This window comes from Choloepus didactylus, chromosome 4 (assembly GCF_015220235.1).
Source record: "Choloepus didactylus isolate mChoDid1 chromosome 4, mChoDid1.pri, whole genome shotgun sequence".
Taxonomy (NCBI): domain Eukaryota; kingdom Metazoa; phylum Chordata; class Mammalia; order Pilosa; family Megalonychidae; genus Choloepus; species Choloepus didactylus.
In genome coordinates, this window is record NC_051310.1 from 42,166,905 (window position 1) to 42,237,933 (window position 71,029).

The 71,029-nt window shown below is 48.0% G+C and overlaps 1 protein-coding gene and 1 long non-coding RNA gene across 2 annotated transcripts; both read left to right on the top strand.

Annotated features, from left to right (window-relative positions):
• The first annotated feature begins 1,772 nt into the window (after window positions 1–1,772).
• Window positions 1,773–9,516, top strand: LOC119533186. Its single transcript, XR_005216604.1, has 4 exons — window positions 1,773–1,913; window positions 2,251–2,356; window positions 5,564–5,609; window positions 9,061–9,516. It is a non-coding gene; the product is annotated as an uncharacterized LOC119533186 (long non-coding RNA).
• A 25,686-nt stretch (window positions 9,517–35,202) lies between these two features.
• ZFP36L1 (ZFP36 ring finger protein like 1) lies at window positions 35,203–40,439 on the top strand. Its single transcript, XM_037832461.1, has 2 exons — window positions 35,203–35,425; window positions 37,843–40,439. Exons 1-2 carry the CDS (start codon window positions 35,369–35,371, stop codon window positions 38,800–38,802), a joined length of 1,017 nt encoding a protein of 338 aa, XP_037688389.1. The 5' UTR covers window positions 35,203–35,368; the 3' UTR covers window positions 38,803–40,439.
• The last annotated feature ends 30,590 nt before the right edge of the window (window positions 40,440–71,029 follow it).

Consider the following 71,029-nt stretch of genomic DNA (forward strand, 5'->3'; position numbering starts at 1 on the left):
TGCTGAGCCACTTCCGTGCAACCTCACCCCACCCTCTTGGGCAAACAGGGCCGGACACTGACCCTGGGGCCCAGCGGCCAATGCACAGGAGTGCTGCCCCGCCAGGCCTACCTGCCCACCCCCAACCTCCACCTTAGGCCGAGCCAATGGGTCCTTCCTCCTCTCTCCCTCCCAGCAGGGGTGGGTGGGTCGATACCCGGTCCGGGTTCCTCTTAAGCAATGGCGCTCTCCGTGGCCTGTTGATGATTGACCAGGCCAGGCCCCTTCCTTGCCGTGGAGTGTGTGTGTGTTGGGTAAGCTGGGGCCTCCAGAGCTCCCCATTCTGCCAGCTTCCTTTCCAAGAACGGAGACCTGAGGCGTAGTCTTCATAGTGGGCTGGCACCCAAATGGGCCACCCAGTTTCTCGCAAGCCACGTTCCTTCCTCCCTCACAGGGGCCGTTCTGACAGAGCAGCCATTGCTTTTCCCTCCAGCTGAGCCCTTTACCTACCCTACCACTCGTCTATTCACTCTCCACTCACTCACTTGTGCGCTCACCTGCTCGCTCGTCCACTTGCTCATTTATTCACTCATCCACTCATTCATTTACTCATCCACTTTTTCACTCACCCATTCATTCATCCACTTTTTCACTTGCCCAGTCACTCGTCCACTTGTCCACTTTCTCGCCCACTTCCTAGCCTTGATTAGGGGCAAGTTTCTCAAATCTCTGAGCCTCAGTCTCCTCATCTATAAAATGGGGACCCCATGTACCTTCCTCTTGCTGCAGGATTAATGCATGTAAAATGCTGTAACCAGAGCCCAGAGTCAGAGCCCAGGAAATGAGCTGTGGGGGCTGGGCCTCGCAGTGGCGTTGTCCTGGTCGGGGGTCCTGTACCTGGTCTATTTCCCATGGCCTACTCAGCTGACCCCTGGCTGCCCCCAGACAGGTGGGGGCTCATCCCCACTTCTTGGCTAGGCGGGGGTCCCTGGGCAAGTGTCACCAACCCCATTCCTGAAATGGAAGACAATAATCACCTGCCTTCCCACACACCCCTTCCTGCCACCTTCTTCCCCACAGGGCACTCCAGGGTTGTGTCAGGTCAGCCAAGACATCTGGAAGATCCAGCTCATGGCCTCCCCTTTTGCTGCCAAGCTCTCCAAGATAGCTGTGGGGGTGGGGACAGGCCTGGAGCATCTGACCCCTTGAAGAGCCATTACCCCTGCCCTCCGAGGCCTAGGTATGACCAGGACCCAGCCAGCCCCCACCTCATTCCCTTCCTTCCTTAGGCCCAGCCCAGCCACCTTGACCCCAGTGTGGACTCTTCTCTCCAGCTTGTCCAGGGGCTCCCTGGGAAAAAGAGTTGCTTTGGGATTGTAGAAAGGTCAGCTGAGCTGGAGGGATCAGGGGATCAGCTGGGGTGGGGTAGAGGAGCAGAGGCTGGAGCGCAGTTGGGGTGGGGTCTGAGGGTTGTGCTCTTTCCTGCCTCTCCCCGCTGCCAGGCAGCCTGGCCAAGAGGCTGGACAAGGGCACAGGGCGCACTGTTGGCTCCTTTAGGAAAAAAGTGCTGGCCTTGGCCGGGGGGGAGGCCTGTAGAACAGTGGTGTAGACTTTGGAGTGGGTCATACAGATGCACTGGCCGTGTGACCTTGGGTAAGTCCCTGGGCTTCCTGTGGTTGCTGACACCTGGTTTAGGAAACGCACGTGATGTGCTCAGCACGTGCCTGGCACCTCAGAAGTGCTCGGTAACTGGGGGCTGCCGCTGTGGGCATGGCCGTGTGCTGGCCCGGCTGCCTCCCCTGGCCTGCCCGCTCAGCTGGGCACCCCACAATGCCCCTAGGAGGGCTGCAGTGGGTTCCTGCAGGGGTTCGGGTGCCCTTCCCTGCCCTTCGGCCGGTCCTCAGAGGTGCCTGCTGTGGTCATTTCCTTGCTGGGTAAGAGTGCCTCCTGTATCCTGGGTCTCGGGATGGGGAGAGGGGAAAGCGGTGACAGTTAAGGAGCCCAAAGACCCCAGGCCCGTGTTCTCAGGCTGGTTTAGTGAGCTCTGTGTGTTTCCTGTGCAGACCTGCCTTGGAGGACCAGCTGTGGGGTACCTGTGGGGTGCAGCAGCTACCTTGGGACTGGGCCCCACCCCTGGGCTTCTTGCCTTAGCCCCCCACATCCTGTGGTCATTATTAGTTTGCTTTACGGTCGGCTCCATTTTAAGCTCCTCAAGGACAGGGGCTTTTTTAAATTTATTTTTTTAACCTTTATATTCTTGCTGCCTGGTAGAGTGGCACTGGATGAACAAATGAATGGACACTGGGCAGGCCCATGGTCAGAACAAGATACATGGAGAGCGAATACTGTGCTTTGCTTGGGCATCTGGTAAGCCAAGGTGGGTGTCACCAGGCAGCCATTCTAGGGTCCTGCACACACCCTGCCCTGTGCCCTCCGCCTGCGACTGAGGCTGGAGGATGGGCAGGGTTCCTCAGGTTTGCAGCCTTCCCTGAGGGCAGGGACTCCCCGTGTGGGCCGTGTCAGGAGCTGCCTGTGTAGAATACTCTGGGCTCAGTGCCAGGTGTGAGCCAGTCCTCAGAAGCTCCCCTCCATCCCGTGGCCTGGCTCCTGCACCCACTTTCTGTTCCAGGTCGCCTGCCCTAAGCAGGCTTGTTGAAGATGGAGGCCACATGGTGCCTGGCATGAGAAGGTGCATAACAAAATGCCTGTGGATGGAGGAGTCCACGTGCCGGGTGGGTCTGGCAGCTCTGCCCAGGGCACTGGTGGGGGACAGTGCTCCCAGTGACCTGGCCTGCCCACCAGGCTGGCTCCAGGGCCAAGGTGACTCCTGGCCCTCATGACCCCGTGGCCTGTGGTTGGTCAGTGGCTGGAATTCCCCCTGAATAGTCTAGCCGGGTGCTCACAGGGCCTCTTCAGCCACGTGCTGACCTCGCCTAGAGCAGGGTGCCTGGGAGGCCACCCCACCCACACCTGTGCACCTGTGCCGAGAAGCGAGCCCCAGAAGAGGTCGGGCCTCTGCCGGGAGAGCCGGCACCCACTCCAGGGCAGGACAGCAGTGCCAGGTCGGGGCTCTCGCCGGCCACACTTCCGTGGTACGGACTTAGACCTGGGGCCAAATCCCCACATAACCTTTGGGTGTTGTTTATTTGTGCTGAGTCTGTTTTCCTCATCTGTAAAATGGGAGTGCTTACATAGAGTCAAATATTTTTCCCCTATAAAAAGGAAGGAACCGCTGTTACGTGTTCCGACATGAATGAATCTCAAAAACATTACACTAAGTGAAAGAAATGAGGCACGAAAGGTCACATAAAGCACGATTCCATACATAGGAAATATCCAGAATAGGCAAATCCATAGAGACAGAAAGCAGATTGCTGGTTGTCAGGGGCTGGGAGGAGGGGGGAATGGGGAATAACTGCTTAACGGCTTTGGGATTTCTTTTTGGGGTGATGAAAATGTTTTGGAACTTGATGGAGATGGTGGTTGCACAACATGGTGGATGTACTAAGTACAACTGAATAGCTTGCTTTAAAATGGTTTACTTTATTTACATGAATCTCATCTCAATAAAAAAAAAACGGGGCTGCTACTGACCTCAGCAGGTGGTTGGGCGGATTCAGAGATGATGAATGTGGAGCCCTCACTTGGGGTGGGAAGCTGTAAAGGTCAAAGAGGGGAAGATGTCATTATCCCGGTGGCTGAGTGAGTTGCTGCCCCGCTCGGCTCCAAACTACAGGGAGTCGGGTGCAGGAGCCAAAGGGGCATGGCAGCAGGTGGTTTAGGCTGGGCACTCCCCCATTAGCCAGGGACAGAGGTGCTTCAGTGACTGCTTCACCAGCTCTGTGTCAAGACTCCTGAGCTACACATTGCAAGCTCAGGCCTCCAATTTGCTGGGCAGCTGGGTCCGTTCCTTCATCAGGCCACATACCTGCCTTGGACTCCCTGGCTACCTGCTCTTCTCCCTTCTCAGGGGTCTTCTGGGCAAGAAGCTAAGCATGTGTAACCGCTCCATCTGACACATGACCTCTTACTGTCCCTGTCCCCAACTCTTGTCTTCTTCACAGCACCCATCACTGCCAGGCAATGTACCGGGCATCTCTTGGTTTATCTGTTTGTTGTGTGTCCTTCACATAGAGTGTAAGCTCCGTGGAACAAATACTTTATCTCTTTTGTTCACAACTGTATTTCCAGCATCCTGTGCTTGGGACATGGTAGGTGTTCAATAAACATCTATCAAATGAACAAATGCATGACTCTCCTTATTTACACAGAGAGCCAACTGGGTGCAAGCCCTGCCTGTACTGAGTACTGTTAGTAAATAGCGTTATCATCATCCCCGTTTCACAGATGCGGCAGCTGAGGCTCTGCGAAGTGGGGTGGCCACCGGAGCTGGGCTTTTGCCCTGACAGTCACACATCAGATTCCCCGTCTGTCCCACCCTACTCTAGGCTGTCGCCTGGCCTCAGAGGTAGCATGGGGCCAGGAGCAAGCTCACTTCTGCCCCCTCAGCCACCCGGCCCCTCCCACTCCCAGGATCCTGGCAGCTGCTGGGCCCACACCCACCACCCTGGAGCCTTTTTCTCAGGCTCTCAGCCACCCCAGCCCAGCTCCCTTCCTTGAGAACCTTTGTCATAAAGAAGGTGAGGCCCTGGTCTGGCCTGTCTCTCCACCTCCAGGCCTTGCTCACCCAGGGGAACCTTGGTTATAAATATGGGGGTTACACCTTGTGCTTGTATTAAGCACCTTTCATCTGGGGAGCTCCTGGCTTCTGGGAGGCTAATTAGCTGCTCTCAGGGAAGAGTGAGTAAGAGCTGATGTCCCAGCCGGGGAACTGGCTAACTAGGCTTGGGGCTGGCTTTCCTGGGGAGAGGTGGGTGAACCAGCATCTCAGGCTGCCCACCCCTTCCACACTGCTCTCTGCCGCAGGACCTGCTCACAAGGGCCCTTCTCTCTGGCTAATAATGAAGGCAACCACTTATTGAGTCCTTATTGTGTGCCAGGGGCTTGCTAAGCCCCTTCTGTATATTTAATGTAATCACATATGCAAAGCACTGGGAGCTGTTCTGTTGTGAAACAATAACAAACACGGCTCCCATCACAGAGTCTTTACTTCTTGCCGGCTTCAGCATGTGATCTCACGTAACAAATGAGAAGTCTGTGGTGCAGTGCCTGGCATATAATAAGTACTTGATAAGTGGTAGCTATTATTATTACTCTTCAGAACAACCCTATGAGGTAGGTACGATGCTATTCCCATTTCACAGATGAGGATACTGAGGCTCAGAGAGGTCAAGCCACTTGCTGGAGGCCACACAGCAAAGCAGGAGCAGAACCAATATTTAAACTGGGTTGGTTTGAGCCCAAAGCTGCACACAGGTCTTCAGGTGCTCTCGCTCCTTTTTCCTGGCAACCCGGAGGCTGTTATCCCCACAGGCCTTACTTTGCCTAGCCCGGCAGTTTAGGTCATCGGGCTGGGGCATTCTTCTTAGCCGTCTCCCCAACGGTGAGCTGGTGGGCTAAGCTTGGATGGAACAACTTTGGAGATCATTTAATGCAACCCACCCCTTTGTCCCCTATTTTTCAGATGAGAAAACTGGGGAGGAAGGTGACTGCACAGTGTGACAGGACAGGTAGGAAGATGCCACCCCATGAAAGCTTGAGGAAAAGAGGCAGGGGAGCCTTTGCTTCCCTCACTCTCTTCCAGCCAGTTGGCCTTGATACCAAAAAACAAGCATGGAAGACAAACAATGGAATACCTGGCCCACCCCCAAGGAGCTGTTCCAGGGACCCTTGGGTGGGGTGGGGGTATGTGCAGCAGTTTAGGGGCTGAACCTGGGGCAGCCACTTCAATGAACAAGAGCGCCTGTGGGCAGGACTGTGTACTCCACCTCTTTGCCCTCTGAGGGGCTCGCAGCAATGGGTGAGCCCAGGGCAGGCCTTGGCCCTTTGTGGCATGCTTCATGGTAGTGGTCCCAGTGAAGAGCACACAGTAGGTACTTAAAAATGCACAGTGGGGAAGAGGTGAAATTTGAGCGGATGGATGTGTGGATGATACACCATGTCTTAACATTGCTCGGCAAACCCAGACCCATCAAATGTGACCTTCCTCCAGGGCTTGAGGATGGGGCTTACGGAAATTTGGTTTAGGCAGCAAGAAGTTCATGGGCCATGGGTACTGAGGCTGGGGTTCCTGCAGTGAGACATTTGTTCTTGGGTGCTGATGGGTGTGGCTAAGAGCTCAGCATCCAGCTTCTTTCCTCCCTATGATTGTGGTCCCTTCTGAAGGAGCAGGTCTCTGTGTTTTCGACGCATGGACCTCCAAGGCTCTGACTCTCTGACCCTCTCCCTTTGCTTCACCATCTTCTGCAGCCCCCTCCTCCTCACTGAGTTCCAGCCACAGAGATCCCCGATCTAATCTCTGCATCTACATCCATTCTCTGCATCTACATCCATTCTCTGCATCTATATCCAGTCTATGCATTTTCCTATGAGATCTACCTTCAATCCCTTCTACAATTCTCCTCAGGACCTTCTTCTTCCTTCCTGCCTCAGCTTGAGGATTTCCTCAGAGAGGGCTTCTCCAAAAGCCTCCCCATCCCAAATCTAAATCGGTTTTCCATTGATATATATCTATATATACTCCTTGAGCACCCTATGTTATTCCTTCATAGGAACTTGGAACCTTTTCAAATGGAATCTTACACACATTTATAAGTTATTTGTTCAAACAAGTCTGCCTCTGTTAGCCTTTAAGCTACACGAGGATGGGAATTTATTGTGGTCACTTCTTGTCATGCCTAGCGGGGCACATTACATATCAAATGAGTGAATGAAACCAGTGGTTCTCCAAATGTGATCCCAGGACCAGGGAACATGCAGGGGCATCAACTTCACCAGGGAACTTGTTAGAAATGCAAATTTTCAGACCCACCCATAGAATTAGTGACTTTGAAGGTGGAGCCCAGCAATCTGGGTTTGCACAAGCCTTCCAGGGGATCCTGGTGCACAGTAAAACTTTAAAAATGAAGCCAAAATCTACTGTTCAGTGTCTGCTGTGGCAGAGGGCAGGTTCACATCTTCAAATGCAGCAAAGGACAGGCCTTCTTTAACAAGGGGTGGGTAGAGCGTGTAGACACTGGGCCACCACTACTGAACCCCAAAAGGGGCCCACGCACGCTGTTTGGCGTAATGGCCACTGGGGGGCAGTGTAGCCACGTCCGTCTCAGCCGCCTCCGAGGACTTCGCCGTGGGAGGCCAGGCCCGCGATGACCAGCTGGGGCAGCTTCAGCCAGGAGCAAAGAAACAGAAAGGATCTTGTCCCACGCTTGCAACCTCCTTATCAAGCAGTCTCGGCTCACAGGTCCCAGGCGCTCTTGGGAACTAAAGGGCTCAGAGCCGGTGGGCATCGCTTGCCCCTGCATCTCGCGTGGGCCCCGGGGCTGCCTGGCTGCCTCCCCCTGCGAGGCCGGGGCCTGGTGGATCGCCTTCGACCTGGAAGGGCCGCAAGGTTCCGGGGAACTGCAGGACGCGCAGGGGAGGGGATGCAGTCAGGCCGACTGGGGCAGAGCGCCAGAGAGGGCGGCGGAACCTTGACTGCTTCCCCAGAGGCAAAGGGCAATCCTCCCCGCGTGATCCCCTCCGAAGTGCAAAACAAGTCGGCCATCTTGGCGGGAGCGGGCTTAACCCCCTCCTCGCCGGCGCAGTCCCCGCTCGGTCTGGGGCGCAGCTGTGGGATCCTGTGGACGTTGCCTTGTGAGGATTCTGACCAAGAAGCTCTGGCTGTGGGCAGGTTTCGGGTTTGGAAACTGAAACATCATGAGAATAGGGACGAATTTCTGAGAACGTCCAGAAAACCTTAGACCCTGGCAAGCTAACCTGAGGGTGTTTGGAAATCCCATCCCGTTAGCCATTAATTAGGAGGGCTGGTCTGGAGCTTTTGTAAGCGAATTGGATTTGTTCCAGTCCCCTTGCTTTTTGCCCCATATTCAAAGAGCACAAAGTCTGAGGCAGGTAAAAGTAGGTCATTGCTGTGGTCATCAGGTGTTTGTGGGCAGCCAAGTGTCAGGGTCCAAGACAAGGCGTGTTACCAAGTGTAGTATCTTATTGCTCACAGCATAAAGTGCAACCTCTTCTTAGGTCATGCCAGTCTCCAAACCAGGGGTCAAAGACCCGTAGTCTGGAGCTGAATCTAAGTAGCGGACCCATTTCAGTTCTGTCTCGCGCCATGAGGACTTAAAATGCCATTTTGATGCCATTCCTCGAGCCACTGGCCCCACCCATCGTGTTGTCTTATTACCTGGCCTAGTTCAGGCATTATTGTCACTCTGTCACTTGGGTATGTTTCGGCTTCATGCTGTTCCTTCTTTCTAGAATATTCTAGAATATTCTTCCTTCTTGACACCACCGGTCCTTTATGGTCCAGTTTAAATGTCAGCTCCACTAGAAAGTCTTCCGTCCTTACCCCTTTCGTGTCCAGCAGAGTCATCTCTCCCCTCCTCTGCCCACGGACAGCACCGTGAGCCTCTGCTGTAGTACTCTCCTGTTTTCCTTGTCATCTCTGTCTGCCGCTGCGTCCTCCCCATTGAGCTGTGAGTGCTGGAGAGTAGGCAGCCTGCAGTTTTGGTCTCTGTGTCCCCCGTGGTCCAACACACATATAGGTCATTCAGGAAAGGGTTGTTGCTAGAGACTCATACAATCTTCGAACGGTATCTGGGTTTTGGTGTTGGAAAGTTCCCGAACGTTTTGAACCTTGGGCAAAGAAAATGTAAGGGTGTTTTCTTAAGCCCTGTAATGGAATCGCTTTGTGTGTTTAATGGCTTTAAGTTATTTTTAGTGGAAATGTCAGGGTGCCATAGGGAAAAAAACAACAACTCTGGGTCTAAGTCTGACCGAGAAGACTCTAACCACTGAGCCCTGTGTTCCTTGTTTCCTCCCTGTGGTGGGGTTGGTGGGGGGTGTTGGTGGGGCACGAAGCCCATGAAATGGGACTGCAGTCAGTAGGTCAGGCCCCAAGGACCAGCCAAGGTCTCAGTGCCTTGGCTGGGCTGGAGTTCTTGAATTTCTGACTCTTCTCTGTTCTAGGTTTGAGCTCAAGAAATCCAGAAGAAAAGGGAATGCCTTGAGATTTTGAAGGTGGCTAAAGCTAAAGGAGGGATCCTTTCTTTTTCCATTTAAAAGACTCAACCAAAAGTTCCCCATGAAGAACTGAAGGACTCCAGAAAACCCCTCTGTGCCACACCCACAGATGATTTGCTGAATGCTCATTAAGGGAAAAACAAAGAGGTGGTTTTGTTTATTTATTTAAGAGGAAAAGTAAATGAGCTGTGACAAAACAATTTGAAATCAGGCCCCTTCCAGACCTGGGCTTTCACTTCCTTGATGGGAAGTAAAACAGAGAATCAAATCCCCCTCCAAATAAAAGTGAAGTTAATAATCAGACAGCCCGAGCCTCGGCTACATCCTGTGTCAGCTCCCTCCCTCCCTGGGCTCACTGTTTATAGCTGCTGAGCTGCCCTTCGGAGCTCAGAGCTGGCTTAACCCTTTCCTCCCCACCCCAGGGAAGCCCTTTTCTGCTCTGAGGCCAGCAGGCTCCGACACACTCTTCCTGCTGGCCTGGCCTCTGGAAGGGTGGCTCTCCCAGGCCTCCCCACCTGGGCTCATCTGGGCCCACCCCCCAATGCACCCCCAGGGCAGCCAGCCTGCGTCTCAGTCTCTGGCTGATGCACTTAATAAGCCCAGATTAGATTTGAGTGACACCTTCTGCTTATTCTGCACAAAACCCAAAGTAGGGCCCGGGAGGGCTGTCCCATGTGTCCCCTTCCCTCTCCATCCCTCCAGGGAAAACCTTGGAAACCCACTCCCATCCCAGACTCAGGCCTCTGCTCCACACAGCCTCCGTAGCCTGGTGGTCTCTAGGAGCTGCCTTCTAACAGAAGGAAGCACAAATCTTTGGGACTCCAGGCCTGTGTTGAGACCAGGACTCCATGCATGTCTCTGGGCTGCTTTCAGTGAAAACCTTATGCTTCCTTCAAATGCCTTCCCACGTTGTAGCATGTTTATTTCTGCTAGTACCCCGTGGGGTTGGTAGTAGCCCATCCCCATGGCACTGAGGAGAAACCTTGCTAAAATTTATTGAGGGCTTTCTACTTGTCACTGTTCTAAGTGACAACTCTGCCCAGTGGGGCGACTGCTACCCCCATTTTATAGATGAGGAAATGGAGGCACGGGTAGTTAAGTAACTTAACTAATGTTGCAAACCTAGTAAGTATCAGAGCTGGATTTGAACCCAAACATTCTGGCTCCAAAGCCTGTGCTCTTAGCCCCTGCACTTGAGGTCTCACAACCAGAGCTTGGGCTCCTCTCTGCTGGGGTCAGGGGCTGTCAGGGAGCAGCCGATCGATCACAGAATGATCCCATGAACGCATTGTCAGAGGTCCTGAAGTCCAAGGACTTTGAGTTGCGCTCTCCTCCCTCCTTTCTGTTTTTCCCTTGGGAAGAAAGCAGTGAGCACAGGCCTGAAGCTGGGTGGGGCATTGTGGCCTTTCCATCACTCTTCCTCCAGGTTCTGTGGACAGAGGTGTCAAGGAAAAGCTGGGATTTGGAGCAAGGTTAGAACTGGGCAAATAACCTTTATTGGCTGGCAGGAGGCCTTAGAGTGTGGCTGCCTTCTCACAACCGTCCTGGATTACCTTCTGGGTTCGGGAAGATGGAGTAGCTTGCCCATTCTGGTTTAAAATACATCCACTGGGTTTAAAAGGGGAGGAAAGTGGGACTGGAAAGCCTTCTTGGCCGAAATGAAACAAAGTAAACTTTCAGTGGCTGAGAGATTTCAAATGGTGTCAAGAGGTCATTCTGAGGTTATTCTTATGCATTATATAGATACTCCTTTTTAGTTTTTAGTGTATTCAAATAGCTAGAAGGAAATACCTGAAACTGCTGAACTGCAATCCAGTAGCCTTGATTCTTGAAGACAAGTGTATAACTATGTAGCTTACATGGTATGACTGTGTGATTGTGAAAATCTTGAGGCTCACACTCCCTTTATCCAGTGTTTGGACAGAAGAGTGGAAAAATGGGGACAAAAAAGTAAATGAATAATAGGGAGGATGAAGGATTGGGTTGTTTTGGGTGTTCTTTTTTACTTTTATTTTTATTCTTAGTTTTACTACTTTTTTTGAGTAATGAAAATGTTCAAAAATTGATTGTGGTGATGAATGCACAACTATATGATGATTCTGTGAACAACTGGTTGTATACTTTGGATGACTGTACAGTATGTGACTATATCTCAATAAAATTGCAAGGGGAAAAAAAAAAACAAAACAGTGCAAAATGGACACCAGCCCCTCTGAGTGGTTTTCTTCCCCCATCCCAGAAAGCTCCTCTGGGGCCAAGGCAGCTCACAGGGGCAGGACCCCACCTCAGCCCTCACCAGTATGGGGAGGGCAGTTGAGGCGCTTTCCTCTCGGGGGCTGGTGGCCTTCCAGACTGTCTTCAGCCATCCGGGACTCCTGGCAGCCTCACCGAGAGCACACATCTTTAGGAAGTAAATATTCTGTTGCAAGAACCAATAAGACAAAAATCACTCACTGAGTTAAAATTTTTTCAGCTTTTATGAACTTAAAAAAGAAAACTTCCAGAAAATTTCAAATGTATAAGAAGGGGACAGAGAAGTACAGCAAAGCCCCACCCTCATTGCCCAGCTTCAACAATTAACAAGTCATGGCCATGCTTACCCACTGATGCTACCACCCGCCTGTCCACCTCCCACATACTTTTGAGGCATACCCCATATATCATATCCTTTCATCCATAAATATTTCAGTATGCATCTCTAAAAAAGGGACTCTTTTAAAAACTTAACTACATCACTATTATCTCACCTAAAATCAATAATACCCTCTTCATATTACCAAGATTCGATTGGTGTTCACATTTCCTGAACAGTTTTTGAACTCTGCTTTTCCATGTACTCCAAAAAAAGAAAATAAAAACAGCCCTGAAAAAAGAATTTCTCAGAATTTGGTCATCTTCTCACACTCTAGCTCATAAAAGGACACATTTTTGAACTGGGGCTGGAAGTCCCAGTTGTCAAGTCTCTGAGGGCCACGGTCATGTCTTAAGCTTGCTCCGGCTGCAGCTGCCGGCCGGCCAGGGCCTTGCGCACTGTGAGTGCTGAATTTCACGTGAGGATGAGCACAGGCGAGGGTGGGGATGCAGCAGTGTTGAGCTAATGCGGGAAGACTGGAGTGCAGCCCCCTGTGTCCTCCCACCCACGCAGACGCCCTGGCTGTGAGTGGCTGTCCTTGGCTTTCCCATCCGGCACTCCACCCGCCAGCTGCTGGGGCCTCCTCTGGGACCCTCTTCTCTCTCTTGCTTGGGATACTTGACTGTGCTCCAGTGACTCCATGGAATCCCACTTTGCACGGCCTCCAGCTTTCTTCTTGGTCTTGCCAATTGCTGCTTGACGTGCAGCAGAAGTTGACTGAGGTTACTTTCCCGGAAAGGAGGGGTGCTCCCACCGATGGAGAGCGTGCCAAGGGCTTTGCTCATCTGTCCTCGCTGTGCTTCCGGGAGATCAGTATTGCTCTTAACCGCCATTTCACAGAGGAGGAGATGAAGGGTGAGGGCAGGCAGGCCCCTTGCTTGCCCAGGAAGACGCAGTGCCAGGATTTGATCCTGATCAGCCTGAACGCCAAGTTGGTGCTTTCCATTGCCGCAGATCACTTCCCAAATGTTAAGACTCGCTTTACAGACTGCTAGGCAAGTTGGCCCAGGACCAGGGACTTATCCTTTTGAGGACAGATCTTGACAAGTTGGGCTCTGCAGTCACCCATGCACTTTTCCCTCCAATGTTTGCATCTTCCAGGGCAGATAGAGCATGACTTATTATTATACACACCCTTGTTAGGAGATTAGCTCAGTTGAATGGAATAAATTTTAGGTCATTCAGCCTCTAGTTTCCTGGTTTGTCTTTTTTCATGGTTAAATAATAGTTTGAGTCATAGATTATGTGACTGTGACAGGTCTGAAGGTTAGGAGGGGATGTGAAGAAACCGGGCTAAGTATAAAAGGCCATAATCTGGATATTATCCCTTTTGCAGATTTTTGTCATATCTCTGAGTTTTGATAGAAGAAGAATGTGACTTTCAGAAAGTACAGAATCAGGGGCAAGAATTCTTGAGAGGGAGAAGGACTGGTGCGGGCACCATTTTCTTTGTCCCAGTTGACCAGGGTTCAGCCTGTGTAGCTTCTCTGCAGCTGAACTTTGGAGGAGCAGTCTTAGGTGGCCTGGTGAGGGCCAGCACCCCTGTCCTCTGGGACCTCCTTCATCTACTGCAGGCATCCTGAGCACTCCAAAGCTGGGTGCTCAAACAGACTTGAGCGGCATTTTTACTTGCCTTGCTTCTCAATTTTGCCTTGGTTTGCTTCAGCTATCTCCCAACTCCTGCTGCCCTAAGGAAATGGAAGAGTGGGAAGAAGTGGGTTTTTGCTTAAGTAAGGGAGTTGGCAAAAGCAAAGCCGACACAGAAAAGAGAGGTATTCACAGGCTCACAGGAGAAAGAGAGGTGTTCCAGTTTGCTAATGCTGCCAGAATGCAAAACACCAGAAATGGATTGGCTTTTATAAAAGGGGGTCTATTTGATTGCACAGTTACAGTCTTAAGGCCATAAAGTGTCCAAGGTAACACATCAACAATTGGGTACCGTCACTGGAGGATGGCCAATGGTGTCCAGTAAACCTTCGTTAGCTGGGAAGGCATGTGGCTGGCACCTGCTTGCTCCCATGTTGCGTTTCAAAATGGCATTCTCCAAAATGTCTGAATCAGCTTCCAACGGCCGTCTTCAAAACGTCTGTCTCAGCTACAGCAGTGAGCTCCTTATGTCTGAGCTTATATAGTGCTCTAGTAAACTAATCAAGGCCCACACTAAATGGGCGTGGCTACACCTCCATGGAAATACTGAACCAATAGGTTCCAACCTAAGGCACACTAATACGTCTGCCCCCACAAGATTGTATCAAAGAACATGGCTTTTTCTGGGGGACATAATATATACAAATCAGTACAAGAGGCAAGAGAAGTCTGGAAGTAGCTGCAAGATGAAGGTGGCAGAACCAGTGTCTTCTGTAAGTCTCCATGGGGTTGATGGACACAAGGCATCAAAGGGGAACTTCAAGATGCTCTTTGCCAGCCAACAGCAATGGGAAAGCCTGGAAATAAATGTAAGTCATCTAAGTCTCCAAAAGGTTGTGTTTGCAGGGACCCTTCTAGCTTTGTATAGAGGAGGGTCCTGTGCCAGTTCTCCATGAACCCCCACTGTTCCAGCTGTGGGGGGGTCTGTGGCCCTCCCTGGTCCAGAGACCTCTCCCTAGAAGATGTACAGCTGACACACTGCTCCCCTCACACCCCGTGCTTCTTTGGCCCAGGGATTCCTCCTGCTCAGATTCTCCATTGAGCCTTCTGTAGGCCACCGGCATGGAAGCTGCCATATTCGAGGGTGAGCCACACTGGCTTTCAGCTGCACCCCAGGAAGACCAGCCCCTCACTCTGCAAAAGAATAACAGTGCCAGGAGATGGGAGAATTGTAGGAAAAACAAGGGCAAAAAGGACAGCTCACTTCTCTGGAAGTGCCCTTGCTCAGTGCTCAGAAGTATCTTCAATCCACAGAAAGCAATAAGACTCAGCTGTAGTCACTCAGAACGTTAGGAGTGGGGTGGGTTGAGGGCCAGAGCAGTTGTTTTAAATTCATCCCTGCCTCCTTTTCTCTCCTGGGTCTTTCTCTCTCTCTTTTTTTCCCTGGTGTTGTTTGCTTTCACATTTTTCTCTCTTTTCAGAATATTTATAACTGTCCCCCTCTTCCTTCCCATTCTCAAGTCCCCTCCCCACTCCATCCTGCCTTCTTAGAATAATTTTTCTTGTCATTTGGCCTTCCTCATTTTACATCTGGATTCCCGGATGGTTTATTTTGTCTGTTTCTTGAATCCACCCCCCCCTCCCAGCCCCCATTGCTTATAGTTGTTTTTTTTTTTTTCCCCTGCAGCTTCAGTTCTTTTCCCTGAAGCTTTCCTTGGGCTTTTATTCTTGTTCATCTGTTTTAAGCAGTGCTGGCAAGAAAGAGGCCACAGCCGGCAGGCAGAACTTCAACAGCAGAAGAGGACTTGGGTGCCTGAAGATTCTCCTTCCAGCCCCGGAGCCCTTGGAAGAGGAGCTCCCTTTCTGGGAGGGGGCAGGAGACAGTGCTGCTGCCCCCTGTGAGGGCTGACGGTGTCTGCCAGGCCTGGGCTGAGGGTTGTGGGGCAGATGGTGTTTCTTCCACGGTGTGTGGGCCTGGGCCCCATTGCTGAGGGGTGGCGATGGGATCCATTCTTCTCTGGGTGGATGGCTGCTGGTGGTGATGGTGGAGGAGGAGGACGTTTGGGGGAGGCGGTCAGGGTTCAACCCGGAGGGGCAGGTGCGCCAACTGGAAACCGATTCCTTGCAGAGCTGTGTGCTGCAGTTCAAGATCTTGCAGCATAGGAGTTTGCCTGTTGGGTAGTTCGGGTATCCTTTGAGATCCCTCACTCTGTGGCTGCAGTATGTTTGGGCATCCAGAGCTGTCTGCTGGGAAGGGGGACAGCTTTCCAGTGGAAGGTCCTTCCTAAATTCCCACCCCCACCCTGTTGGCCAGTGGGCCTGATAAGGAAGAACAGAAGAAGAGGCTGATAACTGCAGGACATCTTAAAGGCTCACGGCCACTCGGAAGCAACCCAGACCCCACCCTTGGGAGTCCCTGAGGGTCAGCCTTGGTATTACTGATGGAGGCAGGTGGCACTTCCTGATGGGCGTGGGTGGCAGAGAAATCTAGAAGTTGCGCCCTCACCCCTCCTTGTCTGGAGGAGCCGAAGGCGGGTGAGCGTGTCCTGGGCTCTGCTCCCCAGCTGCCTGAGGCAAATCGACTGGAGTGCATCTGGCTGTCCCCACCCACCCAGGCTCTGCGTCCCATCCTGGGCGCCAACAGGCCCTGCCGAGGGGCGCTGGAAGGCTGCCCTGCCTGGAAAGCTCCCGGAGCTGGCTTGCATCAACTGTCTTTTGCTAGCCGCTGGGGTGATGGTGGCCTCGCCTTTCTCTGGTGAGAGCCATCAAGGCACCCCTTGCCTCCTCCACAGGCACACCTTGCTCTTTCCAGGTCCCTTCATCATCTTCATCAACGCGCGGTGCGCTCTGCTACTTTGGCAACGTGCCATTGATTATATAATTGAAGGCTTGGGAGTAGGGAGTAATCTTTGCTTATATTTTCCGAGATTTCAGTCCTAGAGTCCAACTCTTGGGGTCCAGCATATGTTAAGACCCTAACACCATAAGCCTAAAGTGACCCAGGCCCTCACTTGAGGGCTTGTAGATGGTTAGCTCTGATTCAAGGTTGAGCCACCTTCCCCAAACTAGAGATCTATATTAGACAGAATGAATGATCTGGGGATCAGTTAATCAATTTTCTTCTGAATTGCACCCCTCAACTCTGCCAGGAGAGCTGGGGGCAAATTGCTCTTGGACAGAGGAACACAGGCAGGGATTTGGATCCCAGCAGCCTTCTTGCCCTTTGCATCTGAGCCCCCTCACTCCTTGCTGAGCCCACAGCGCAGTCTCCTTGAATCTGTTGGTCCTTTTTGGGGCTGCCTCATTCTTGCCACCTCTCTCTGCCTTCCCTCTTCCCACGCAGCCTTTTGTATAAATATTTACACCCCCGGGCTGGCAGGAATCTTTATCCAGCTGCTTCCCTGGTCTCTGGGAGAGTTTGTTCTCTCACTGAGCAGCTGCAGCAGATCTGGTTGCCTCTGGCCAGACAAGGGCAGGCCCTGGTTTGGGGGCCCGTGGTCCCCTCAGGGTGGAAGGGTGGGGCTGGCGGCAGAAACTCAGCACCAAAGAAATCGCAGGGCCCTGGCAAGTCTCGTCCTGCTCCCCTGCAGGCTGCCCAAGTGGTGGCCCTCCCAGAGTGGTTGAATCCCCACTCTGGCTGGGGAACTGGGTCCTGCTTCTCAAAGGAACAGCTCCCTGGATGGGGTCTGCTCAACCCTGGGCTGGGTTTGGCTATGATAGGAGATGACAATAATTCTAAAGCAAACTGGCTGAAGCTAGGACAAAATAATAATTTAGTTTATGCACGTCCTTACCAGGATGTAAGACATCCTTGATCTGCCCTAAAGCATATGCTCTAGTTGACAGCAAGACCCCCCTGGAGAATCTTTATATGGGGCATCTCCACATTCCTTCCCCAGGCTATTCTCCCATCCTCCAGTCCCTGCTCAGTCCTCCACTCCCACTGGGGAGTGAAAGGATGCACACTCCCTTCCCCCATCTTCCTTGATGACCCAGGGAGCAAGAGTTTGTATTTGTTGGGTTCCCATGGGTCAGGCACTGTGCAAGGTACTTGCCCAAATTCTTTGTAATTATTCAAGCCCCAAGAGCAACAGATTTTTCAGCTGAGCATGTCCCCTCCCCTCAGGCAGGGGCAGCCTCCAGTAGCAGCTGACGCAGAGCCCTGCCTTTCTCTCTTCAGTCCTCTGGCCTCAGCTGGGAATCTCCGAGAGCCAGCACAGGCCTGGACATCAATCTCCTCTTCCTGCAATGGGTGCAGGTCACCTGCTGCTGCCACCTCCTCTTCCCATGCCTCAGTTTCCCCCATATCTGTGGAAGGTAATTAACCTGTGCTCCATAAAGCATTCCAAAGTCAGCATAAGAACAGGTTTTAAAAAGGCAAGATGGGGGTTTCATGTCAACTCCTTTTTACAGTTATGGGGTGTGTGTGTGTGTGTGTGTGTGTGTGTGTGTGTGTGTGTGTATGAGAGAGAGAGAGAGAGAGGGAGAGGCAGAAGAGACTACTCAGATGTCAGGGATCATGAGGATGATGTTCAGCGCTTTGGGGAGGCTGAGGAGGAGGCAAACAGGATATCCAAAAACCCCTAAAACACAAGTAGTGGAGACTGCGGGTGTCTGGGTGTGGAACTGGGTAGAGGGTTCTGACCGGGCCAGGGACAAAGGCTCCAGTCTTCCTCTATTCACACTTGTGCCAGAAAGAAAAACAGAATCCATCAGCCCATCTCTGTCTCTTTCTCAAACCCCTTCTGGGAAGAGGAGGAAAGCTCATGTCAAAGGTGCCAGGGTGTGACTGCTGAGAAAGGCCCAGCACACCGCTTGGTGTTCAGTGGGTACAGTCCACCCTCTGGCCACCCCAAGGAGAGGCCGGGAGGAGTGGGCTGGGTGTGGCCCACTGGGTGATGTACAGAGAGAAAGGTGGGAAACCACAGCTCGGAAGCTATGCAGCTGGGAGACATTCCTGCCTGCCTGCCTCCCCCCACCCTCCAAAGGTAAAACAAAACCCAAACAAAAGCGTGGCCCTGCAGATATTAATACTTCAGGGCAAGGGTGGTGTGCACACAGCCACCTCCCCCTTCCCCCTTCTGTTTCTATAAGCAGCTGAAATAAATTTAGCGAAACAACCCCACCCGTCTGAGGGCCTAAGATTTCAGAACAGCGGGACTCTCTACCCTGAAAGTCCCTACTTTACAGAGCTGGGAGCTTTTTGTTTAAATTCCCTTTGGGAATGCAATGCTCTCAATCTAAAATAATTATTTTATAGCAGTCATGTATTCCTCATAGTAAATGCTTTGACACAGGATGGCTTGCTAGAAAAGGTGACCAGCAGACATGCTGCAGCTTAAAATAGTCAACTCTCTGGGGCCAATGTCTAGCTGGATCCGTTGGGGTATTAATTGCAAGTCTTCTCGACGTCTGCACAGGTTCAGCCGAGTCTCTCTGTTGGTGGCCCTACAGGACAGTGACTGTGGCTGGCTAAGTCACCAAAGCATAGCAATACTAAGCCTTCATTCTTTCCACAAATACATATTAAAGCCTACACAGTGCTAGACACTGTGCCAGGCACTGGGGGTTGGGTAAGTGCAGAGACCACCTGTGCATGTGGAGCCTACATCCTGGTGGGAAGGGAAATGTTAAAAAATTAAAAGACTGTCAAAAACATGCAGCTACTCAATAGTGAAAGAGTGAATGTTTCCCTCCTAAGATTGGGAATAAGGTGAGAGTGTTCTCTCTCACAACACCTAGTCAACATCCCACTGGAAGTCCTACACAGCACAATAAGGCAAGAAAAATTTAATGCATACAGACTGCAAAGGAAGAACTTTAACTATTCTTATTTGCAGACAACATGATGGTCTATGTAATAACAAATCCTAAAAGTCCATAAAAAAACCCTCCTAGAACTAAATGAGTTTTCTAAGACATAAGGATATAAGGCCAATACACAAAATCAACTGTATTTTAATAAACTAGTAAAGAAAAATTGAAAACTGAAATGAGAAATAATTTTTTGCAATACTCCAAAAAATGCAATACTTAGGTATCAATATCAAATAACACATTGACTCTGTATGGTAAAAACTTCAAAACCCTGATTAAAGAAATCAAGGAAGATGTAATTAAATAGACATGCCATGTTCATGGACTAGAAGACTCAACATAGTAAAGATGTTATTTCTCCCCAATTGATCTATAGATTTAATGCCATTCCAATTAAAATCCCAGCAGGACTTCTTGTAGTTATAGATGAGCTGATTCTAAAAAAGTATATGAAAGGCAAAGGAACTAGAACAGCTAAAACTATTTTGAATAATAAGAATAAAACTGGAGGCATCATACCACCTGATTTTATGACTTATAAACCATAATATCAAAACAGCGTGGGAATGGATAAACATGCAGATCAATGGAACAGAATAAAGAGACCCACAGAAATACTGATTTATGAAAAAGTGCAATTCAATGGAGAAAGGATAGTCTTATCAAAAATGGTGCTGGAATTGGAGATAAATGGGAAACAAACAAATAAAAGGACGACCAAAAAAAACACACACAAAAAAACAAAAAAAAACCCACCTCTATCTAATATCTCATACAAAAACTAACACCAAATGGATCATAGATCTAAACGTAAATCATAAAACTGTAAAACTTTTAGAAGAAAATCTTCATCATGACCTGGGATTAGGCAAAGAGTCCTCAGATATGACACTACAAGCACAGTCCACCAAAAACAAAATTGATAAATTAGACATCATCAAAATTAAAAACTTTTGTAAAACATACTATTGAGAGAATGAAAAGATAAGCAAGAGTGGAGAAAATATTTGCAAATCACATATCTGACCCAGGCACTGTATTAAAAAAATATAAAGAATTCTCAAAACTCAACAAAAAAACAACCAAATTAAAACATGGGCAAAAGATTTGAATGACACTTCAAAGAGGATATACAGATGGCAAATAAGCACATGAAAATATGTTCATCTTTAGCTGCTGGAGAGATGCAAATTAAAATCCATGAAGAGATACCACTACACGCCTATTATAATGACTAAAATTAAAAATACAGTCAATTCTAAGTGTTAGTGAGGATGTGGAACAACTGAGAACTCTCATTTATACATTGCTGGTGGGCATGCAAAATGGTATAGCCACTCTGGAAAACAGTTTGGCAGTTTTTGTTTTGTTTTGTTTTTTAAATAAAGTTTAACATATACTTACCATATGACCCAGCAATCCCACTCCTGGTTATTTACCCTATTCCTCCATTCCTCATTATTTACCCTAGAGAAATAAAAACTTACGTTCACACAAAAACCTGTGCATAAAAATGATTATTTCAACTGCATTCATAATGGCCAAAACCTGTAAAGAATCCAAATGTCCTTCAACAGGCAAATGGATAAACAAACCATGGTGCACCCATAAAGTGAAATACTAGTCATCAATAAAAATGAGTAAACTATTGATGCATGCAACAACATGGATATATCCCAAAGGCATTATCCTGGGTGAAATAAGCTAGTCCCCAAAAGGTATATACTGTATGCTTCCATTAATATGACATTCTAGAAAAGACAAAATTACAGTGACAGGGAACAAGGGTTGTCAGGGGTTAGGGTTGGGGGAGGGTGTGTCTCCATAAAGGGATAGCACAGGGTCTTTGCAGGGGGAGGGATGGATTGTTCTGTTTCCTAATCGTGGTGAGGGTTACATGTTTATATCAATATGTTAAAATTCATAGAACTGTCCACCAAATAAAGGTCAATTTTACTGTATGTTTCATTAAAAGGTAAAAAGAAAGTTACAGGAATGAATGTATGCTCATGAATGGAAATAACTGCCTTTGAAGGAAGTGAAAATTTCCTAAGGACATTTGAGATTTGTGGGTGGCGGGTGGGATAGGTGCACCAAGAATGGTTTCCCTGAGGAGATGATGTTTGAGCTGGTTCTTTTTGTAATTTTTTTTTTTTATTAGAGAAGTTGTAGGTTTACAGAAAAAATATTCTAATTATCACATACCAGTGAGATAATACAATATTTGTCCTTTTGTGTCTGGCTTAATTCAGTAAACATGTCTTCAAGGTTCATCCATGAAGTTGCATGCATCAGAACTTCTTTCCTTTTTATGGCTGAAAAAAATTCCATTGTATTTATATACATTTTGTTTATCCATTCCTCTGTTGACAGATACTTGGGTTGGTGTACAGTTGTTAATCATAGCCTCTTATAATCTTTTTTATTTCAAGGGGTCCAGAGTAACATCCCCCTTTCATTTCTGATTTTAGTTATTTGCATTCTCTCCCTCTTTTTCTTTGTCAGTCTAGTTACAGGATTGTTGATTTTATTGATCTTTATGAAGAACCAACTTTTGATTTTGTTCATTCTCTATTTTTTTATTCTCTATTTTTTAAAATGCTCTCTCTCTGCTGTAATCTTTGTTATTTTCTATCTTCTGCTTGTTTGAATTTAGTTTGCTTTTTTGTTTCTAGGTCCTCCAGTTGTGAGGTTGGGTCTCTAATTTGAAGTCTTTCTCCACCTCCTTCCCTCCTCCTCCTTCTCCTCCTCCTTCTTTATTAGAGAAATTATGGGTTTACAGAACAATCTTCATAAAATACAGGATTCCTATATACTACCCCACCACCACCATCTTACCTTGGTGTGGAACATTTCTTATAATTGATGATAGCACACTTTTATAATTGTACTGTTAAAGTACATGGTTTAACCATAATCTAACATTTCCCCTTTAATCATATTCAGATATATATTTCAGTGCTGTTAATTGCATTCATATTGTGCTACCATCACCACGATCCATTACCAAAGCATTTCCATCATTCTGAATAGGAACCCTGTACATTTTAAGCCTTAATTTCCCTTTCTCTACCCTGTCTCCTGGGAACTTATATTCTAAATTCTGAATCTATGAGTTTGCTTATTCTACTTGTTTCAAGTCAGTGAGATCATACACTATTTGCCCTTTTGTGCCAAGGTTGTTTCACTCAACACGAGGTCTTCAAGGTTCATCATGTTGTCACGTGTATCGGGACTTCATTCCTTTTCAGGACTGAATATTATTCCATCGTATGTATATACCATATTTTATTTATCCATTCATTGGTTGATGGACACATGGGTTGTTTCTGTCTTTTGTCAATTGTGAATAATGCTGTTATGAACATTGGTGTGAAAATATCTGTTTGAGTCCCTGCTTTCAACTCTTTTGGGAATATACCGAGTAGTGGGATTGCTGGGTCATATGTTAGTTCTATACTTAGCTTTCTGAGGAATCACCAAACTGTCTTCCACAGAGGCTGCACCATTTTATGTTACCACCAGCAATGAATGAGTGTCCTTATTTCTCCGCATCCTTTCCAACACTTGTTATTTTCCATTTTTTAAATAGCAGCCATTCTAATATGTGTGAAATGGTATCTCATTGTGCTTTTGATTTGCATTTCCCTGATAGCTAATGATGCTGAGCAGCTTTTCATGTGCTTTGTCTTTTTGTTGTTAAGTTGAAGGATTTCTTTATATATTCTGGATATTAATCCTTTTTTGGTTATGTGGTTACCAAATATTGTCTCCCATTGCGAAGGCTGTTGTTTTACTTTCATGATAAAGTCCTTTGATGCACAAATGTTTTTAATTTTGAGGAGGTCCCATCTATCTATTTTTTCTTATGTTGCTTGTGCTTTGGGTGTAAAGTCTAAGAAATCATGGTCTACCACAAGGTCCTGAAGATGCTTCCCTACATTTTCTTAGAGGAGTTTTATAGTTCTAGCTCTCATATTATGGTCTTTGATTCTTTTTGAATTGATATTTGCATATTGAGTGAGGTAGGGGTCCTTCTTCTTTCATAAAAGGAGATCCAGTTTTCCCAGCACCATTTGAAGAGACTGTTCTCTCCCAATTGAGTGGTTTTTGCCCCCTTGTCAAAATCAGTTGGCATAATTATGAGGGTTGATTTCTGAGCCCTCAATTCAATTCCATTGGTCCATATGTGAAGTCTGTCCTTGTGTCAGTTCCATGCTGTTTTGATTACTGTGGCTGTGTAATAAGTTTTAAGATTGGGAAGTGTGAGTCCTCCAGTTTCATTCTTTTTCAACGTGGTTTTAGCTATTTAGGACCCCTTACCCTTCCAAATGTTGATGATTGGCTGTTCCATTTCTGCAAAGAAGGTTGTTGGAATTTTGATTGAGAGTGCATTGAATCTGTAAATTGTGTCCGGTAGTTTTGACATCTTATGGAAACTAATGATATTTAGTTTCCAATCCATGAACATGTAACATCTTTCAATTTATTTAGATCTTCTCTAATTTATTTTAGCAATATTTTGTAGTTTTCCATATTAAAGTCCTTTACATCCTTGTTTAGATTTATTCCCAAGTATCTGATTCTTTTAGCTGCTTTTCTGGATGAAATTTTTTTTTCTTGATTTTTTCTTCCAATTATTCATTGCTTGTGTATAGAAACACTACTCATTTTGGGGTGTTGATCTTATAACTTGCCACTTTGCTGGATTCACTTCTTAGCTCTAGAGGCCTTGTTGTGGATTTTTCAGAATTTTCTGTATATAGGATCCTATCATCTGCAATAGGGAAAGTTTTACTTCTTCCTTTCCAGTTTGGATGTCTTTTATTTCTTTTTCTTGCCTAATTGCTCTGGCAAGAACTTCCAGGACAATATTGAATAACAGTGGTGACACTGGACATCCTTGTCTTATTCCTGATCTTAGGGAAAACTTTCAGTTTTTCACCATTAAGTAGGATGTTCCCTGGGGGCTTTTCATATATGCCCTTTGTCATGGTAAGGAAGTTTCCTTCTATTCCTAGTGATCTAAGTGTTTTTTATCAAGAAAGTGTGCTGTATTTTGTCAAACGCCTTTTCTGCATCAATTGAGATGATCATGTGTTTTTTTCCCCTTCATTCTGTTAATGTGGTGTATTACATTAATTGATGTTCTTATGTTCTTATCCCTTGCATACCAGGGAAAAATGCCACTTGATCATGGTGTATAATTCTTGTAATATGCTGTTGGATTTGGTTCGCTAGTATTTTGTTGAGTATTTTTGCATTGATATTCATGAGAGATATTTGTCTGTAGTTTTCTTTTCTTGTGGTATTTTATCTGGCTTTGGAATGAGTGTGAGGTTGGCCTGATAGAATGAGTAAGGGAGTGCTCCCTCCTCTTCAATTGTTTGGAAGAGTTTGAGCAGTATTGGAGTTAAGTCTTCTTGGAATGTTTGCTAGAATTCCCCTGTGAAGCCATCTGGTCCTAGGCTTTCCTTTGTTGGGAGGTTTTTAATTACTGAGTAATTATTCTTTACTAGTAATTGGTTTGTAGAGACCTATTTCTTCTTGAGTCAGTAGATAGTCTGTTTCTAAGAATTTTTCCATTTCATCTAGGTTATCTAATTTATTGGTATACAGTTGTTCATAGTATTCTCTTGTAGTCCTTTCTATTTCAGCAGAGACTTTAGTCTCCCATTCCATTTCTGACCATTATTTGTATGCTCTCTTTTTTTCTTGGTCAATCTTGCTAAGGTGTGCCAATTTTACTGATCCTTTCAAAAGAGCCGACTTTTGGTTTTGTTGATTCTGTTTTTTCATTTTCTATTTCATTTATCTCCACTCTAATCTTTGTTATTTCCTTCCCTCTACTTACTTTGGGTTTAGTTTGCTCTTCTTTTTGTAGTTCTTCCAGTTTTGAAGTTAGGTCTCTGATTTGAAGTCTTTCTTCTTTTTTGATGTAAGCATTTAGTTATAAATCTCCCTCTCAGCACTGCCTTCCACTGCATTTTGGTACACTGTATTTTCATTTTCATTCACCGCAAGATATTTCCTAATTTCACTTCTGATTTCCTCTTTAACCCACTGGTTGTTTACGAGTATGTTGTTTAATTTCCAAATATTTGTGAATTTTCCCTTTCTCCCGTCATTGATTTCAAGGATCATTCTGTTGTGGTCGAAGAATATATATTGTACAATTTCAGTATTTTTTAATTTATTGAGACTTGTTTTGTGACCGAACATATGGTCTATCCTGGAGAATGATCTGCGTGTACTCAAGAAGAATGTGTATTCTGTTTTTGTTGGGTGCAGTGTTCCATATATGTCTGTTAGGTCTAGTTTTTTAGTGTATCATTCAAGTACTGCACTTCCTTATTGATCTTCTGACTATATGTTCTATCCATTATTGAGAGCAGTGTGTTAAAGTCTCCTGCTATTAATATAGATCTGTCAATTCCTCCCTTCCAATCTGTCAATATTTTCTTCCTATGTTTAGGAACTCTGCTTTTAGGTGCACATACATATTTCTAATTGTTATATCTTCCTGTTGAATTGTCCCCTTTATCAGAATGACCATCTTTGCCCTTCATAACTGCTTTTGACTTAAAATTTATTTTATAAGATAATAGTATAGCTTCCACAGCTTTTGTGTGTGTGTGTGTGTGTGTGTGTGTGTGTGTGTGTGTCTTTAATCCCATTCATATTTAATGTTCCTCCCACTTGATCTTTTTTTTTTTCTTTTTAATTTTTGTTGGGGTTGTTCAGATGCCATACAATTATCCAAAGATCCAAAGTGTACAATCAGTTGCCCCTGGTACCCTCATACAGCTGTGCATCCATCACCACACTTAATTTTTGTTCAATTTTTAGAAACTTTTCATTACTCCAGACAAGAAATAAAGTGAAAGATGAAAAAAGAAAAAAAGAAAAGGAAACTTGAATCCTCCCATATCCCTAACCAACCCCCCTCAATTGTTGACTCGTTGTGTTGGTGTAGTACATTTGTTACTGTTTATGAAAAAATGTTGAAATACTAACTGGAGTATATAGTTTGCAATAGGTATATATTTCTTCCCTATATGCTCCTCTATTATTAACTTCTAATTGTATTGTCATACATTTGTTCTGGTTCATGGAAGAGATTTCTAATATTTGTACAGTTAATCATGGACATTGCCCACCATAGGATTCAGTTTTATACATTCCCATCTTTTGATCTCCTACTGCAGCTCTTTTGGTCACTACTTACATGGTATATTTTTTTCCATCCTTTCACCTTCAACTTATTTGTACCTTTGAATTTAAGGTAAATCTCTTGCAGAGAGCATATAGTTGGTCATGCTTTGTGTTTTTTTTTTAATCCATTCTGCCAATCTCTGCTTTTTGACTAGAGAGTTTAATCCATTTACATTTAAAGTCACTACTGATAATATGAGACTTTTTTCTGCCATTTTGCTATTTAGTCATTGTAAGTCTTATTCCTTTTTTGTCCCTCATTTCTGTAAATGCCTACTTTTATATTATTTGCTTTTTCATGTTGTACCATATTGAGTGCCTTCTCATTTCTATCTGGATATATTTGTCATCTATTTTCCTTGTGATTACCATGGGGTTACAGTTCAACATCCTAAATATACAACAATCATATTTGATTTGATACCAACTTAACTTCAAGAACATGTACATATACTTTTCCTATATCCCTGTACCCCCACCATTTTTTTTGTACTTGTCATCACTTTTATCTTTGTACATTGTATGTCCAAAAACATAGGTTTATTATTACTTTTTATGCATTTGCATTTCAGCACCTGTAGGAAGTAAGAAGTGGAGTTCCATACCAAACAATACAATACAATGATACTGGCATTTATAATTACCCAAATAGTTACCTTTACCACAGGTTTTATATCTTTATGCTGCTTTGAACCACTGTCTAGTGTCCTTTCCTTTCGGTCTGAAGAACTCCCTTTAGTACTGCTTGTAGGGCAGGTCTAGTGGTAATGAACTTCCTCAGCTTTTATCTGAGAATGTCTTAATCTCTCCCTCATTTTTGAAAGAGAGTCTTGCTGGATATAGAATTTTTGTCTGGAAGTTGTTTTCTTTCAGCACTTTAAGTATGTCAACCCACAGTCTTCTTGCCTCCATGGTTTCTGATGAGAAATCGGCACTTAATCCAATTAGGGCTCCCTTGTACATAAAACATTGCCTTTCTCTGGCAGCTTTCAGAACTCTCTCCTTGTCCTTTGCATTTGATAAGTGTGATCAATATATAACAGGGTATATTTTTCTTCATGTTGATCCTGTTTGAATTCACATCTTTTGCTAACTTTGGGAAGTTCTCTGTCATTATTTCTTTGAATACTCCTTCTGCCCCTTTCTCTCTTTCTTTTCCTTCTGGGACTCCCATAACATGTATATTGGTGTTCTTGCTGGTGTTCAAGAGATGTCTTAGGCTATTTTCTCTTTTCATATTTCTTTTTTCTGTCTGCTCCTCAGCCTGACTCATTTCAATGTCTTATCTTCAAGTTCACTGATTGTTTCTTCTGCCACCTCCAATCTGTTCTTGAAACCTTCCTGGGCATTTCTCATTTCAGTTATTGTGGTCTTCAACTCCAGTAGTTCTGTTTGGTTCCTTTTTAAAATTTCTATCTCTACTTAGACTCTCATTTTGCTCATTCATTATTTTCCTGATATACTTTGGTTCTTTCTCTGTATTTTCCTTCATTTCCTTGAGCATTTTTGAGATCATTTTTTTTTTTTTTAAGGCTTTGTTAGGTATATCCTCATTCTCTTCTTTGTTGGTGTCTTCTTTATCTTTATTCTCTTCCTTTGGATGGGCCATCATTTCCTATTTCATTGTCTTGTACTCTTGTTGCATACTGTACATTTTAATATTTTAAAATGTTAACCCTGGGATTTGTTCCCTGAGATGTCTGTTTCTTGGTTTTGTAACCAGCTGGTGATAAGAAAGAGATTTTCTTGAATTTCAGCTCTCCTATCAGTATAGTCTGCCCAAGGCAAATGCAGTGTGCAGGGTCTTCCCTGTCTTTCTGAGCAATCTGCTTCTGCCTGCAAGGGAAGCCCTAGGAGGACAAGCTGGAGAGACATTTCCTGCTTCAGTCTTTTAGACTGCCATGTACTAGATTGGCAGGGACACACAGTGCCCCCTCGTATGTAGAAGGATTGTTGTGCTCTCTCGGGAACATGTCCAGGGACCCACAATGGGAACCCAGGCTGTCTGCACACCGCAACAGGCAGGGGCACCCAGGGAGGGGTCAACAGAGGCACCATGAGCTTCTCCTACTGTTTTTGTTTGTCCATTTTTTATTAGAGAAGTTGTGGGTTTATAGAAAAATCATGCATAAAATACAGGATTCCCATATACTCTCTATTATTAAATCTGCATTTTCTTGATTTGGCCACTTGCCTAGTTACTGAAACCTTTTATTTGCTTTCCAGAGCTTTGAAGGAGTTGGCTTTGTCAGTTTTTGCTAGTTGTTCAAAGATTCTGTGGAGAATGGCACCCTAGAACGCCTTATGTCGCTATCAGGGTCAACTGCAAGCCTGAGCTGGTTCTAAAGGATGATTCTTGGTACTTAATCAGCAAAGGAAACCCAATTCAGACAGAAGGAAAGAAGGTATAGCATTTGTAAAAACACTGATGCAGGAGGAAGGATGGTTCATTTACATTTATACTTGACTAAAGCTCTGAGGGTGCTATGGGGGTTGGGGGTGGTGATGATGGGGAGAGGAAGGGGTGTGAAAATGAAGACTGGAGAAGGGAGAGAGAGTCAGACTATGCTGGACTAAGGGTTTGGTCTTTATTCTAAAAGGAATGGGTAGCCAATGGTTTTTGGCAATTGGCACACAAGATCAGATCTGGATTTTGAAAAATATCACTTGGAGAAAGGTTTGAAGGAGGGTGGGGATAGGGCCTAAACATGTAGGAATCTTGGAATCAGAAGGAACCTCTAAAAGGTTTTCTCAGTTTTGGCACTATTTTCATTTGGAGTCAGATAATTTTTTGTTGAGGGTGGGATGGGAGGTAGGGGTGATGTTCTGTGTATTGCAGGATGTTTAGCAGCATCACTGGTCCTTACATATTGGATGATGGTAGCACTGCCCCTTTCTCCTGAGTTGTGATCACCAAAAATATCTCCAGGCATTGCTCAATGTCCACTGTGGGGCAAACCCACCCCAGTTGAGATCCACTGCTTTAAAATAATTGAATTTAGGGTTTCTGACTTCATTACAGAATCAATCATCTGGGGATCTTAAAAAATATGCATGGTGGGCCTGACCCCAGACCACCTGAGTATTCGGGAGTGGGTGGTACCCAGCACCTGTATTTATTCTGAAAGCTCCCAAGGTGATTCTCTTAGAGCAAAGATTGAGAAGTATTGGTCTAGTCCAATCCTCTTTAGTCTATAGATTAGAACACTGAGGACCAGAAAGAAGAAGAACCCACTCAGCATCCTGCAGTGAATTAGAGGCATCCAATTAGAGCATCATTAGGGCTCTTTGATCCAAGATTTCTGATTCCTGTCCAGTGCTCACAGAAATAGAGCATGTGGCCTCTTAACAGCTGCACAGAACATGCCCTAGGCTGGCTGCAAAAGCCCAACCTTCCTGAGTGACCACCTCTGGCCTCTGAACATCCAGTGTTAAGGTCTGCAGGAGCTGCCTTCCCCCTTCCTGCAGAGCCAAAGCCCTCCCTTAACTGCCACCCCTGGAACCTCTGCCAGTTCCTCCTTCTACTCTAGCTGTTACACTTAGGGTGGCCAAAGTATCATAATGGGTTCCACACCTAAGTGTTCAGTGAAAACTAAAAAAATTAATGAGCACCTACTCATGAGGCCTGGGTAATAGAGAAGCTCTTGCCCTCAAGGAGTTGACAGTCTAAAGGCTAAACAGACAATTCTGATAAAATGCAGTTAGAATGCTGGAGTGCTGCAGGGTGCAGTGGCACCACTGTCAGAGAGGAATTCAGCCCCTGGGGCCTAGCGTCTGCCTAGGGGAACCATAGGAGTGGAAGAAACCTTCTAAGCAAAGCCCAGGGGAGGGCTGTGGAGCAACTACTAGCAACTGCTAGCAGTTCGTAGCCCCTGGAGGGCAAAAATGGCTGTCTGCGCTAAGCATTGGCTGAAATGAGTTTAACGTTACAAACCATCCTAGGAGGTGGTCATTAGTATTAACACCATTTTTACAAACAAGGAAATTAACGCTTCAAGAGGTTAAGTGACTGGCTCAAGGTCTTGCAACTGGTGATTGACTGGTAAAGTTGGGCTTCCCATCAAAGTCTAGGTGGCTCAGCACCACTGGGCTATCCTACCTAGGCAGGCCCAGGGAAAGTGGGGGAGGGGTGTGGCTGTGGGCTAGCCTGGGAATTTAAGGGTCACATAGAACATCTCTGGGGCAAGGTGTTAAAACAATTGACTCAAGAATGAGGGTTTAGACATCCCATTTTGGGTAGGGGGTACTGTTAATGCAACACGCTTCATCTAACCCACCCCCCCCAACCAAAGTCATGGTAGCCACTGAGTTGGACTCTTAGTAGCTGCCTAGCAGAACATGGCTTGCTCCCAGAGCTATACTCACGAGGGTTCCAGACACCATTCAGAGACATATTTAAAGTATGTCTTAAACTGCTCTCAGTAGGGGCCTCTACCTCATTCAGTGGGATGCTGACAGCTGAGGGAGACAGCCACTAAGTGCTCTGTGGGGCTTGAGGGCTGCAAAATAGAACGGTCTGGCTTTTACTATCAACTGGGCCCCAGTTTGCTTCTGCCTTGATCTAGTTGTTTCCAGAAATTCTTGTGACAATCAGGTATTTTTCAGTCTTAAGACTTCTGAGGCTCCGCAGGCTGAAAGCGCCCTGGGCAGGCGTGCGCCCATCACCTCATCTTGACCCATCTTGCTCACCCTCCGATCCCCCTCCCCCAGGCCTCCAGGCCCCACACTCTATCCTCTTTTCTCAGGCCTCAAGGCCTGCGTTGTTCAGGGCTGGGCCTGGGGGCCAGAGAGTGATAGAGATCAAATTTATAAATGGTCAGCTGGCTACCTAAAGGAAATCTACAATGAAGAATCCTTTGGCCTCATGAATACCCCCCAGAATTTGTTTTGTGGTGTAATTAAGCCCCAAGCCCCAAAAGTGGTGTAGTTTCCTTAAAACAGCTGTATTGTATGTTAGAGGGCTGTGAGCCAGGCCTAAAACCATGTACTTTACCTACCAATTTTAGGTGATATTATCATCCCTGTTTTACAGCTGAGGAAACTGAGGCTTTGGTCTGTGACTTCAAAAGTCACACAGCCAGAAAATGGCAGAGTGAAGACTTGGATTCAGCTGGGCCCAGCTCCAAGGTCCTGGACCATCGATTCTCAGGCCTTAGTGGGCATGAGTCACTAGCAGGAAACTTATCAAAAATGCAGATTCCTGGCCCCTCCTTAAGGTGTCTGATTCACTGGGCCTGAATCCAGGCTGAGGAATCTGCATTCCACAAGCACTACAGATGACTCAACCAGATGACTCCTGGAGCCCCACATGCCCCTACCTCTCCTCCCACCCCCTTCTATCCCAGGAACTTTGAGTCTCAGGTGGTAGAGATTGGGGGAAGGGCAGAGCCCAATCCACAGGACTGGGGGATTTTGCAAATGACCCGAAGCCAGGGAAGACATGCAACACCACAGGGATTCTGCACTGGCAGGTCCTGTGCTGCACCCAGAGCCGGAAGGAGTCCTGGGGAGGAGTGTCTCGGAGTGCGCTGGGGACAAGGCCATCTCCAACGTCTGGGGGTCCGCGGTCCGTCGCCCCATTCTCCCACCTGCTGCGAGGTGAGTTCAGGGTCCAGACTGGCGGGTGAGCAAATCTGCCGCGCCTCCCTCATTCCGAGGACTTTCACTTGGGGCTCCCCCTCTCAGAAACTAACATCCCCAAGCCAAAAATACCTGGCCCGCCCCCTCCCCGCGAGAGGACCTGCTGGAAACGAGCAGGGCGGGCCCGGAAGTCGAGGCAGGGACAAACTAGCCGGCCCGTCACCTCCCGGTCGGAAGCGGCAGTGCAGGTGAAGGGGCGGCGGCTTCTGGCCTCGCGCGGGCAAGGAACCGGAGGGCGGACCACAGAGAGTAGGAGGCGGGGGAGGGCTGCGCTGTGCACGCCTCCCGTCGGGCTTCCTGCCCGGTCGTGGCTTGTTGTCCTTCCTGCCACCATTGGGCACCTGCCGAGCACGTCTGGGCGGGGGCGGGCCGGCCCAGGTCCTCAGAACCCCCGACCCCACCCCGGCTAGACGTTGCTCCTCGGGCCCGCCACGGCGTGGAGAACGGGTCAGTGAAGGGTTAACGAGGCTCGCTCCCTCACCCTCGGAAAGTCCCCGAAATGACGTTTCAACCCGACAATTAAAAAAAGAGTTTAATTATAGAGACGGGCTCTGGGAGCAGGAACAAACCCGGTCGGTCGGCGAAGCCGGTAAACAACTCCGGAGCGAGCGGGCCGGGCCGGCCGCCGCCCCACGGAGCCCGCGCCCCCGGGGAGCGGGGGAGGGGAGGCCCCCCGAGAGTTGGAGAAGAAGAGGAAACTCGAGGAATCGGCTTACTCTTTGAAAAAAAAAAGATTTGTTTAGCCAGTCCCGGACGCCGAGGCTGTGGGATGGTACCTCTGACCGATCCTGCAGGAGCGAGGGAAGGCTGCGCCGCCCAGAAAGGGTGCAGAGTCGGGGGTCCCGCGCGGACGCGGGCGCAAGGACCGTCCCTCGGCCGGAAGGCGGCCCCGCTGCTCCCCTCCCCCCTCACTTCTCCACACCCCTCCCGTCCCCCCGCCCCCTTCTCCAGCTGAGTTCGCGAACCCTCCCGAGTTAAAGACCAGCCGACCTTTTTTTTGGGGGGGGGGGAGTCGAGGAAGGGAAATCAGAAACCGAAATAGCTTCACATCGGGACTCAGACTAACCGCGTGGTCTTAATGCGCACCCTAACTCTGTGTCCTGCAATCTGGAACTCATTATCTCATCACTAAGAAACTGCACAAAATAGACCCCCCCCACTTCTTGGCGCGGGGGAATGGAGCGAGCAAACATCCCTTTTAGAAAGAAACCTACACTTGAATGATTTAAATTAAGGTGGATGGGAATTATTTCCCTTTCTGGCGCTTGCCAGATTCCAAGAAAAGCTGAAAAATGGGAACAGGGGAAGGAAGAAACAGGCGGCAAGACAACAGCAGAAGCAAGAGCAAGGAGCAGAAGTCTTGTTTAAAATGGGGGCCATCAATTTAAGTCAAAGGGGACAAATAAAAGCAGACTGGCTGAGATTCGTGGCTGCAGCAAGTTACGTGTTTCACAAAGTTGAAAAACAGCCAGTTCCTAAAACTGATTTGGAAGGTTTTCCCGGATTGCTTGGAGGTTGATTAATAAAAAATGCAATAAAAATGCGTGGGTGTGTGTGGGGGGGCTGTTGTGAGCGCAACTCGAGTACTCTGCTCGTCTGCCCCATCCTTTCCAAAGAAACGTGCTCATAATGTGGTGACCTAATTACATCGCAATGGAACCCGCTCTTAGCGACTTGGCGCACGGGGTTTCATAACAGAGCGGCGGCCTCGAGTGCTGGGAAGAAACGTGCTAGGGCCGAGGGGGCGGCTGGGCCCGCGTGGATAGAGGGGAAAGAAATGCCGCCCGGCGATTTCCGCCTAGGTCTTCACTCTACCACCCACGCGAAGGCGCCGAGAGCGGGTCGGGGAGACGTCAACAACTTTTAAGTTTTTTGGGGGGGGTATCCAAGTCTATTAGTAAATAAATAGATATTTTATACTGGAGGAGGACTAATAATCCATCGAGGACTCTTCGGTTGCGTGGATACCCCCCCCCCATCCTGCCCATCCTGCCCAAACGGCGCAGCGTGACAAGCCAAATGTTCCGTTCTCGTGGGGGCTGGGGAGAAGCAACAGTAAAATAGTGTCGGGGTGCCCCTCCTCCCTTTCCTTACCCTTTATGTTCCTTCTTACCTACTCAAAGTAACTTTTTCTCATTGTTCAAGCTTCTAGGGGTGTGTGTTTCTGTGTGCGGTGGCTTGCGACGCGGCTCCGGGTTCAGAGCGTGCGAGGAAAGTTGTGCGTTGCTAGGGGATGTATTTGGGGGAAGGGGGCGTTCATGAAAGATTGGGGATTTTCTTTACCAAAAATTTTAACGATTGGATGCGTGAAAAGAAATTCAACGCCCAAAGCAGTTAAAAGAAACAATCAGCTTGGACGGTGGTCTTCGCTGCGACCCCAGCTCCTTCCGCCCACGCCGGAGACTGCCAGCTGCAAAGAGACCGCGAGTGTAGACGCAGGCGGCCGCGCTAAATTGTGCTGAATTCGTTCCCTCCAGGCCGCGTCCTCTGCGGAGGGGAGAGTGGAGGGAAGTCTCCAGAGTCCCCCCCCCCCCCCCAGCACTGAAAAAAAAACCATAAAACCCTAGACTTGAATGCTTTGTGCGACCCAAACTTCCAATCTCTTGCTTTCCCCGGTTTGCAGATGGGGAGCCGAGTGCGGAAGGGAACTCGGAAAGAGTAAGTTGTGCGAAGACTTGGAGAAGTTTTAAATGAGATCAGCTCAAGATGGAAACCGCAGACCGGGCGTTAAGGACGGGCTTCAGCTCCCGCTTGCAAAAAGAGAAAGTCGAGCCCGCCTTCCTGCCCAACGAAAAACAACACAACAAGAACCCCGAAGTGGGTGGAATGAGTTGATGTCACAGAACCGGGTTCCGAGGCTGCTAAAGGAGGGTCGCGCCCCTCCCCGTCTCCGTCGCATTCGGCCAAGGAGAGGGTCGCCTGAAGAGTCGGGTAGCCAAGCGAGTGGACTCGAAACTTTTCCTCTTTAAGAAAAAAAAAGTTGTGCGCGGCTCGGAGTGTTTTTTTTTTTTTCCTCCTTCTTTCCTCGTCTCCCCTCCCCCTTCTTCCTTTTGAAAGTTTCTCTCTCTTTTTTTTTCCCCCCGATTTTGACCGCATGGCTGATTCAACCTCAGTGTCAATCAACTTTTTTTTCTTCCTCTTCCTCATTTAAATAAGTTTAAAGCTCCTCCTCCCCAGCCCAGCAAATCTAAAACTATAAATTGGGCTTTGCGCGCCGCAGCCCCGGACAGTCAGAGAAAGGCGAGGGGCGCTGGGAGTAGGCGAGTGGGACTCTAGACCCGAGAGCCGGAGGCTGCGCCTTCCCCGCACCGGGACCTTCGCGACACACCAGATCCTCGTCCCTGTCCCGTCCGAGCGCCCAGGATGACCACCACCCTCGTATCTGCCACCATCTTCGACTTGAGCGAAGTTTTATGCAAGGTAAAGTTGAGAGGAGCGTTGGTCTTTCAAAGACAGCCCTTTCTTTTTCTTTTTTCTTTTTCTTGCTTTATTTTGCCTTAAAAAAGAATCCCCCCTGACTTTAAATCTTGGAGAGCAGCAGAAAGTTGGAGCGAAGCGAGCTGGGTTTTTTTTCGCCCTCATTTCTTTCCAGTTTGAAGGAATTTGGCCCTCTCTTCCCCACCCTTGAGTTTTAACAGTTTCTGCCGGGTGTTACATGTGAATCTTGAGACCAGAGTTTTGGGGGACAAAGTTTGCGTGGTGGAGCTGCCCGGGGGACGCGGGGGATTGGCCAGAACTGGACCGAGATTTTGGCGATTCTTTAGTACCTGAAGCGCAACTTAAGTCGTGTTTGGCTGGTTTGCTCGGTTTGCTCGGTTTCCCGGTTTGCGCTCTGGGTCTCGCCGCCTCCGGGAGGGGTTCGAGTCTGGCCAGCCCCATTGCCGGCCGGTGGGGCTGCGGTTGGGGTCCCTTGGAGAAGTAGAGTCCCGGGACGAGGCCTTACTAGACTTTGTACCTCTTTGGAGATGTTGGGAATCTGCGACGAAGGAAAAACCCAAGAGTTCTGATTGAAAACGAGTTTGCAGTGGGGTTTGTGTCGGCCCGTCTTCCTCTAGCGCTAGCCTATTGTGCTGCAAACTTTGGGATGAAAATGGGACGCTCTGGTTGACCCGCTTACCTGTGTTCTGAGGGACCGTGGCTCGTCGATTGGGGGCGGGAATGGGGTACATCGCAAAACGCCGGCCGGACCTCACAGGTCCCTGTGGGAAAGGATTTAATGCGGACCTCCTTAAGCCGTGTGGCTTGCGGGCCGGTGTTGGCAAAAGCAAGTTTTAAACCTGGAATGTTCAAGGAGTGCGATTTAAGTGAACATAGCATGAGTCTCTGGATGTTGTTAATTTTTTCCCCACACCCCCCCTCTTCCCAATTTGAAAGGGTGAAGCTGTTAGGCTACTTTTAATTGGTAGAGTGTTTCGCCTTCTTTTAAACACGTTGGGTCATGTTGCTTTCTTTTCCCAGCTTGCTGCTTCTGGCCGCCCAGCTGCCAGGGCCCCAGGGCTGCAGGGCTGGGGTGCAGGGACGCCGAGGAGCTGAAGAGCAACAAGAAAAAAAGTTTGAATTTTCACTTTCCCTGCCTTTTCCCAAACTCCAGTTGCCCACCCGGCTGCCTGCCCTGTCCTGCCACTTGTTCCTTCTTACCGGTTCTCCCCTCTTTGATCTATTTCTCTTTCTTTTGCCGGCACCCCTCTGCAGGACTTGTTAAATGAACCTCATTGTTGGAACCCGCTCTTGACTTGGTTCTTGTAATCTGCTCGATGGGGTGGTTGCGGTTACAGATTCCCTATCCCCGCAGCTGATCCTAAGGGATCAACTTTAGAATTTGCACAATGATACCCACATGGGTTGGGAGTCAACTCCCAGGTCCCCTGCCAGCTTCTCCAAATCTTGGGTACAGTTTGGACAGGTGACCAGGGTCCCATTGGAACAGAACAGAAACCTGCCTGTGGTGGTTCTGCCCTCCAACACCCCCCCCCCCCGCCCCGTTCCTCTATTGACTAGGAGATGGATGGAGGGATTTGGTGCTTTCCTCTTCCTTGCCATCTGCAGCTTTGCCTTAAAGATTAAACACTGGCGCTCTTATCCAAGCCTGCTCTTGCAGCCAGAAGACTAATTGCAAAGGAATCTTCCTAATGAAGGGGGTGGGGTGGGAGGAGAATGGTAGGGGAGATCATTCTGGAAGGCACCCTTTGTGGGAGCATGGGGCTATGAGTTTTATTTTCAGAAATCGCATTGCTTTCTCCCCCAACCCAAGACCAGGCCCCCATGTCTAGCCCCTGCCCACTCTCCCCCGCCTCCCGAAGATAAAGTAAAGGCAGTCTGGAAACCTGTTGCCAAGGGGAGGGACCACTTCTGAAGGAGGAAGTTGAGAGTCTTAGGCTAGGTTGGCAGGGGTGGGAGGCATCAAGTAAGCTGAGACTAAAAAGGGCCTGGCTCATGGTTTCTGCCTCATATCTGAGACTTACCTGTTTTTACTGTGGGGTGGGGGTGTCCTAGAGAGGTCCGAGTTATGTGGCTGTTTTGAGCTGAGGAGTCCATTTGGTAGGTAAAGAAGTTGGATTATTTTGGATAAAAGTGGTGCATAATGTGGGATCTGCAAAGAGCAGGATACATGCATAAAATAATTTGTCAGACAGGTCAGGACTCCGGTTTCTTATGCACCGGGCCAAAAGAAATCCAGATAGGTGGTATATGTGTGAAAGGCAGGGAATGCTGCTCACCACTGACTCGAACCTGGGGGTGTTCTCTGATCATGGAGGGGGGCTCCCTTAAGTGGGCAACCTTCTTGGGCCTGGTGGCTGTCCTCTGTCACTGACCATCCTTCTCTCTCTTCCCTGCAGGGTAACAAGATGCTCAACTACAGTACTCCCAGTGCAGGGGCCTGCCTGCTGGACAGGAAGGCGGTGGGCACCCCGGCCGGCGGGGGCTTCCCTCGGAGGCACTCCGTCACCCTGCCCAGTTCCAAGTTCCACCAGAACCAGCTCCTCAGCAGCCTCAAGAGTGAGCCGGCCCCAGCCCTGAGCTCTCGGGACAGCCGCTTCCGAGACCGCTCTTTCTCAGAGGGGGGTGAGCGGCTGCTCCCTACCCAGAAGCAGCCGGGGAACGGCCAGGTCAACTCCAGCCGTTACAAGACGGAGCTGTGCCGCCCCTTCGAGGAGAACGGTGCCTGTAAGTACGGGGACAAGTGCCAGTTCGCCCACGGCATCCACGAGCTCCGCAGCCTGACCCGCCACCCCAAGTACAAGACGGAGCTGTGCCGTACCTTCCACACCATCGGCTTTTGCCCTTACGGGCCTCGCTGCCACTTCATCCACAACGCCGAGGAGCGCCGCGCCCTGGCCGGGGCTCGGGACCTCCCCACTGACCGTCCCCGCCTCCAGCATAGCTTTAGCTTTGCTGGGTTTCCCAGTGCCGCTGCCACCGCCGCTGCCACGGGGCTGCTGGACAGCCCCACGTCCATCACCCCACCCCCCATCCTGAGTGCCGATGACCTCCTGGGCTCACCCACCCTGCCCGATGGCACCAATAATCCCTTCGCCTTCTCCAGCCAGGAGCTGGCGAGCCTCTTTGCCCCTAGCATGGGGCTGCCGGGGGGTGGCTCCCCCACCACGTTCCTCTTCCGGCCCATGTCCGAGTCCCCTCCCATGTTTGACTCTCCCCCCAGCCCCCAGGATTCTCTGTCGGACCAGGAGGGCTACCTGAGCAGCTCCAGCAGCAGCCACAGTGGCTCAGACTCCCCTACCTTGGACAACTCAAGACGCCTTCCCATTTTCAGCAGACTTTCTATCTCAGATGACTAAACCAGGCTAGAGAGGGTCTCCCTGCCTACTCTGTCTCCTGTCCCACACCCACATCCCACCACCCTTACCCCCGCCCACCTGAATCCCACAACCCCTACATAACAAGGTTAAGCTCAACCCCTTTTCCCCAGAACCCTGGAGTATCCCCCCTCCCTGTGCCCCCCCTTGTTATTTACCCACCCAACTTAAGGACAAGTCAATTTGTCAGTAGCTTCCTCTGGCTTGAAACCCCCTCCTCTCAATTTTTATAGCCCACTTACCATGCCTAACAGACAAGTCCCATATTTATCAGTAGATGCCTTTTTCTGGCTTAAGCCGTAAGTGCCAAATCCCAAAAGAAAAAGCAGTAACAGTTTACAGAAGCAACTTAGTGCCTTGTAACCTAACTTTGTCACTGTGACTACATTACCTCTTCAGCGCCAGAGGGCACCCGTGGGCCTCCCGCGCTTCTGCCCAGGGGGAGGGGGAGGGGGAGGGGGAGGGGGAGGGGAGGAGACAGGACCAGCAGCTCCCTCCACTGGCCACACAACTGCACCTTCCCTTCTTTCAGGCTCCCGCACTCTTCTCCCTCTCTTCCCAGACTTCACCCACCCCTACCCCACCCCCAGGAGAGTTTGTTGCCAGACTTGGGTTTTTGGGAAAACCTGTCTTGACATTCAAAACCTTTTCCTTCCTGACCTGAAAACCCCCTATTGACTAATCTTGCCTGGGTTTGTGTAGGTCTGCAAGAAGGAAGGCTGAAAAAGTGGACGAAGATTGTGATAAAAGTGGGACTTTGTGATTTAATTTTTTTCTTTTATAAGTGGGGAGGAAGGGGACGCTAGATGGACTATGAAAAGACTTGATTTTGGTGCTAAAGTTCCCCAGCTAATATGTGACATCTTTAAAGAAAAATAACAACAAAAAAAGAGAGAAAAGCTAAAAAAAAAAAAGAAAAAAAAAACATGTAAGGGGTGAGCAGTTAATGGTAATTCATTCCACATACAATATCTGTGTAAAACGATTTCCCGTAGAAGTAGCTTTAATGGTTTTTGCTCTAGAATACCGTAGGTCTATCCTTAGAGCACTCACGCCATGCTTTTTCCCTGGGTTTTAAACTTCATATAACTTTCAGAAATTGGAGAGCAAAAATTTTGCTTGTCACTGCACATCAATATAAAAAAGCTTATTTAACTTATCAAAACGTATTTATTGCCAAACTATGCTTTTTTTGTTAATTTTGTTCATATTTATCGGGATGACAAATCCATAGAATATATTCTTTTATGTTAAATTATGATCTTCATATTAATCTTAAAATTTTGTGATGTGTCTTTTTCCTTTTTTTCCACAGTTTTAATATATTATTCTTCAACGACATTTTTTTGTAACTACACTTTTTTGGTTATTTTATTTTAAAAAAATGAAAAATTAATTTAAAAAAAATACAAAAAACTGTTGGATTATTTATTTTAGAAATTCCCCCCTTTGTGTTGGACTGCAAATTGAGTTCCTTTCTCTTTAGGCCTTTCACAGCTAGGACTGAGAATGTATCTAAAAGTTCCGTGACAGTACAGAAGGAGAACAACTTCTTTTTATGTATAGTTTCTAAAAGGGAAAAAAAAAAAATGAGAAACCTTTTGACTTCCACGTGCCCATCTCAAGACATTCCGATTTCAGATTTGATGTTCTGGATTCCAGGTTTGGAGTTTTCCAATATTAAACAGAACTGGCACACACACACACCTGAAGATGAATGTAATTATTTTTCCTCTTGCTGTTCACTACCGTCGCTTTCTAGTTTCTTTTTTCTTTGTGTGAATTTATTTAAAAGAAGAAAAACTTTTTGTAACGACTATTTGCAGTTTAAAAATCAATAAACCCCAAGTTTTTTCAAGAAACATGGCTGGTGAAGCGGGTTTTACTTTGGTCTGTGGTGTTACTTTGCCTGTAGCTTTCCCCCTTGGGTTGGGGGTATTGATTGGGGAGGAGTGGCATCTGTTGGTTTCTCCTCATCCTTGGTTGATGCTGGAGATTTGCTGAGCTTAGAGGGGAAGGGGTGGAGGGTTTTTGCAAAGGTCCCTTTTCTTTCTGATGTATTAGTTCAGAGAAGACTGCTCTGGGTGTTGGGTGTTGGGTGTTGGCTTGTGCTTGGCAAAGGGCCAGCCCTGCCCACCGCGTGGCCTTGGAGGTAGTCCTTGGGGAAGGGTGGGACAAGGTTCAGGGGAATCCAATTTTCCCTGCCCAGCGTGTGGTCTTCCTCCCTTTAGGTGAGGTTGGGGGGACTGAAATAATGAAGAGGGGCGCATGGCACAGCGGGCCTGGGTTTGGGTGATTTCTTTTATTTGGTGCTTCCGCTTGTTTTTCCACAGGAAATTAACCTGGAGCTGTAGCTTCTCAACACCTACCTGGGTTGGGTATGATGAAGCATTGCGTGCTTGACGAGGAGCATCCTGGGTGGTGAGGGGCTCAGTCACAGGATTGGGGACTGGCATGGTTTCACCTGGGTTCAGAACGTGTTTCTGTATTTGGAAGTCTGTTAAGAATTGGGCGTTGACACTGGCTAATAATACATAGGCAGTTGCCAGGCTGTCCCATGCTCAGTTTTAGTTACAGCCTTGACATCAAGCAGAAGAGCTAGGCTGTCATCTTGGAAAGGGTAGAGTCCCCTTGGCTAGAAGCACCCTAGCCATGGCCCGCTGACCACGTGGAGATGCCTCACCTGCCAGAGAGGGGGTTGGGTCTTTATAAATAAATTCCTAGTCTGAGAATTATCTTTTTGGGTAGGCAGGGATATTGTCATTGGAGACTCAAGGCTCAGTGGCATACAGGTCCTTCCACTAAGTTTTTGGGGAGAAAACTGAATTTCCACCCCTGAGTGTTGCCTTGACCCCACCAGGCCTTTCCCAAGGACAGTTGGGTCTGCAGCAGACATCTGTCAGACCAGGGCTGTCCTTGAGGCTGGGAAGACCTGCAGACTCTTGCTTCCCTGGCCAACAGGCCTCTGCTGTGGGGCTGGGACATGAAGTGTGAAAACAGACTATTACCTGTTCCAAGTCAAGGGACTGGTGGTGTAGGAAGGGGGAAAGCAGCCCTTTCTGGGACTGGAGTGAATGTAGGCCTCTTAAGCCTTAAGAAGAGAATGTCGTGTGTGTGTGTGTGTGTGTGTGTGTGTGTGTGTGTGTGTGTGTGTGTGTGTGTGTGTGCGCGCGCGCGTGCGCTCAGAGGGGTGGGTAATGTGATTTTCCTTTCTGACTAAAAGCAAACAAGACATCTCATTTATTTGTTCACTTTGAGCTCAATCCCTGCAGGCTTAGATGAGCATATGGCAGAAATTCCCCTGTTCATGGTGATATTGTTTGGAGTCAGAGGGGTGGTGGCACCTACCAAAACATCCATTGGCCTCCCCTGAATTTCTGGGCCCGGAGTTGTCCCTTGGGTTAAAAAACAAAGGTAGTGGCATTGACTCTGGAAGGCCCTGGAAAGTGGGGGTTGGATTGTAAGGACAAGGGGAGGCCCCCTATCACCTGGGGAAGCTTGCTGTCCCCAGGCCTTAACCCTTTATCCCACCCAGGTGTCACCAGGATGAACTCATATAGACTGGAACTTGGGCTGTGCAGAGCCAGTGTGGCCACGAGAGCCCAATTTCCTACCATCTTGGTCTTAAAGGTAGCAGAGATGGGCCTAAAGCTACTTGGGAAAGGCAATAGCAGAAGCCTTTCAGGCCCATTATTTTTCTAAGCTATCAGAAGATGAAGTGGCTTCAGCTGTCCTCTGTCCCCTAGGTTAGCAAGGAGTCCAGGGAGGTGTCAGCCCAGAATTGGTGGCGCAGGATGGAGGGGTGGGAGTGGGATGGGGGGAGTGTCAGTCTCTGACCTCCTTTACAGCTGGGTTGGAAGCCTCAATGTTAGAGGAAGGTTGGGGGCCTTCTATACTTCATTGACACTGGGGAAAGGAGAGACTTTGAGGGTCAACAGAGAATGTGGGGCAGAAGTAAGATGGGTTTTGCAACCAGTTGGATCATGAGGCACCGGTTACTGAAGGGGCAGAAAGGGTCAGAGCAGGAGAAAGTTTCCATGGCATATAGGATGGGGTTCAAATCCTGGGGCCCCTTCGTACCAGTGTGTGCCTTGGGTGAATGAGTCAACTATGGATTTTTCATCTCTATCTTGAGCGGTTACTGTGAGGATCAGCAAGCTGGTAGCGATGATAGCAGTGCCAGGCAATCTTCTAAGAACTTCAATGAATGCTCATAGTGACTCCATGGAGAAGTGCTATTACTATCCCCATTTTATATACGGAGAAATCGGGATGCAGAGAAGTTCATTACTTGCCCAAAGTCACACACTAGAAGGTATCAGAATTTGAATCCAGGCAGGCTGGCTCTGTCATTGCATTTAGCTCCCATGCCATAGTGCCAGAGGCTGGTATACAGAAAACATTTGGCACAGTCCCTGGCACACGGTGACCATAAATCAGCCAGTGTTAGTTTTCTTCTGCCCTGGCCTCTCGGGGGGATTTTGCAGGGGCACGAGAGGCTGCCAGTTGGATCAGATGATTCTGCACACACCCCCTCTACCAAATGTCATGCTCTTGTGTTGTCCCATGAAGCCCTGGATTGGTGTATTTGGAGGAGGGGGCAGGCTATCCCCTTGGACTTTCCCCTTCTCTGCCTGCTGTGGGTGGCTTCTGTTAATAATCAACAGAGCAAAGGTGCCCCTAGGGTGGCCTGGGGGAGTTGGTCCAGTGCCCTTCTTCCCCCAGGGTCTCCCACCCCTGGGCCTAGCCAACCGTCTAATCACGTCAGGTCAGAAAGACTGGAATGCCCCTCGAACTCGGGGGTTCAGCCCAGCTCCTCGCCACCCCCTCACTGCCTTGCAGATGATCTGTCTAAGCTCTTCTGCTGGCCTGCTGGGCAGCAACCAGGGATTTCTAGAGTTTGGAAGCAGGGTGGAAACTTGGCCTTCTTTTTAGGTCCAATCAGCCCATAGGGGTCCCTGGAGTGACCCACCTCTTGGTGGGTAAAACTTGGGTTACAGAGAAACCCTCTGGCCTGAGAACCTGCATTGCTTGTTGGAAGAGTCCCAAGCAGTTAAAACTGAGTCCCCATCATGGGAAACGAGTCCCCAAGGAGCCAGGGCAGGGGCTGCCTACGAGCCAGGCCAGGCTGCCTCCTCCCCTCCATGAGAGCTGACTGTTGTTCAGTGGAAGAGGAAGCCTCCGCCACGGGGATGCTGTTTGCAGTTGTTTCGACATGTTGGCAAGGCCCAGATGTCAAAGTACAGGGCTGTGAGTGACGACTGGACTTGTGGAATCATCTTGGCGTACGGTGAAAATAAATATCGCCGATGGCCAAATCTGAGGCAATTTTCTCACCACCTGGAGCCAGCCAGGTAGCTGCCCCTGATTCCCAATTGTAGCCCAGGGAGAAGCAGCTCATGACCACATGGGACAGAAGGACATTCTGCCAGCCCTCAGACTCTGGGGGTATAGGAGGCCTGTGTCCTAAAGTAAGGAGCTGGTTTTGGAGTCAGAAGGATGACCTGACGACAAGTCTCTGTTCAGCCTTGCTCTGTGACCTTAGGCTAAAAACTTAGTAAGCAGCTTAGAGCCCAGTTTCCTTATTTGCAAAATGGGATGATGATGATAATTAGTTTACTTTAATAGATAAATTAACTGTGGCATAGTTACATGATGGAATACTATACAGCCATATAAAAGAACAAATGATTGATACAACAGCATGGGTGAACTGCAAAAATATAAAGTCCTGTGAAAGAAGCTAGCCACAAAAGAGCACATATTGTATGAGTTCATTTATGGGAAGCTCAGAAACAGGCAAAACTGGGCTATGATGATAAAGATCCAGTTAGAAGATGGGGTATACACATGCCAGAGTTCATGCAACTGCAAACTTAAGATTGTGCACTTTATGTAAGTTACACCTCAAAAATAAAAACCCATAGAGTTGTGGTGCATGTTAAATAACATAGAAAAGAAAAAAAAATTAATTAAGTACCTGGCCCATTGTAGGTAAATTGTGACTGGTTTTTGTAATAATAGTTGCTTATACTAATTAATCCTTCCAACAAACTGAGGACACCGGTGCTGTGCCAGTCCCCTTTTTTACAGAAAGAGGACCAGCTTGGAGCAGTCCTCTTGTCCAGGTGGAACGGGATTTCAATCCCAGCAGGACGACTGTCAAGCTGCCCAGCGGACCACTACCCTATATTGCCCCCAGGGACACAGATATTGCTTCTTTAGAAAAGCTAACTATCCAGGAAGTCAGAAAGTCAGACACAAAGCAAGCTGGCTAATTAGTAAATACTACCATCCGCATAGATTTTTCTCTTTGCAGATTCAAAATAAATCTGTAGCTGGCCAGTCCCGCCCGCCTCCCCCCCCCCCCACACACACATACACCTAGTACAAGGTAGAGGAAGGTTAAGTTGAGGACTAGCTGGGGCTTTGGAGGACTGGAAAGAGGGGGGCCTTGGCTGTCTGGTGAGCCAGCACCAATAGACTGCTGTCCCGTGATGGGGGGCTGCTTGCCTGCCTGTCACAGTCCCCTAAAGGCTGATGGGGCTGTGAGGCCCCAGAGAGGCCTGGCTGGCTTAGGGAGGCCTTGGGGCTGGCCCGCCCGGTCCAGCCTGCATCCCCGGCTCTCAGGCTCAAGGGTGCATGGGAGCCTCACCCGGCCATCGCAGTGTCGCTCTCACCCTCTGTTCCTGTTCCAGTCTTCAGGGTGCTGGATCCTGACAGAGGGAGTTGCCCCGTTCAGCTGGTAGATCCAGCCAGTCCGTGGCTCTGGGGGTGGGTTCCTGCCAGGCTGAGCCTCTTGTGCGGTGAGTGGAGGTAGCACTCGCACAGGTGTGCTTCAGCACCAATGCTCCGCAAAAAGGCCCAAGGCTTGGGGTCAGACAGCTGGGCAAAATGCTGGCCCTGCACTTGTGCAACCCCGTGAGGAGTGCCTCCTTAAATTTTGTGCCCTAGGCACCTCACTTGCCTCATCCTCATTCCGACTTGTCAGGCAGACCTGGACTGGTGACTCTGCTCGGCCGCTTTCAAGCTGTGTGACCTTGAGCAAGTCCCTTAACCTCTCTGAGACTTGCTTTCCTCATCTAAGCATGGGGTCCAGGAATACCTACCCTACCAGCCCTGCAGGGTTGTGGGGAGGATCAGGCAAGATGATGGGGAGGAAGAAGCTTTGGAAAGGAATACACCCCTGACCAAGTTTGTATTGAGAGTGTCAGGAGCAGCCTACAGGGTGTCAGAGCCCTTCCTTTGGGGTTATTTAGTGTCCTGACCTGGCCCTCCTTGCCGCCTCGCCTGCCCTCTGGATTGCCTGCTCCAAATGCATATGCAGAGGGTGTATTGTAGATTTAAAAATTTTGGCCTAATAACAATAATAATAATAATAATGTGAGCCAGCATTTGTGGTGACTTACTACGTGTGACAGGCGTTGTCCCAGTCCTCTGTTATACGGCCTCATTTGATTGTCACAACCTTCCAAAGTACTGTCACTGTCTCCGTTTTACAGATAGGGAAAGTCAGGCTCAGGAAGAAGCCACTGTTCCCATCACACAGCTGCATGGTACTGAGCCGGGACTTCAGCCCCCACACTTGACTTGGGGTCAGACATCAGATGGCACTGGGGTCGCTCGGCAGGTCTGGGTAGCGATCTGGTTCTGTGGTGATTGGGCTGTCCAGTAATGCTGAGAGCTCTTATCTTCCCCTGGTAGAGTCCCCTCCAGGTGGGTCGAAATGGAAAGATCAAGAGAATGGATCAGCTCCCCAAGCTCCTTTGCCCAACCCCTCCACTCCCACTCCAGGGAGCCAGAGTCACGGAAGAGAATGTGTCTCCTCCCCACCCCTTCTTACCTCGGATGTTTCCATCCCATCTTGTCGTCCTCGCTATAGCCCAGGGAATTGGGGTGAGTAGAGGGTGGGCATTTTTTCGGCCTCTTTTACAGATGGGGAAACTGAGGTACAACATAGTGAAAGCAGCTGCACTAGGCTCATCAAAGACACAGCAGCTACATTGAAAACAAGTCCCTACCCTGGCTTTGTTGCTGCATGACTAGTGGTGGAGAAAACACTATTTTGTCATTTGGAGGGGTGATGTCCTGCCTGACGTGATCGGAAGCAGGGGTAATGCAAGAGCCTTATAAAAGGGCCAAGGTGATTGCTCTGTAATTAGCTCCCAGCCTTACTGTCTACCTGCAACTTGTATCCTTTGGGCCTACTCTGGAAGGCCCTGGGATGGTTGCTGGAGCTGGGGTTCCCTTTTCTGGGGCTTTCTTTTCTGAGAGATACTGCCTATAATTATTAAACTGCATTCCAGTATTCCCTCTCAACCCAAGAAGTCGTTTATTCCTGCTAATGCAAGGGTCCGAGGGAGAAAAATGGTAGGTTCTAGGAGCTCTAGACAAGAGAGCAGAAGCCGGAGAGGTCAGGGAAGGACCCAGGTTCTCCCAATGAATGACAGCCCCTGCTTGAATCCTCCCCCAACTGCTGCAAACATCGACACTGGCTCAAGACAGCCTGTCTCCTCAGGCCTCTTCCCTCCCCATCGCCGCCCCAGCCCGGAACACCTTGAGGCATTGGGGGCAGCCTGGCAGTTGGCTCAGTCAGACTCATGGATTCAGGTGAAAGATGGAATATTTTTGTTTTCTGTGCTATCCCTGACCCTGGCGATTCTCCTGCATCCTGCAGTTTTTGATTAGGTTTGCAGCTGGAGCTGTGTCTTCCTGCACAGCAGATGAGATCTGCAACGCAAACAATGCACATCAAACCCAAATGGTGGACAAGGCTTGTAGTTAGGTGTTCCACGAAGATTTCTGTAACGTGGAGGGCCACATGAAAAGGGGGGGGAAGGGAGCCGAGCTTTCTCTTCATAAGCATGCATTGAAAATTGCTGGAGGATTTTAAGTCCAGTCCCAACATGCAAGCGATTCTGGGCATTGGACGTTGGTGTGACTGCTGGGCATGAACAGCTCGGCTGGGGGTGGGAAGGACAAGTTCTGCCCCAGCCCAAACTTGCGGACGGACCAGGGTTGTCATTTCCTAGTTCCAGGCTTCCATTTCTTTTTCTATGAAATAAAGGGGTTGGACCAAATGAGTTCTTAATTCTATGATTCTGTAAATATCTTAGAAATCCATATGCACAGAACCAAATTTCCTTCGCCTTGCTGAATGATGGGGCAATGGAACCTGTCCCAGCCCGCGGGACGATCAACTGGGACTTCGATACCTGTGAGGGAGGAATGGTATGGGACAAGAGACACGAAGAATGACAGCAAGACAGGTTTCTGATCAAGCTGCAAAACTTTATTGAAAAGGCAGGGTATATATGCTCTAAGATAGAGGGAGTGGCTAGTAAAAATGGGTGGCAGCCTAGGATTGGTGGCTGCAAAGGTGGGTGGCGGTCAAAGATTGGTGATTGCTGTTGCTAGGGTGGAGGGCAGATGTAAGGTTAGCACTTTTGGCGCGAACCACTACTTTTGGCGCGAACCACTTCCGTAAAGAAGGCTGAGGGCAACCCAAGTTGTTGTTTCAGTCCTGGCGGCCATGTTTCCGGCATTGCTGACAAGTGCACCTCATGCATGCTACCTTAATCGCCCACAACAGGAACCAGCAGATGTCAAGGCTGTAAAATCCCAACTAGAGTTGTAGATAGAAGGGAAGATGTGTCCTGTTAATTATGTCATACGACTCACACGGACAGGTCCAGAGTTCGAGAAGTGGCCTGTCTGAATATCCTTTGAAGTGGTGTTTCTAAAAATTTTTATGAACTGTAGGCTGAACGAGGCTCTGGGAATCATCCTCTTGGTATGTTGTGTTTTCCCAAACATGCTGCTTTAAATTAAACCAGTGAGACTACTCTCTCTCAGGAGTGTGTGCTTTGCATTTGAACATGCTGTTTAACATCAATTAGCTGACGGGTTTCTGTGACACTCAGAGAATGAGTTACTGAAGTTTGAAGTCCCGGGGAGGTCGGTTCCAGCTCAGTCCAGGGAAGGAGTTTTTAACAAGCCTAGTCGGCCTTTTGAGGTAGTACATTTTCTGTTGCTGGTAATGTTCAGACAAAAGCTGGGTGCTCTCCCTCCCCAAATCTGAGACATTGTGCTTCCCTCTTACGGTGACCAAAGCATCCCCTCCTTTTCACTCTCTGTCATACTCATCACTCTCTGAAAGTGTCACATTCGTCTATTTTTTTTTTTTCATCATCTCAAGGAAGATGAAGGTGAAATGACGAGGCAGGACGTTGGCTTTTGATCACTGCTCTATCCCCCATGTCAAGTGGGTGGCACTCAGAGGACTCTCCATAAATAGTTCCTGATTGAATGGATACAATGTTGCCATTGGTATAGGCTGGTATAGCTCCCAGTTCTAAGAGCCCATCGTGCTAAGGGATTAGACGGCTGTGGACATTTGCAGGCGTGTGCTGTGCCCCGGGGTTAACGGGTACTGAGCGAGAGCTGGGAATTGGACGTGTGGTTCTTCTCGTTGCCTGAGTGACCTTGAAGGAGTCACCCGAACTTTGTGGGTCTCAGTTGCTTCATCTCTTAAAAGAGAGGGTTGGATTCAGTTATTTTTAAATCCCCTTTCCCGTTGGACTAATTTGTGATTCAGGCACTTCGTGCTTGCACTCCCTCCTCGTTCTCAAACTGTTGATTCAACTTTCTTTTATTAGGGGTTCTAGGCCTATTAGAACAGAAAAAAAAAATAGCCTTGGGAAGCGAACTGTAAACACAAGCGCAAATGAATTATTTTAATCTGCAAAACAAATGACAAGGACAACAGCTAGACCCTCAAGAAGCTGACTAATTAATCCGGTTAAATATAGATAGTTGAACGCAGGCATACCTTAACGATTGGGGATTTTTTTTCTTGATACACTTGAGGGTGCGCCTAGCCACCACACGTACTATTCTCTGATTTTAAAAATGCTTTATAAATAGAATCAGTTTATACTTTCTCCTCTCTAGCTCCTTCAGGAAATGACTAGGAAGCCTGGATGATTCCATTTTACTGGTGAGAAATTAAAAATAACCTACTCTTATGACAAACATAAAACATTGTTGCAGGAAGGCAATTTGTTTGGCATGTATTTATGTGGAAGGCACAGAGATGGCTGAATTTTTTGTTTTTACTTAAGTTTTAGGATTGCCCCCTACACATTCGTCTTTCTACGTGTTCCTGGAAGAAACTGTTTTTGCATCATGAAGTTTTATCCAAATGCCATTCACAATAGCAACAAATTCAAAATTACCTCTGTGATGAGTCAGTCAACACATAGATAGGGACTGGGAACTCATTCCGGGTAAAATATATGAAATATGATTCCTATTCACAAACAGCTCACACTTTAGTTGTGGCGTCAAGATGAAAACTAATGAAGCCATCAATGAACCCAACTAGAGTTTGTATGGCTTATAGCATTATATGCTAATATAATGAAGGACTAACTTGCGAGTAGTTAATTAGAGGAGAGTACAGCTTGTGATACCTGCTAAATGGGTGGTACATTTAGTGCCAAGGAATCAGAGGAGGGAGAGGCTGGTGAGGGCGAGCATCTGTCCGGAAAGAGGCTTGTTTGCAGCTCCATGCTGTCCTGGCTCTGAGGTGTCAGAGTGGCCCAGCCTATGGTCCTGACACAGGATGAAGATGCTGCTGCAGAGCCTCATGGAGCTGAATGCGAATGGCACCCCCTGGAGTTGTTTAGCGGGGTGGCCCTGTCCCGTGAAGAGCTGGACTGTTTGCAGAGACCTGGAGATGAGCAGAAGGACAAAGAGGTCTCAAGGCCACTGCCTGTGGATCTGAGCCAGTCCACAGACCCTTTTATATCCTCTACTTGGTAATTTTTAAAAATTTGAGCCAACATTTAAAAATCAAGAGTTATGAAATAACGATCCAGCTTTCTGACATCCCTTGAAAAAGTTGCGCTATCAGGTCATGTAAGGCTCACATTCGTTACCCTTTTGGTGTCGGTCGTGGTGTCAGTTATGTGGATCTAACTCATGTCTGCTTCTTTTCAGACAGGTTGTGCTCTCCAGTTTGCTCCAGACCCCACCACTCTCTACAGACCCCCAGAACTGGGGCTGAATGCCAGCCTCATGGCTCCTGAACTTCTTCACCCTAATGACAGAGAAATATTTCTCTGTACTCATATCTCTGTCAAGAATGATGAAAATGAAGGCCCAGAAGGGCTGAGTATTTAAAAGAAAAATGCAACAGGAAAAGGCATATTTCTTCATGGAAGAGAAAAACATGCAAACATAGGGCAGCCAGATTGAAGGAATTTAGCCCCCTGGCTTCTCTCGTGTATGTTACCTGTGGCTTCTGCTCCCGCTGAGTTTGTGGGAAACACAGCAGCTTGTGCAACAAGGGAGGCACCACCGTAGGAGTTGCCCTAATGGCTAAGATTTATTAAGAGCTTATACATGCCAGATGTTACCTCACTCAAACGCTCCAACAACCCTGCAAGGTAGGTACTGCTATTATCCCTGTGTCCCTGCTGTACCGAGGAGGAAACGGTCACAGAGAAGTTAACCAATGTGCCCAAGGTCACATGGCTACTTGAGGGTCATGCCCACTTCAGCTCCCTCTTTGCTGTGAGGCTCTAAGATAGATGCCCCTAGACTGGGTGATACATATACATTATATGTGCGTGTTTATGCACGTGCACATGTATTTGTGGTTGTATATTGCATCTCCCTACTAGAATATAAACTCCACGAGGGCAGGGGCTGTGGTCATTTTCATTCCCTGCTGTATCCCAACACTCAGAATGGTGCTCAGCACGTAGCAGGCTCTTAGCAAATACCTGTCCAATGCCTGTGCTTTGCAGACGACCCCTGAGTCCTCAGTGGCCAGGGCTGTGTTTGTCCCTCTGAGTACCACATCCTTCTGGAGGGCTCAGATTGGGCCTTTTGGTATCTCTGGACAAGGTAAAAGGACAGGTGGGGACCAGCTCAGCCTGCTCCACTCCTTTCTGTTCCCAGTCTGGCCCTACCTCTTCTCTAAGCCTTTCCTCCTCCACCCACCGTCACCCTCCAGAGTATGAGAGGAGACAGTTGGTGAATTTGAAAGTGAAGGACAAAAATCCATAACTATTGACAAAGCCAGATGGTGGAGAACGTAGTCCTTCAAACCATGTGCTGTCCTGTCTTGGGGCATGTGAGCCCAGGGCGGGTTAGAAGGCAGTGTCTATGCAGCTGGTACTCACAGCTCTGACTAGAGTGGGGGAGGCATGGACCATGGAGGGGGTGGCTTGACGACAGCGATAGTCTGGCACGATGGCCCTGTCTCATGTGCCCACCTGTCTCAGCTGCTTAGATGCAAACCCTGAGATAAGGATTTGAGTGCAAGTGGTTTATTTGGGAGACAATCCCTGAAAGCACCAATAGAAGAGCAGGGAAGTGAGTCAGAGGGAAGGCAGCCGATAAAGGGTTTGACATCGAGTTAGTTCTCGTTGTGAGTAGCTGGAACTTGATTTATGGGGAGGATCTGGGAGCCAGTGAAGGACTCGTGCTTCATAGATGTCCCACCCAAGTGGTGAGGCATCTGGGGTGTTTATATACCACCTCCCTCAGTCGTGCGTTGAGGGCTGCTTGGCACTTTTGTCCTGCTGGGAAGGTGCAAAGTGGGATCTGGTGGCCAGAGAGAGCCCTCGAGCAGAGGTGCAGGTGCTGGCACTTGGAAGTTGGACAGGCATGCACAGAAATGGTGGGGGTGAGAGGATATGGGTGGGGCCCAACTGCACCTGCAAACCAACCCCCTACCCTGACCCCCCCACCACCACTGCTTTGCAGAGTTACTACAGAAAGAACACCTGCCCTGTATCAATTAATTTTTACCACATAGTTGATCCCCCCAAAAATCTGTGGCTTACAATAACAACCATTTATTTAGCTCAAATTTGTTGGGTTGGCAATTTGGGCTGGGCTTAACTGGGCAGTTTTTCTGGCCTCAGCTGTGCTCACTTGTGCATTGGTCCTAGCTGACAGGTTGGTGGGAGCTGGCTGGTCTCAAATAGCCTCAGCTGGGGCAGCTTATTTTTGTTCCACACAGTTCCTCATCCTCCAGCAGGCCAGCCTGGCACTAAGAGAATGAGTGTAAAGGGAAGAGCTCTGGAGGGCTAGCCTAGGAACTGGCAAACTTCCACCACATTCTATTGGCCAAAGCAAGTTATAGCACCAGCTCAGATTTGAGAAACCCCCATGCCCTCAGGCCTCTTATGATCTGGTGGATAATCAAAAACAAGTGTTTGTTCTACCAACGTATGCCTAAGTAGAAGTCAGAAGCTGGGAAATTCTCTGTCCTACACTCTCCTCCACTGACGCTTTCTCTTAAACATTTGTCCATTCCCTTGGTCATCTTTAAGAAAGCAATTACTCCTGAGGGATAGCACATTAAGTCTCTGCTTATTGAGGTAGTGATCGTGTGTGGGTGGGAAGAGCAGAAAAGAATTGGTGGCTTTGGATAAAAGAGATGTAGCATACATCTGCCTTTCTTTTTGGCCAAACAGCATCTGAACCTTTTCCCCATGTTTGGGGGATCCCCTACTATTCCTGTTTGCTAATGCTGCCAGAATGCAAAACACCAAAATGAGTTGGCTTTTATAAAAGGGGGGTTATTTGGTTACACAGTTACAGTCTTAAGGCCATAAAGTGTCCAAGGTAATGCATCCACAGTTGGGTACTTTCACTGGATGATGGCCAATGGCATCTGGAAAACCTCTCCAGCTGGGAAGGCACATAGCTGGCGTCTGCTTGCTCCTGGTTGTGTTTCAAAATGACTTTCTCCTAGAATGTTCCTCTCTAGGCCACAGCTCCTCTTCAAAATGTCACTCTCAGTTTCTCTTGGGGCATTTGTCCTCTCAGCTTCACCAAAGCAAGAGTCAGCTTTCAATGGCCATCTTCAATCTGCATGTACTCTCTCAGCTCCTATGCATTCTTCAGTGTCCCTCTTGGCTGTAGCAAGCTTGCTCCTTCTGTCTGAGCTTATATAGTGATCCAGCAAACTAATCAAGGCCCATGCTGAATGGGTGGGGTCACACCTCCATGGAAACTATCCAATCAGAGTTATCATCTACAGTTGGGTGGGTCACATCTCCATGGAAACACTCAAAGAATTACAATCTAATCAACACCAGTACATCTGCCCACACAAGATAGCATCAAAGCTAATGGTGTTTTGGGGGACATAATACATTCAAACTGGCACACCTACCTTCCTAATCCTGATGGGTGGCAGCCGAGCCTGTACCTTAGAAGATGAGAGTGACATGCACTCTCTTTACCCAGTCAACCTTGCAACCAGGGTGCGGGCATGTGACCTGGGCTTTGCTTATTGGACATTCCTGCTGGGCTCGCAATCAGGAGCTAGTCCTAAAGACTGGACCCAGTGTCCAGGGATAACGTGCTAGTGGCCCAAGCCTCGGTGCCCAGTGGCCGTGGCCATGCTGCTGTCACTAGACAAGTTCTTTGACATGGTTTTGGGGAAGTGCTTCCGGTTGCAGAGTTCCAGACTTGGTTCTCTAGCCCTCCCAGGGATGAGTTGAGGTACCCGATATCCTTTTGATGAATTTCTTTTCTGCTCAGATTGGCCAGAGTTTATTTCTGTCACTTGCTACTAAGAATCCTAAGTTATATGGTGGGGGTGGGGAGGGAAGCACACAGAGCCTCTGAAGATCTAAAAAGAGGGAAAGGTGGACAGAAAGGAGAAAATGGTTTTACTTCATGATTTTTCACCATTGGGAATGGTGAAAATAAAAACTGGGTAACTGTTTTTGAAAGCATGTGTTATTTTATTCTTTTTTTTTAAATACAATTTCAGAAGAGAAAAGGTTTGGATCTTTCAGAAGCTGGTTGGAAAACCAAGGGATAAACCTCTTGGGGGAGAGGTGACTGATATGGAGACACAGAGATGTGATAAGAATCTGAGAACCTCTGATGGAAAGGGGAGGCGGCTGTGTCAGGAGAACTGCCGTATAGTTATCGATCACAGGGTCAGAGGACTGAATGTGGAGTTGATCGTTGTTCTCTGAAGAGCATCCAGGGTTGGATGGGGACACATTGTCACAGTTGAGTCCAGGGTATATAAGTTGTATCTTGGGGTTTACTTTTTTTAAGCCTTTTGTTAAAATTGCATATAAGTAGATTTTTTTCCCTAATAAAAGATATTTTATAGAAAGAGCACAGGTAAGTGCAATGTATAGGATGTTCCTGCTTCTCTTGGTTTATCAGCCTTTAAAGAAAGTTGACTTTTGAGCTTAAGGAAATGGGACCAGGTCCTTAAAGTACAGGTGGTGTCCTCAGGAGGTCTTAATTCACTAGCCTACATCCAAAAAAGAAAAACACATGCAAAAAGCCAAGTAAAGAGCTTTGAAACAGTGTGTAATACGTCCCTGCTGCTTACCTTGGGTGGAGTGACAGCTCTTGTCCGGATGCCCAGTTGTGGTCTGATTCCGAGCTGCCTAGGGGGTCACACCTCCACCTATGGGTCACCCACCTCCCCACCACCCCACAGCTCTGGTGTTCAGGTGGATCTGCTGGGCTCCTGAGTGACCTGTGCTGCCACATGGAACCACGTGTAGAGATCTCAAGAGCCAGGACGGGCAGGGAGGAGAGAGACCCCAAGGCCAAACCACCTTCAGAGGGAGGAGATCCTCCCAGATTCGGGAGCTAGAAGTCTCTGTTCCTGGTGGGGTGGGCTTGCTGCAAGGCACATAAGAAGACATCATATTAAGATGTCAAGTCTGCTGAGATTTTCATGGAAGCCCCTCCTTCCAACCCAGAAAGACAAACATTCCAGTATCTCCACACAGGAACAGCTAATGACCTAAGCATGCGGAGTTCAAATTTTCACAGGTCAGAGTTGCTCTCTGTGAGTGGTCCTGCTCATGATAGAGCTTGGAAGCCAAAGGGACCTTCTTCCTGGCTCTTGGCTGGGGAATCTTCAAAAGCTCAACCAGTTAACAGTAATTGTGAACATTTGTGTAGAAACTGTTCCCCTTAAAGAGTTCTCATTTCGTTTGCTCCTCACAACAGTCCTGTGAAAGGATTCAACAGATATTTAGATGCCCATTTTACAGACAAAGAAACTGAGGCTCCTGGAGGTCAGTGACTTGCCCAATGTTACAGAGATGGTAAGGATGAATCGTAAGCCCGAAACCAAATCTTTTAATTCCAAATCCAGTGCTCTTTTCATGATACTTCACTATTAACCCAAAATTAGCTCAAATGCTATGTTAAAGACAAATGGTTTAGAGATTTGAGAGTTGTCTTCTTTCAAAATGTTATATACTTTTGGAATTGTACAGCCACTTTTCCAAAGTATCAATCCCAATTACACTTCCCTACACCCTCCACAAGTGAAATCTTCTCACCCCCTCCAGCCCACATAGTTCTGTTTTTGGGGAGAATAATATTACAACATTTATCTACATACTGTGTAGTAGAATGTACACTATGAAGTCTTGTTTGTTTGTTTTTCTTAATTGTATGAGTCCATTTATATGAAAACGGCCAGAAGAGGCAAATCCATAGAGACAGAAAGTAGACTAGTGATTATTAGGGGCTGGGTGGAGGGGTGGGGGCAGGAGGATGACTGCTAATGGGTACAGTGGTACGGGGTTAATTGTTGGGGTGATGGAAATGTTCTGGAATTAAACAGCGGTGATGGTTGCCCAACCCCATGAACACACTAAAATCCACTGAGTTGCACAATTAGGGGTGAATTTTATGGCAACTGAATTATATCCCAACAACAACAACAAAAAAACAAAAATCCACGCTTGGCCACGTGAGCCAGGTGAAGGCAAAGGAGTTGGGGATGGAGAAGAAGAGGGTGTGTTCCAGGAAGATGACACTCCTTTTGGAAAGACTCAGAGAAGATGGCACATCTGAGAACGTAAGAGTCCAGCATGTCTGGGGCATACACATGAGGACATGGCACCAGAGAGAAAAACTACCCACAAAGCTGGGCAGGGGCTGGTTAGAGACACAGGTAACTGATGAAATCTTATGTTTTTTATCTTTCAAATTAATGCAAAGAAATTCTTGTTGGCAACAGCTGCTTCCAGTGACAGCCCTGGATCTTCTAGAGATGGCTCAGTCTCTTCTGCAGGCGGGGGTAGGGGGATTATTTGCGGAAATAGAACCTTCGTTATCTGCAAAGCTCATAGGGTATCTACCATATGCCTCAGAATAATGTACCGAGCTGTTGTTTTTCTCATGTATTGTTAGATACCTTTTGTCATCTTTGTGTCTTGCATCCCCTGCTGGGATACACCCTCCTGGAAGCTCTAGAGTGGTAACAGCTAGCACTTATATGGCAGGTTGAATTGTATTCCCCAAAAAGATATGTTCAAATCCTAACATCTGGTATCTATATGTCTGACTTTATTTGGAAAAGGGTCTTTGCAGATGAGATGAAATCACCCTGGTCTATGTAGGCCCTAGTGCAATGACAGGTGTCCTTCTAAGAAGGCCCCATGTGAGGGTGGAGGCACACAAGGAGGCAGAGATTGGAGCTTTCCTGCCACAAGCCAAGAACACCAAGGAGAGCCAGCAAACACCAGAAGCCAGGAAGGGGCAAGGAAGCATCTTCCTCCAGAGCCATCAGAGAGAGCAGGGCCCTGCCAACACCTTGATTTTGGACTTTGAGCCTCCAGAACTGTGAGAGGATACATTTTTATTGTTTTGGTAATCTGGTACGATTGTCCTAGGAAGACTAATGCAACTTACTAAGTACCTGTTCTGTGCCAAGGTTAGGGCTGAGTCTAGGGTGAGGCAAGTGAGGCAGCAAGAGAGCAGGTGCTAGAAGGGGCACTCTCTCAGGTGCAGACTCTGTATTAGCACGGCCCTGAGAATGCGTGGCTTATTGAATTTTAAAAGATAACTTGTTGTGCTAGCACAGATAAAATAGATAAAATTTGCCATTTTAACCAATTTGAAGTGCACAATGCAGTGGCACTAATTACATTTGCAATGTTGTGCTACCATCACCCCATTGAATTTTGTACCCTGGTGCCCTGCTTTCTTCACCCTGGTCCTGGCCCTGGCTCGTTACTTTAGATACATTTGCTCAGGTGATCCTCACAACAGCCCTTTTTACAGATGGGGGAAACGTGAAGGACATGGTTTTCACAGCTGGGAAGGCAGATCTAGTTTTGAATCCTTGCTTTACCTCTGATTCCAAAACCCTTGCTCTCTTCATGGCACCACTTTGCTTCCCAGGCATTTACACAAGGACAGGCTGGTAAATGTTTAACAACCAGCTCGGGGCGAGGGAGGGAAAGCCCAGATCTGCAGATTTCTCTGGGAAAATACTCCCATGATGGCCAGTTTCAAGAAACCAAGGTGACAGTCACTGACTGTGACCTCAGGAAGAGATGGATGGCAGCAGGCCATTGCATAGCCTCCCCACTGTACCCCAACAGATGCAAATAACTCCAAGAGCAGGGAAAATTGTCAAATGGAGTAGCATAATTAGGAAGTGATGAGTTTGGGATATTTATTATATTTGTTTTTAATGTAAGTTTATTAATTACACATTGGATATAGTTTAATTTTTAATAATGGTTGTGTTTAACAACTGATTCGCAGATTTCCTGAAAATGTAGCAATCAGCCCTCATGAACTGACACCAACATTATCTCATTTACTTTTACTACAGCCCTGAGAAACCATAGGTCCTATCTTGTTATTGCTCCCAATTTATAGGTGAGAAAACTGACACACAGAGTAGGAGTGAAGCTGGGATGTGAAACTCCTTTCTATTTCTCCTGTACCTGGTCATGCTTGGAGCATTTACTGAACACTTACTACATGCCACGCCTTGTTCTGAGCCCCTTACTTTTATTTTCTCATGCATGCTCCCAGGAACTGAGTGTGATAAGTGTTGCTGTTATCCCCATTTTCAGATGGGGAGATAGCCTCGGCACAATCAGGTAATGTTCCCCAGGTCATGCAGCTGCTAGGCAATAAACCCAGGATTCCACCTTGGGCAGTACCTCATACCTCGGAGATTTTCATTATATGTATAATTGATCACCTCCTGCTGCCCCCATTCAGGAAAAGTCCTGGGTCCCAGTTTCATTTTCCTCTTGAGCGTCAGAAAGCATGGAGCTCCTTCAGCTGTTTGGTTAGTGGGTCCCAAAGCTGGTCAGGCCCCAAACAGGTAAGGGCTGAGTCCAGATGCTGCCCAAACCCTCCCACGCTCCCTGCCCAAGGGCAACAAAGGTGGCTGCCGCTTTGGAGCAAAAAAAATCCCTTCTCTGGTCGGCGGGAAGTGGCCGGCTCCTCCCTGTGCCGGCCGGAAGCCGCTCCTTCCGGTCATTCTCTAGGGTGGATACATTGTAGGAAGCAGCCACCGAGGCTGCAAGGAAGAAAAACACCCGCTTCCCATGCTCCCAACACAGGCAATGGAAAGCACTGGGCTTGAGTTTCCTGAGACCTCTCCTAGGCCCCAAAAGAAGCAGGCTTCCCTGGGGGGTGACACAGCGCAATAGCCCACAGGCCCAGAGGGTTTGACCCCACAGGACTTTTGTTCTGAGGCTAGGGAGGCAGCAGGCCTGCAAGAGAGAGCTTGGCTTTGGGCACCAGACAGGCCTGGCTTTGAATCTCACCTCAGCCCCTTGCAGGCTGTGTGATCTCAATCGAGGCCTTTAACTTCCCTGAGCCTCAGTTTCCCATCAGTAAAATGGGGGAGAACCCCCATCTTATGGAGTCTTGTGGAGTTGTGGCAAAATCAAAGAGAATGTGTACAAAGCTGCTAAGACATAAATGGCGGAAGGAATGGTATCAGTGTTAAATGAATGAATGCTGATATCAGTTGTGTGCCAGGCACTATGCTGGGCAAGGAAGATTCCAACATGGGTGGACGTTCTGTACAGAGACAGAGAAACAAATAAAGAGAGAAGGGGATAGTGGACGAAGTGCTGGGGACAGACCATGTGCTGGGTAAGAGCAGGGAACGCAGGCACATGCTTTAATGTGACCTGTACAGTCATTTGCTGAACAAGTATTTCCTGAGACCTACTATGCTCCCATGGGTATTATGAGGGGGTGTAGCTATGAACACACTCTAGCCCCTTCTCTTCCAGAAACAAAACTAACAGGCATGTAAAGGTAAATAATAATACAATAATGATATAATAAACAATTAGATAAGCCATAAAACCAATAAAACCAAGATGTATGAAACAATAGTTTGAATGTATTATGTCCCCCAAACGCCATTATCTTTGACGCAATCTTGTGTGGGGAGACGTATTAGTGTATGTTAGATTGTAACTCTTTGAGTGTGGGGAGACGTATTAGTGTATGTTAGATTGTAACTCTTTGAGTGTTTCCATGGAGATGTGACCCACCCAGCTGTAGGTGATAACTCTGACTAGATAATTTCCATGGAGGTGTGGCCCTGCCCATTCAGCTTGGGCCTTGATTAGTTTACTGGAGCACTATATAAGCTCAGACAGAAGGAGTGAGCTTGCTACAGCCAAGAGGGATGCTTTGAAGAATGCACAGGAGCTGAGAGAGGAGCTTCAGTTTACAGAGACATTTTGGAGATGGCCGCTGAAAGCCGACTTTTGCTCCAGAGAAGCTAAGAGAGGACAAATGCCCCAAGAGCAACTAAGAGTGACATTTTTGAGGAGCTGCAGCCTAGAGAGGAACATCCTGGGTGAAAGTCATTTTGAAACCAGAACTCTGGAGCAGACGCCAGCCATGTGCCTTCCCAGACACCTTTTCTAGACACCATTGGCCATCCTCCAGTAAAGATACTTGATTGTTGATGATTTACCTTGGACACCTTATGGCCTTAAGACTGTAACTTTGTAACCAAATAAACCCCCTTTATAAAAGCCAATCCATCTCTGGTATTTTGCTTAACAGCAGCATTAGCAAACCAGAACAAACAGTGAGGAATGTGTTCCTTGACCACTTGACCACTTGAGAGGGACAGACAGACAGGGAAGATTTGCTGGAGAGACCCACAGGTGAGGGGCTTCCAGGAAGGCATGGAGTTCTATGTCTTGTTTCAGCAAGATGGTGGAGAGAAGAAGGAACTAGGGCTGGAGTTTGCCTTCTGCTGCCATAAAGAAGCTCCAACCCAGTCATTCATCCCCCATCCCTCCTGCACTGCGTTGGGCCTCTGCCCTCCTCTGCTTGGGCCCAGGGCTGAAGCACCACTAGATCTGTCTTCATGGGACAGTGATGTCAAGGCAGGGCCCTCACTTGCCAGAGTGTCCCGAATCACATCCATTAGGGGTACTGGAGACATGCACAAAGAGGGAGTGTAGATGTTCAGGAAATCAAACTGTCGCTAAATGGTAAGTTTGAATGGGAACTGGCCTTGTGTCCTGTATCTATCCCGTGCTGCTCTGGGGCCCCTCTGCCTGCCTCAGTCTCTGTTGAGTCAGGTTGATCTTCCTGGGTTAAAAAACAGTTTCAGGAAGAGTTTGGAAGTAGTTTGAGGCTGGCAAATCAGAAAATGAGGCCCCCTCCAAACTCCCCGGAGTAAAGCATCCGGGGGCTCCCCACTTTCCTGGAGTCCGGGGCATTTTCCCTTTGTGACAGGAGTTTTTCCCACTGGCACATTGTGTGCTGTGCATGCTGAGCCCAGTCAGGGCCCCAAAGCTGCACAGTGTGTTGGCATTTGGGGGATGGAGGCTTTGGCAGGTATGTACCTAAATGCGGCAACCCCCAGTCTTCCCCATAGCAGCTTCAGTTTCCTTTGCAGCCTGATTTGGGTTTTGACCCTGAACCCCACTGCTATTGGTTGAATTATGCACCCTCCCCCTCCGAATGACATGTTCAAGCCCTATCCCCCATACCTCAGAATTGACCTTATGTGGCAATAGGGTCACTGTAGATGGAATTAGGGTGGGCTCTAATCCAATATGACTGGTCTTGTTATAAGAAGTGGGAAATTTGGACACGCAGAGGGACAACCCCAGGTGACAATGGAGGTCAGGATTGAAGTGCTGCAGCTCCAAGTCAAGGAAGGTCAAAGATTGCCAGCAAACTACCAGAAGCTAGGAAGAGGCAAGGAAAAATCCTTCCGTTCAGATTTCAGAGGGAACATGACCCTGCTGACACCTTGATTCAGACTTCCAGCCTCCAGAACTTGTGGCAAGAAATGTCTTGTTTTAGGCCACCAAGTTTGTGGTACTTGTTTCAGCAACCCTAGGAATCGGAGACACTGCTGTCCACTCAGAACCTGCAGTATCTTACTGAGCTCTCTCTGCTTGGATTCTGCAATCCTGTCTGTTTCACTCCCATCTTGACTCCCCCCAAAATGGGCAGAATGTGCTGGTTCCAAACTGCTTCTAGTGTGGTTAGTTGTGGGGAAAATCTGCAGCCAGAAGATACAGTGCAGGACTTGCTCAGACACTCATGGCTGTGTGACCCTGAGAAAAATCACTGACCCTTCCCTAGCCTCAGTTTTGTTCATCTGAACAAGGGGAAGGGTGATCCCTACCTCTGTCTCATGATTGGTGAGTGCCTGGGGAGAGGGCTTTGTGCTTTTGAGAAGCACGTGTTCCTCCTGGTCCAGGGTGGCTCTCCGCCCTACCCTGGGCCTCTTTCGAACACCAGCATCTCCCAAACTAGTCTCACTTCTCATCTTTTGCCTTCCTCCCTCTTCCGTCTCCAAGCTAGAGTTCTTTGGGACTCTGAACTGTTATGTTTTATCAACAGGCACCTTTTCCAGCCACCCAGTAAAAATTAACCCATAATTAGCAATAAAAAACATCAGCATGATTATATGTCACTCAATGATGTTCCACACTCACATGACATTTTAAATGAATCTATTTCTAAAATTAGGGGTGTAAAGAGTAGATGAAATGTCAAGTCCACTTAATAGTGTAGAGTGAGAAGCTAACCAGTGGCATCTCCTCTCTCTGTACTTGCCGAGTTGACATCTGTGTCTGCAGGAGCAGCATCTCATGACCCTGCAGAGCCTATCCTCCTGGAGGTGTGTGTGTTTACCCATATATGCATTTTCTTGTGACAAATCACAACCCTCTTGGAGAAAGAGGCCATGGTTGAAAGAAGTAGGCTGAACCCCACCCTGCTCCTTATGTGGAGGACTGGAAGGAAGGCAGTAGAGAGAGGTGATTACAAATGCAGACTCTGAAGTCAGAAAGCCTGGAGTTGAATCATGACTTGCAGCAGGGGTGAGGGGAAAGTGGAGCAGGAGATCGGGGTGGGGGCTTCTGGGCCACTTCTTGCTAGGTGACCCTGGGAGAAAATCACCAAAGCTCCCACGTCTCAGATTTGCTCTGGCGCACAGTGGGGGTTACATTCTCAACCCTTTTTATAGAGATGCCATGAGTTGAGGGGAGGATCAAATGAGATGTCTGCACAGCGAGCAGGACTTAAGGCGCACAGGGCAAGTGCTCAGTGAACACTGGCCATTATGGTGACTGTGGCAGGCTGCAGGCTCTGGGAAGGACAGAAAGGAAGGCCATGTCCTTTGCTCACCTGGCTCATTCTTTATTTCTTTAAGGAGTCCTGGTCCTGGGGTGATGAGCAGAGCCTGAGGCCAGGCAGGTTCTGCTCCCTCTGTGATCTAGCCCTCCCAGCGGCACCCTCCAGGCTCCTTGCCCTCATTGGCTGGGTCACTGGTCACACTGGGTGTGTGACAGAACCACCAGTGGTGACAGAACCACCTTCCTTACGCAGCCTCCTCAGTTTGGTTAAATTCCTAGCTCTGGGGCTGTGGGGCCACCTCCTCCCACAACCCGGCCATGTTTTCATTCTTAACCATCCTTACTCAGAATATTGGGGATTTCCTTTTCTCCAGCAGAACCCCGAACACCTCCCATCCCCTTGTTGGGTTGGTGTTACTTAGGTGTCTATGAATCACAGAAACTAAAGGCTGATGTTGGGTGACTGGCTAGGATTGTCACTTGGCCCTTTCCCAAAAGGCCCACTTTGGCTGGTTTTCTCAGCTCTCAGCAACATCATGTGCTTTGACTGCCCATCTTCAGGCCCACTAAGAGTGACTGTCCTCAGGCTGGTGACCAACTGTTCTCCATCTCCTGGGGACAGGCAGGGAGCTTAGGCTGCAGGGGTCAGCAGGGTCTGAGAGAGGCCAGAGGGAAAACAGCCCACCTGGTTTATTCGGGCTGCAGTGAAACGTCCGGCCCTGGAGGTCTTTCATCAATCCTGGAGTGGAGTTTCATCTTTCTGGAATGGGTTAGGGCAGCAAGGCCTGCTCCATCCTCTCTGCTTGAATGAAGTTCATCTTCCAGGAGGGACTGGGTCCCCCCTCTGCACTCCATGGAACGAATGGTTGGTCTTCACCACACATCTGTCCCTTGGCCTTGACTGCTGTGGATACCTGTCTTTCTCCAGGTACATGTTTTATTTCTTTAACTCCCTTGAAGATGAGGACCATGTCTCTTTTGACAGCCACACATCACCTACCACTGTGTTGGGTACTGCTTAAGCATCTACTGAGGCCTTCTAGTAATTAGCTGGGTGTCACTAAGGGAAAGCAGAATTGAGAGGATGGGTCACAGGGCTGGTAGGTTTTGAAGAAGCCATTAAAGGCTTGGAATTTGGGGTGTTGCCTAAAGAAGGTGGGCTCCACAGTGGGGGCATGGGTACTGGGGCTCAGTTCTGGGATCAGCCAGAGAACTACGGCAGCCCAGGGAGGAAGGGCTGGGGCACAAAGAAGAGGTGTTGGGACAGTGAAGACAATTTACTTATTTTAGAGTTTTACTGACAACCGGCTCCAGAATCCTCTGGATGACCTCTTTTTTCATGTCAGTGTGGGATTCAGACCAGGTAGGCCTTTGCTGACCTCCAGCTGGATGGGGGGTGTGCCAGGGAAGGGTGAATAGGCCATGTCTTCAGAAGAGATGGGGAGTGGGGTGGATGGAACCAAGAGATGAGCCACTGGCGAGGAGGGTCAGGGGAGACAGAGATGGCAGTGGTCAGGGCACTCAAAATGCCACGGACCACAGGGCTTCCTGGCATCCTGGGCATGTGACCAGGCCCCGGGTCCTTAAGGATAAATCGAGCCCTGGAGTTGATATATACTGGGTGCCAGATAACTCGGAGACTCTTACGGAATTACAGAATTACAATCAGGTGAGAGCCTGGGCTGACCCCTGCGGCTAGTGGGAGACTGAATAATAATAATAAGGATGAAAATAATGACAACTACAACAATAGAAATACTTGACATCTGTGTGGTGTTTCACAGTTTACCAAGGGCTTTCACATCTATTAGTTCCTGAAGACGGACGGGATTGAGGAATTTCAGTTGTGTCCACCCCACATACCCCCAGGAGTGTCTTCACCCTGACCCTCCGGTCTCGCTCCTCCCCATTCCGGGACTGAGAACTGTACTGGGATCTGCTACCGTGTGCAGCTTTGGAGCAGGCTGAGAAGAAGGGATGAGGATTGTACAACTAAGTGATAATGTGAGATATGGATAATAATTGTGGACGTAACATATGCTATGTGAACTTAGGAACCCCCTACTTTATAAGTCAAGCCCTCAATATTGAGGCTTGCTCTGGTGAAACTTATGGTTGTAATGGGGAGGGTAAGCCCACATATATTTATGCCTAGGAGTCACCTCCAGAGAACCTCTTTTGTTGCTCAAATGTGGATTTTCTCTCTCTAAGCCCAACTCTGCAAATAAATTCATCCACCTCCCCCAGATATGAGACAGGAGCCCCTGGGCTAGTGAGTCTCCCTGGTGATGTGGGACACGGATTCCAGGAATGAGACTGACCCTGTCATTGAGGGATTGAGAATGCTTTTTTGACCAAAAGGAGGAAAAGAAAGGCAACAAAATAAGGTTTCAGTGGCTAAGAGAATTCAAATAGAGTCAAGAGCTGTCCTGGAGGTCACTCCTATGCAAGCTTCACCTAGATATGCCAAATGACCACAGGATAAGCCCAAGTCAACAGTAGTCCCCAAAACCCTAAAGAATACCCAGATCCCTATCTGATACTGTATACAGTTTTCACTTACTAAGCTTATTCTTCAGAAACTTAAATTCTTCAGAGAACTCCTATGCCAGCTAAGTCCCCAAATCCAGAGGCAATAGCCTCTTCAAGAACATCAACTTAGATGTGTCCCCTTTTCTCATAAAATTGACACCCCTTTTCAATATGAACTGCCTAGACATCCCAGAAGATTGGGAAAGTGATTAAACTAGAGGAAGGGGTAGGAAGGGAAAAGATGGAATTTAACAAAAGATTATGAATACTGAATCTTTATATAATTTTCTTTTTCTTAGTTGCAGGGGTATTAGAATAGCTAAAAGGAAAGAATTGAAATGGTGGAACAGTAACACATAGCATCCTTTGAATGTTGTATTTCACAGTAAGGAAATAACTGAAACTGGTTCTCTAACTCATAACAACTTTGGAAATTTCCTATATAACTACTTGTTAAAACATATTTTGAAAGTATTTCCTTTTTTGTACATATGTTATATTTTACAATAAGGAAAAAGCTGAAACTGTGAAACTGTAACCTATCATGTTCTTTGAGATTTGTTCTCTAACTACTTGTTAAATTTCACTTGGAGAGATGTCACTTCTATGTATATATGTTATAGTCCATAAGAAAAAAAAATATGATTAAAAGAAAAAAAAAGAAGAAGAGATGAGGCCCTGGCACGATGCTCCACCCTGCCTCGCCTCCTCTTCTCCCTTCATCCTGCCCCTTCTCCCTTCCCAGAGCCGTGCCCCGACCCCTGGCTTACCTGGGTTCCGGGGAAGGCAGGGAAGGCCGAAGCCCTGTCTCCCGGAAGGGCGGAGCTCCGGGCAGGAGGAGGACCGGAGCTCTTGGTACCTTGTTGGCCTCAGGATAACCCTGTCTCTTTCCTCACCTCTGCTACCCACTAGGCGCACTCCTGGCTTTCCATGCTCCTCAGGCGATGGCTCTGTGGGCCCGTCTGCCATGTGCCAAAGGTCAGTACCTGCCCCCCACTGCATCCCCGGTCTCAGGCTCCTTGCTGCCCAATGACACAGGCGGCCTCACAAACTCTCCATTATTTCCCCATGAGCACACCAAACTTTCTAACCTAGGGATTCTAGCTTTGGAAATTCCAACTGGGAAACTAACAGAGTCAGAGGAAAGGTATACAGAAGCCCAGAAGACAAATGTGTTGACAAGAAAACAGGGCAGGTATTAAGGAAGGAGAAAGCTTGGCCACAGGGGAAGACCGCTTCTCACACAGAGATGGGACAAGGGGGGCCAGCCCGGGACACCCTGAACTCGGAGAGTAAGACAAGAAAGAGAAAGTCAGCTGGGCATGGATGTGCTGATAAGGTCTGGCTACATAATAGGCTCAAATCAATTTGATATATATCATTTTGAACTAAGAAGATTGACAGATGAGGCCACGGATATATTTAATTTAAGCATTTGACTCACCTAGAATTTTAAGTGTAGGTTGGATGGTTCAACCTATTAACAAAATGTGAACTTCAACACAGATCTCTAAGATGTTGTCCTTTAGGACTCGCCAAAAGATTATGGGAGCTGTGAATGTAACAATAAGCATAATAAAAAAGTCTCATGGGGAGGCCTGGTGGTATAAGAGGAGAGTGGTGGCGAAGGTTACGTGCAGTCCACAACGGTTTAATGTCACCTGCTGTAGCCAATCAATCTCCATTTTCCCCATGAAAGTCAGTGGGGAAATGGGAAAAACTGTATAACCAACTTTCCTGGGACACATCTAGTGGATAAAGACTAAGGGCATGCAGGGTTATGTTGCGGTAATAACCAACCACAAAATCTTGGCGTTCACAATAAGCAAAGGTTTATTTTTCATCTACACTACATGTCCGTTGCGAATTGGCTGCAGCTCTGCTCAGTCATTTTCACTCCTGGATGGATAGAGGGACATTGGGACTCTATCTGGGACATTGATGGTCCTATGGCAGATGAAAAAGAGACTGACACTGATCCTAAAAGTTTGTCTGGAACTGACACCTGTCACTTCTGCTCACATTTCATTGATCAAGGCAAGTCATCTGGGCCAGGCTGAAGTCAATGGGGACAGGGAGTATATTCCTCCTTTAATGAAGAATAATAGAATCTACCACACAGAGGGTCCTGAAAGTCATTTCTGCTTTGGGGCCATTTTGGGGTCAAGCCTCACTAACTCTTGTGAGCTGTAGAGACCTCAGATTCCAGCTGCTGGGATGGGACAATAAATGAATCACTAGAATATAAGCTCCACTAGGGAAGACTATTGCGCCAGTTTGAATGTTATTATGTCCCCCAAACGCCATTATCTTTGATGTGATCTTGTGTGGGCAGATGTTATCAGTGTTGATTAGATTGAGTGTTTCTGTGGAGCTGTGCCCCACCCAACTGTAGGTGATAACTCTGATGAGATATTTCCATGGAGGCGTGGCCCCACCCATTCAGGGTGGGCCTTGATCAGTGGAGCCATATAAATGAGCTGACAGGCAGCGGGAACTCAGTGCAGCTGTGAGTGATGTTTTGAAGAGGAGCTACAGCCAAGACGGACACTTTGAAGATAGCACAGGAGCTGCAGATGAGAGACAGTTTGAAGATGGCCATTGAAAGCAGACTCTTGCTCTGGAGAAGCTAAGAGAGGACAAACACCCCAAGAGCAACTAAGAGTGATGTTTTTGACAAACTGCAGCCTAGAGAGGAACATCCTGGGAGAAAGCCATTTTGAAACCAGAACTTGGAGCAGATGCCAGCCACATGCCTTCCCAGCTAACAGAGGTTTTCCAGACACCATTGGTCATTCTCCAGTGAAGGTACCCGAAAGTTGATGACTTACCTTGGACACTTTATGGCCTGAAGACTGTAACTTTGTAACCAAATAAACCCCCTTTATAAAAGCCAATCCATTTCTGGTGTTTTGCATTCCAGCAGCATTAGCAAACTACAACAACTATCAGTTTTGTTCACTGATGTATCCCAAGGTTCTAGAGCAGGAGTTCAACATACGTTTGTTGCCAAATGAATTATCAATGAGTTTAAGATGCAATATGACCCTTCCAGCCTCAGCCAAGGAGTACCCATGTCCCACCCCTCCCATGACTTTGGGGGTAGAGATGGACACACACTCAGTGAGACTGTCATTCAGGTGAGTTGGGCTTTCCTTTCTGCTTTGGATCCTGTGTTTTTGGCCCCTGTTTTGGTCCAGCCCTGGGGTGAACAAACTCTTCCTGCCAAGGGCAGTAGCTAAATATTTCAGGCTTTTCAGGACCTATGGTCTCTGTCAAAATGACTTAACTCTGCTGTTGTGAAACAAAAGCAGCCATAAAAAAATACATAAACAAACGAGCATGGCTATGTTCCAATAAAACTTTATTTACAGAAACACTCAGTGGGCCGGATTTAGCCCATGGGCCACGGCATCCACCTTTAGTCTAGCCCCAAGGCTGGCTTCTCAGTCTCTTACTTTTCCCAGGGTTCTTTTCAGGACCATTTTAGGGCCATACTTGTCACACTCTCCTGTCCATAAAATTAAGGACCACAATAATGAAGTTTTAAGATCTCCTAAAATCTGCTTCAAGTGTTTAGCATTTGGGTTACTCTTAGTCTTGGGGAGCATGTCCAGCCCCAAACAGTCCCTGACCTGATGAGGTTTTGAATCTTGCTGCGTGACTGTAAATCCCAGGGACTCCTCCCTATCAGTACCTTCATCGATCTTGTTTGTTGGACGTGCGTTCACACTCCCTGCTTGACATTCTCCAAGGGCCCCCTGGAATATTGCAAGAGAAGAGAAGTGCGGGTGGCTGGCTGGGTATGGGAGGAGAACACTGCCTTCCCCTCTACCTTCACAGTTCAGTTGGCCTGAGAAGTCTAGAAATCTATTTTGTTAAAGATATGGCTCCCATATTTTCATTTCTTGGAACCCGATGCCTCAGACTCACAGATTTTTTCTTCGGGCCAGAGGGCCTCTGGTGTCATGTGACAGCCTGGACTGTATCAGCCGACTGCCCACTCTTTCTGGGTCAGCACCAGGCTTCTGTAATTAGAAGTCCAAGGAGGAGACCAGTCAGACATTCAGATTCAACCCAGCCAACAGCCTTCCCACGCAGCCTTCCATCTGGTTGCAGCAGTATTTTAGAGCAGGAAGAAAGAAACTTTGTACCTAATGAACTTTCATCCATCTTGTTCCAACTGGATATTTGACCATCACGTGGACCAAAACACAGCTTCCTTGGACTAGATATCAAAGCCAGGGCCTAGTACTCCATGGGTACCACACACCCTTCAGCTAATTTACAGTCTGCTGTCCGCCACCCTCTCCACCTCCTCCAAGATAAACAAATCTGAGACCCCATTCTGCAGGAAGCAGGGAGGGAGGGAACGAGGTCGGGAGCAGGGAGCCTCCGCAGACGCGGACAATCAGAGACCTGGCCTTGACTGGGGTGGTTAGATAGCTACCGCCTCCCTTCTCCAGCTGGTAGGGAGTGGAGACTCCGGGAGCTGGATCTGCTGGGGGAGGAAAAGCTGGCCAGGGAGAAAAGAGAAAAAGGGAGGAGTCTGCCCAGCTCCCACCTCCCAGCTGTCTCCCAGCCCAGTGGCTGGGCTGCAGAAAGATCTCCGGGAGATAACAGATAAGGGTGCTTGTTTTCCTGGGGCCTTGTTTACTCAAGCTTAGGTTCTTCCACGCTGGTTCCTGGTTCCTGGGGGTGGGGGTGGGGGTGGAGAAGCTATGTGGACGCAGGGCAGTGTGGGGTTCCTGGACAGAGGCTTGCTTTCAGCTGGGTGGGGGACAGCGCTCCCTCCTTCCCACCCTCCTCAGACTTCCTGCAAAAAGTCATGACTGGGGAGAAGCTTGAGCTGAACTGCAAGGCATTCCCCACGTGGAGTGGGGGCCTTCTCACCAAAAGCTGTGGGCTTGGGAGGCCTGGTTCTCACCTGGCCTAGGTCTCCAGGCACCTGGATAAGAATTTCCAGCCCCAGTAGAGACTTATGGGATCATGCTTGAGCAAATTCAAGGATTCCCTGCCCTTCTTTTCCTGTACTGCATTCCTCAGCCTCCCTGAAAGAAACCGGGTCTCAACTGCTGCTGGCTCTGAGGACCTAGAAGCTATTGAGGAGCAATTGCTGTGTGCAGGTGCTGTTCAGGGTCACAGGGAGACAGCAGTGAACAAGAGACCCAGCCGGCGCCCGCATGGAGGTTAAAGGCAATTATGTGATTACATGAATCATGGGCCAAGGCCGGATATGCCATGGGAGCCTAAGGCAGAGGACCTAA

Excerpts from the sequence above, each read along its gene's own strand:
- ZFP36L1 (XM_037832461.1), top strand. The coding sequence starts at position 35,369 with ATGACCACCACCCTCGTATCTGCCACCATCTTCGACTTGAGCGAAGTT. Across the intron at positions 35,426-37,842 it reads TGAGCGAAGTTTTATGCAAG|GGTAACAAGATGCTCAACTA; the intron begins GTAAAGTTGAGA and ends TCTTCCCTGCAG.